The following is a 72,089-nucleotide window of genomic DNA, read 5'->3' on the forward strand; positions in this document are numbered from 1 at the left end:
TGACTGTTTTAGGCTACCTTCTTACAAATGTTCTGTGAATCGCTTGAATAATGAAGATATTCTTGCTTCCTCTCTATACAGATAAAATGCTCAAAACTTTTACTTTGTTCTTGGAGACACAGTTTCTTTTTGCTCTGGGAAGTTTACAAAGCAGATGATTCATGCATTTTAGGAGATGAAGAGGGATTGAACCATGAACTGATTTCAACTCAATTCTGGGCCATTAGAGTGAAGGTAACCTTGGGATCCCTGTATACCACACAATAAGTCAAGGGCTATGATGTAATGCACAGGCATACCCCCTTCGACTTTTCCAAAATGCTTTGGTGCCACATGTATGTTACACAATAAACATTTAGTCATACATATATACATACACCCAATCATAAGTATTCAGTTCAGACACACAACCTGGTATATACTGCAACCAAGAAAATTAATCAAATGATGATCAACGGAATTATGCGCATGTATGCAACATACCCCTGTACTCAAATTCCTGGCCCGCTCCGGTTCCCGTACACAGATTATACCTAATACAGAAACAGATGCTGTCTCTCTAACATGAGGTTGCCCAAGAAAGAAGAAGTGGGGCTGGAGCCCGAAAGCCAGAGGCTTTCTTATTTCGACTTGAAAAGCAGCAGAGTTCAGTAATTTATCCCTTCTCTATGTTACACTCCCCCCAGTCCCACAGGAGCACATTCCCTTTAGACCAGGAGCCCAGCCTGGGAGCTAAGGAGGCATAGATCTACACAATACAACAATCCACACGTGCACACACCGAAAGACACGCACTGATGGGCTACACCCCTCCGCCCCCCCCCCCGCCCCCTTAGGCCGTGAATGGCGCTCAGCCTCAGGCCAATGAGAGTAGCGGAATTTCTTTCATTCAGTGTTGGGCAGGGTTCCTACCCGGAAAGCCTAGGGGAGGATGTGAAGGGGGGAGAGGGGCGGCCCTCATTCGGCAGCCTGGCCAATCAGAGCAAAGGGGAGGGGGGGAGGGGGGACCAGGCCTTTTTTTCTCCGCCCCGGACCAATCCCGACTTTACAAGCTTGAACTTTTGCCACCCTAGGACGAGTGAATGCGCCCGGGGAGGTGCCCCCGCCGCGCCGGCTCCAGGGGCAGGAGCGGACTTAACCCTTCCCGTGCCGGTCCAGCAGCTTACCTTCCCAATAATCCTGGGGAGGCGTACTCAAATGCGGACGTCTTCGCTGCCATACTGCATCCCAAAAGTACCTAACTCATTATAGGGGTGGCAGGGGCAGGGGGCGAGTAAAAACGGAAAAGCAAATTGCAAAAGAGAAGCGTGGGGAGATGACCCTAAACCAGTCCTCACCTCCCCCAATTCTCTCAATATTTTTCTGTGTTGGGGGTGGAGGGCGGGGACGCGACTAAGAAGTATTCTTTGAATATAGATCAGGTCCGGGGCGATCAGCCAGACCCTAGGGCGAGGAGGTGGCCCACCCCCCGGGATGTCCAGGGGATGCGGAGGAGGAAAGTGAGAGTGTTGAAGTACAGAAAGAAAGACTGGATTCTCCCCCACCCCATCCCATAACTTCAGTCCGGAGCACTCGAGTGCTGTGGTCGCTGGCGGGGTGGGTGGGAAGAGGGCTTACTTTTCATTCGTCCACCCTACAGGGGGAAGACGCGGGGCTCGAGCCTCTAGGGCTTATCCCCAAAAGGTGAGCACAACTTTTGCCCCTCTTCAAACTTCGGCGTCCCCCCCCCCCCACGCCCACTCCCCACCAGCCCGGAATTCCCGGTGCTTCCCAGACTGTCCCACCTGAGTTCCACCACACCCCCAACTCCCGCTCCTCCTCCCTCACGGAGGACACTGGTCGGTTAATCTGCAGATCAAATCTGTACGCGATCGGGAGTTGGGGGCGGGGGGCAGTTTGAGGGAAGCGGAGCGATCCCGGGCATGAGTCTCATCTTTAGTTTCCAGAATCTCCTTCCTAGGACTGAGGATCCGGAGTAAGGGTAATTTGGGGTGTGTGTGTGTGTGCTGGTTTTGCAAATGAGTTAGTGTGTTTACATATGTAACAACTGTTTTTGTAATTGTGCGCCTATTGCCAGTGTATGCACCCATCTGTGCCTGTGCAAGTGTGCGCGAGTGCGTGCACCGCCGGCGCTGTCAGGCCGATGGTTAAGGAGTGGGGGTGGGGGTGGGGAGGGGGGTAGGGGCGAGGGCTCGGGCCCGCCCCGGGAGCCAACCCCTCTGTGCCTCGGTCTTTGCAATGGGACGTGTTCTCCTTTAAGAGTTAAGAAACTTGAAACCTTGTTTGCGCAACAATCGGCGGCGCAGCAGAGAGCCGCCAAAGTGTCTAGACTGGCATATGATGGGAGGCAGCCAATGACTCCGCGGCTCTCCTCCGGGGGCCCTGAGTGTGTGTTTGAGAAGAACAAAAAAGAGAGAGAGAGAAGGGGGGAGAGACAGAGAAAAGCGAAAAGGAAGAAACGCAGAGCGCTGTTTAACCAGACCTCGGAGGGACCACGGGGCGAAGCGGAGTCACTTTTTGGGGGGGTTGCTGCTCCTGCAGCGTCTGTGTGGAGCGCGGAGCGGGCAGCGACCTCTGCCTCGGTGGATTGCATTTTTAATTAAGGATTTCCAGCGGCTCTTTGGGATATTTACAATTTCCACTCATGTGTTGAAACCAGCGTTAAAGGGAAACTCCTCCAAGTGCATCCTAAGTCTGGGACCTGATACGGAGTTGGCCTTTTTCCGCATAAAAATTCAGGGTTTGGGGTTTTGTTTGTGTGCGTTGTCTTTTAACTTTTCTTTATTTTTTTTTTCCTGAAGCGGGGAGGTGAGTGATTCTCCCTCTCAATCTGCCTTTTGGATCTAGCAAATCTCTTGCTTAAAAAAAAGCATTTTGCTTTTTAAAGAGTTTAAATATTTAGTGGTGTGTGTGTATGTGTGTGTGTGCATTTTTTGCTATTGGACCCTCCACACAACTTTTAAAGAATTGGTGGTCGATGCAGGGTATTTTTCACTGGGCATTTCCTGCAGCCCCCTTTAACCGCGGGGGCCCGAGCTTAACAGCGGGAGCGACTTTATAAGCCGGGGTCAATGTAGCGCCCCCCACCCCACTCCCTCGGCCACTTGCTGTTGCTTTCTCTCAAAGTTTTCCTCCCCACTCACCCCTTCCCCACTACCCCTTCCCCACCCATCCCCTGGTCACCCCACCCCGGGAGGGCTCCCTCATGTTGCAGCTCTGTTGCGATCTATCGGCGACAGGCTGTGCAGAGTTTGCACGGCGCAGCACGGCGGAGCTTCATGTGGGACTGCGACCCGTACAGTCACCGCCGCGCTGAGGGTACCGACTCCCAGTAACTGGAGACCTCCTCCTCCCCCCCACCCCTGGCGCCAAAGGATATCGTATGTTCAGGTCCAAACGCTCGGGGCTGGTGCGGCGACTTTGGAGAAGTCGTGTGGTCCCCGACCTGGAGGAAGGAGGCGGCGGCGGCGGCGGAGGAGACGAGGATGGGAGCTCCGGGAGCCGCGCTGAGCCGGCCCCGAGGGGAGGAGAAAGGGGTGGCTGCAGTCGTTCCGAAATCCGCCCGGTAACCTCGCGGCGGCCCCGGGAGGCGGCCGGGCAGCGAGGCGCCCAGGGCGCAGGGAGGCGCCGGCGCGCGGGGGGCCCCCTGAGGCCCATGTCGGAGCCAGGGGCCGGCACTGGGGCCGGGGGCTCCACGTTGGAGGTGGCGGAGCAAGGAGGCCCTGGCTGGCTGCCGGAAAGCGACTGCGAGACCGTGACCTGCTGCCTCTTCTCCGAACGGGACGTGGTTGGCGCGCCCCGAGACACCGGTGACCCACTGGCCGGGGCGCCCCTGGAGCACGGGGCTGGCGGCGGGAGGAGCAGGGAAGCCCGTTCCCGGCTGCTGCTGTTAGAACAGGAACTCAAGACCGTCACCTATTCGCTGCTGAAGCGGCTGAAGGAACGCGCTCTGGACACGCTGCTGGAGGCGGTGGAGTCCCGCGGTGGGGTGCCTGGCGGCTGCGTCCTGGTGCCGCGCACAGACCTCAGGCTGGGCGGCCAGCCCGCCCCGCCCCAGCTACTCCTGGGCAGACTCTTCCGCTGGCCCGACTTGCAGCACGCCGTCGAGCTCAAGCCCCTCTGTGGTTGCCATAGCTTCAGCGCGGTCGACAGCCCCACAGTGTGTTGCAACCCTTACCACTTCAGCAGGCTCTGCGGGCCAGGTGAGAGGAATGGGGGATGGGGGGGGGGTGGAGGAGAGGGCGAGGACGATCCCTTAAGGACTGAAGTTGGGGGCCGGTATGGAAAGGTGCTAGAGAAGGCACGACCTTAGGGGTTTGTTGGGAGAAGTACTGGGAAAACTCATGGGCAACCTGGGGAATCTTTCCATCCCCCTAAGCGACCAGGTGTGTATTTGGTTAACAGGAAGGTCCATGAAAAATGGATCTTTTTAATACAGTTGGGCTTTCATTGATGTTCGCTTGTAAGTGGGCTACTCTGTGTGGTTCGGTATACACTGTATGCATACTTGTGCCCAGCATACCTGAGCTGGAGGTGAGAAGCTTGACGTGAGCTATCTATCTGCAGACCATTCTTGATCTTTATGGCTGTGAGAGAGCAAGATGAGTCGAAATGCACTTTTAAGTCATTTTAGGCCAGGTAGTCAGCCTCACTTTCCAGGAGAATTTCTCCTGGGGAAGTATGGAGGTACTTTGGGAAAAGGGACTGTTTGTCATCTTAATCTCTCCTCTACCCTCATCTTGATGACAGCGATGATGTATGTGAATGTGAATGTGGAAATAGGCAGTGGAAAAACAGGCTAAGAGCGGGGAGAAGGCTATAATGAATGACCAAACAGGAGAATCAGCCCGAGTAATAATAGTTTACTTTTATGTAGTCCAACTATGCTTTCCTCACGCCTGCTTTATGAGGTGGGGAGGATTATTCCCATTTTGCAGATAAGGACACAGGCTGAGGGACCTCATTTGCCCAAGGTCATATACCGTTAAAATAAGCTTTGGAGCTAGGTCTCTTAAAGCTGGTTTTATGGCGAATCTATTGCTCTTTCCACTGCCCAGTCATTGCAGTATAGTTCTGCATTTTCCTCTCTATTTGTCCCTTCCTGTGTTCATACACATGAGAATGGCACCAGATAAGTGTCCTTCCTGTGTCTACACACTTACACAGCTCTCATGTGTGCATTTGTATTCTGTAACATTCTTCTTTCTACAATTATCAAAAAGACATTCAAGAAGTGTCCCAGTGTGCCTGTTTATAGGGAGTAGTACACACCTTGGCCCAGTATCCTTACTTTCACAACTTTTACTTAAAAATGAAAGACTACTTTTTCCAACTCTTACCCTCTGGCCTATGGTTCTTGGCTGGGGAATCTGGATGTATCTGAGATGGAGAGCTGAGTATTTTGTTAAACTTTTGACTCTTCTCTCCTCTCCTCTCCTCTGTCTCTCTCTGTCTCTCTCTCTCCCCCCACTACCCCTCTGTCTCCCCCCACCCCCAGCCATTTCCCTCTGCCCCTATTCCTTTTCTTTATCTCCTTCAAGCAGGCTTTCTAGAAAGGATGGGATGGTTTAACCCAAGATTTTTCTCTGCTTTCCTATCACTGGCTATAGTAACCTGTGCTTGTCTTCTTTCTCCCTACCCGCACCCAAACATTTTTCTTGTGTTTTGCGATTAATAATTAGATCATATTGGTCCACAGCTGAGTTAGATGATGAGGACTGAGGTAGAAAGCCAGCCTATGTGCTTATCATTTTATCTTCTACTCTCCATACTGCCCGTCATTGACTAAGTAAATTCACAGATTTTTTAAGAGTTGAATTGTTTTTTTTTTTTCTTTCCCTTCATTGGTGGTGGTCAGTAGGGCAGACCTTTTCATGGTCTTTGGTTTGGAACTGCCAAAAATGGGAACCCTCCCACCATTGCATCCACATCTTTAAAGATCCTTTTTCCAGCTCTCAAAATCGTTGAGCAAGATAATTTAGTTTGATAACGTCATATTACCGATGAGGGAATTGGGGACCCAAGAGTTTAAATGATTCGATTAGTCATATACTTAGAGTTACACATCTAAAATCAGAGTCCAGGTCTCTTGTCTCCTAGTCCAGGGGTCTGGCCCAGCTTCATTCATATGGGGGAAGGCTTTGGCTTTTTAAACCTTCTTATATTTCAGGACACAGGTTTCATTTCAGTGTTTGGGGAAGACTGGTGGATTCAGGGGAGAGCAAGGTTGTCTCTGCAGCACCTTCATATATCTCATTGATGGGTAGTGTGGGAAGTGGTTAGTTCAGCTTTGGCCTGTATAGGGATTGATTCTTCTGGGTGAGGAAGGGGGAGGAAGGAATGTGGGTAAGAGCTGGTGAGTGGCTTTGAACATCCTGCTTTAAATGCTGCTTTTCTTACTGTCTCTGGCTACAGTCACCCCAGGCTTCACTGGATTCTGGATTCTCCAAAACACACACTTTGTTGTTTCTTTGTTGATTGTTGGATTCCAATGCCCCTGACCCACTTTGAACCAACAACTTCCCTTGGAAGTGTGGTTTTTTCCCCCATCTCCACACCCTTTGATTCTTGGTTGCTTCCCCTCCAAGTCTTTGAAGGGGGTGATCCCATCTTTGGCTTCCTGGTTAATGTCCTGTCCCTGACAATTTTCTAGGAGAAGCACAGGATTTTTGAGCCAGAAGAAATCTTAGAGACCATCTAGTCTAAGCCACTTCTTTTTACATATAAAGAAACTGAAGTCTAGAGAAGGGAAGGAAACTGCCCAGAGCCACATGGCTCCTTCCTACTGACATGGGCTTCTAGGAGCCTGCTCTCTTTTCCAGTCACTTGGGCCCAGGAAATCTCTAAATTTGCCTTTATCCAGAGCTGACACCTTGGCAGATTTTTCCTCTTTCTCTACATCAAGTCATAGTAATAAAAACCTATTCATTTAGCACCTCCTATGTGTAAGTCACTGTTCTTTGAGGGATATAAAGAAGTATAAGCCAAAGTTCCTATTTTCAAGGACCTTACAGTGAAGAGTTGGGGAGAGAGGATATATGTGAAAGACCTAAATGAAGATGAATTTTAATAAGGTGAGATACTATGTGAAAAGTGCAAAGTGAGGAATCCAAACTTTCAGGATGATGGAGTAGAAGTTAAGAGGTAGGTGGAGATAACTCTAGGGTTGGAGTGGTCTGAGAAGGCTTCTTGGAGGAGGTAGGACTTAGCCTGGCCTCCAAGGAGGAGGTATTCCAAATGAAGCTTGTAATCTAGTAAAGGTATAGTGGTTGGAGTCTTCAGGGTATAATACTGATAATGTAAATTATGATGGCAGTTGGCATTTAAGGTTTGCAAAGCACTTTTCTGGTAGCTTTTGATCCTCATAACAACCTAGGGAAGTGTGGGTACTACTTTTATTCCCATTTTACAAATGAGGAAACTGAGGCAGAGATTAAGTGACTTGTCTAGAGTCACACACCTAGCCGATGTCTGAGGTTGAATTTGAACTTGGGTATTTCTGACCCCAAATTCTTTGTTCTAACTGGGCTACCTAGTCCAGTATGTTCCCGATATTGAGGGATTATAAAGTCTGGTTGGCATGGAATATGATTGTGATAGTGGATCGTACTTCCCTCTCTTCTAAAAATGACCAGATCTTGGATTGTTTGGTTTTGATGGTATTTTTGGAAGGGGGATGTTGAGGAAAGGATAGAGAGAGGAGAGAAGGATATAGTGGTGCTTGGGGCTGAGAATGGAGTGTTAGAAATTGATCTTATGGGTTTTGGCTCTTGTTTGCCTGCAGGAGGTGCTGTTACAGCTTACTGCAGTGCTCCTTACCAACCCTGCCACCTCTAGACCAGCATGGTGGTCCTGAGGCCCCATTCCACTAGTCATTAAGATAGCTTGGAGCACTGGTGGTGCCAAAGATTCACAGTTATTTAGTGCTTTATGACTTAAAAAGTAAAGCCCTGAGGGATGGATAGGTGGACAGATAACCCAGAGTCACATCCCCCCCCAGTGACACAGAGGAATGGAAATTTATGGATGAGGACTTGGGTCTGTTTAGCTTCCCTTGCCTTACTAATGGTTTTGGGGCCAGAGGGTAAGAAGTGGATGACCCTCCCCTTCCCACCTCCCACCCTATCCCAGTACTGCCAGTCTAGGTACCACAGCTGCAACAGGCATGTGGCTGGCACTTAGAACCCCTCCTTATCCCGTGTCACTGAGGGAGGAACAAGAAGCAGTGACGGAGGGGGAGGCCTCTGCCCATGTTGGACGATGATAAGAGGATCTACGGGGCTATGTATGGTCTGGTATGGGCAGTCAGAAAATTATACACGGTGATACACAGTATGCTCTTACAAATAGATATTAATATGTGGACGTGTACACATTGGGACATGGCAGGAAAATGTAATAGACACAAATAGAGTTTCAAGGGACAATCCACCCAGAATGGCATGCATAGCCAGTGTCACGTAAGATGCCACAAAGATACATTTGCATGTATAATCACTGGGATGGTGGTGGTAATAACCCAGATAGGCAGGTACCACTATATTGTAAAGATGCATGCATATGTACATTCTCAAGAGCATAGATTAATATGCACATGGATACAAGATCAAGGAAACAGAACCACATACAAATAACTGATAAGTCCCCAGATAACAGACTTGTATGACAGTGACACACAGGTCAACATATTAAAGCCCAGAATACATTGATAGCTTCAAATGTGCATAGGCTTGTGCACACATAAGCACAATGAGCATGAAGTCAATGCTACTAGACTTGTCTATATTTCTGGCACACCATCTTTGAACACTTTTATGTTTGGGGTAGCAATAGAAGATTAGCCCCTGGAGTCAGGAAGACCTGAGTTCAAATCCTGCCTCAGACACTTACTAGCTGTGTGACCCTGGGTGAAGTCACTTAACCCTGTTTGCCTCAGTTTCCTCATCTGTGAAATGCTCTGGGGAAAGCAATGGCAAACCATTCCGGAATCTTTGCCAAGAAAAGCCCAAATGGGGCCACAAAGAGTTGGACACAACTGGACAACAAGAAAAGCAATAGATTATCACCTCTACTCCCCACCCCCAATTGCTAGCCTCTTCTTACTTAGGGATGGGATCCCTCCAGATCTGTCTCTGTTTCTCTGTCCCCAGGGAAATGCTTGCTCTCTGCTTGGTGCCTATGTGGACGGAAATTTGAAGGAATACTTTAATCACGGTTCTAACCTGTGTTTAAAACTCCTTTCTACTGAAAGTATCCATTAACTTTGGAATAAATCTCGGGCTCTTTGCTTCACCACTTTTTTTTCTGTAATTATATTCAGTAAATGACTATTATCTAAATTACGCTGGAGAGAGAGAGAGAGACAGACAGAGAGAGGAGAACTTTTAAATGACTTTAGAAGACAGCCTAGAAAAACACAGGTTTCCCAGGCAAAGAATATAGGAATTAAAACAGACTAAAAAGTTTTTTTTTCTTTTATTTGGCCTGGCATTATCCCTTTGAAATGAGATCAATTTCAAGTTGTGCTTAAAAAGCCCTTTTTCCCCCTTCCCCCCTTTCCTAAGGAGGTCCCCTCTGCTATTTAGGTGAAGAAGTGGTGATAATATGCAGTTTGCATATTGCTGGCGCCAGCCGGACTAGCTGTTTATCTGACTGACGGGGGAATCTAGGCAATTAAACTCCTGCCTTTCTTAAAGCTGCAGTGTCTCTTTTCCAACTTGTCTTCCTTTGTTGCTGAGGCACTGGCTTCTCTGGGATAGTGGGGGAAGGTACACTAGCTGGAGGGCTGAAAACTGGCCCCAGGATGGGGTGGGAGTGGAAAAGCCCTGGGCTAGGGGCATGGATCATTTCCTGTGAAAGATGCAGGGCTGGAAAGGCAGAAGAAGACGGCAAGTCCCGAAAACACAGACCACACCAGTAAGTTGAAGGAGTTTTAACTATCTCCTGGCTTACTTGGAAGTCCAGATCCTGAAAGGCGAAAATTCCACCGGGAGCTAACAAAAGTCACATCTGTGATGAATGCTTTCCTTCGAGCTGACTGTAGAGCCCCATAGCTGGAAGAGAATCCTGGATTTTATGCAGATGGATAGCTGTCTGAGTATGCCGGAGGATTGCCTAATTACTCTGCTGCTTGCATTTAGAGAGGCCCTGAGGACTCTGGGAGTTCCCCCTTAAGGTTAAAAGCTTGTGCATTTTTATTCTCCTATAAAAGAAGCCCACAGCAATAGTTGCAGCAGTCCAACTTTTTTAGAAATGTAATAATGGCTGTCCCTCCAGTTCAGAGTCTGCCTCACCCACCCAGTGCCCTACCTTACTGCTCTAACTTACGTCACTCTTTAGCCATCTGAATGTCATCATGGAAAATCAGGTATCCAGTACACCAGAGTGTGGTTTGACAGAATTCTGTTGCTGGTGACCCCTGCAGAGGATGTGAAAATTATCACCCAGTGTTAGCACACACCACCCTGGGCCAGATCTCTCCCTTTCTTTCTTGTTCAGTTAAGGAAGAATAATTCTGACTGATGAGGCCAAAAGGATGTTTGGTTCTTTTTAATCCTCACTGGGAGTCAGGAGATGTCAGTTCCTGTCCCTGGCACTAAATATCTTTTTTTTTTTACTTGTCTAGCACCTGCCCCCCAATTTGTGGCACGTAGTAGGGTGCTTAATAATTGATCAACAGGTTGAGTGACATTGATTTTTTCAGGGGAGCCTCAGTTTTCTGATCTTGAAAATGAATGCATTGAAATAGGTCTTATGGCCCCTGGGGGATTTTTTAGTCTCAACCTTTGTCTAGGTCACTGCAATGCAATCTGTTCCACTCCTTGCCTTTTTATGTGCCCCTAAGAGAACTTGCTGGTTACCCCCACCTCTGCACTTATTAAATGGTTCATTGAGCACTATCTTGGTAAGGTAGATGTGGGACAGAAGTTCCTTCTGGAGTTTTATTGCAAAGGCCTCAGTTACCCATTCACACTTGAAGTTACATAACTTTTCCCTCTCGCTCCACTACCACATCAGAACCACTGTCTGGCATGCATTTAGCTGGGTTTTAATATCACAGGCCAAGCCCAGCTCTAAGGAGCTTGTGTGGTCAGAGCACTGACTCCAAGCAAAGGGGACTCTGAGGGCTCCCATCTTGGCCCTGAGTGTTGAGTTCCCCGGGGAATAGGACTAGCATTTGGAAGGGATGATAGTGGCCTTGGGCAGTGGAGGAAAGTGTGATTTAAAAAGAAGCTATAGAGTGAGTGACTTCTGACTCTAGGCCACACCCATTATTGTCAAGTCTTCTATTTCCAATTCTGTGCCATAGGCATCCAGAGGAAGGTTCAAGTAGCCTCCTTTTTCTGTTCTGTGAAATAGGATGGCTTTAATCCAATGAGGGTTTTTTAATAGCCAAAAACATGAACAAATTCTGAAGTTATAGAACCTGACTGCCGTGACTCTGCCCCATCCTATTTGGTATTTCCTGTGTATCTAAGTACAGCTGTTTTTACCTACAGGTAATTTATTAATTTTCACTCTTTGTCAATCTCCTCCTCTCCCTTCCCCAGGAATCTGTATTTAGAGAATGAATCTTTGAAATGGTCAGAAGAACTTGGAGGTATTGGAATGAGAGGTCTTCTTGCCTAATTCCCGACCTTGCCTATTAAGCAGTTTTTTAGCCTTTTCTCTTAAGGGGGTCTCTTTTAAAATCTTTTTAGTTTCTTGCCTGGCTTTAAAACCAGGTGGTCTACTTGGAAAACTGTTTTAGGTCTTTTTATCCTTTGCCCTTGTTGACAAAGAGCCCCAGCCATCTGTCAACACCAGCCACAAACATTTGTTGTGTGCCTGCTCGCTGTAGGGCACTATTTCGTTAGTACTAGGCATACAGACTCCTTGATTGCAAGCTCTTTATGGGCAGAGACACGAGATCTTAGCCTTTGTGTATCCCTCCTCTTCCCCCAAGGCCCCCTCAACTTGCTATACAGTACCTTGCTTATTTATAATAGTGATTCAGTAATTGTCTATTGAAGGAATAAATGAATGAATAAATCACGATGCCTAGCCTGGAGGGTGCTTAGTGTTTCCCATCTTGGTGTACTACCCGAGAGAGATGCAGGCAGGGTGGAATAACCTGAACTAGATTTGGAGTCGGACAATCTCCGGGTCTACTACTTCTTGTGTGACTTTGGAGAAATCACTTACTTCATCTTTCTGGATTTTGGTTTCTTCCTCACTTAAAACAGGCATTGGACTAGATGATTTTCTCTACACCTTGATCTACCTTCCTCAATGCTTTCTTGAAACAGGTAGAGAATTCTTAGAGATACCCCACTTGAGAAAACTCCCCTGAATTTCAGAATCGAGGTTATAAAGAGGGGAAACTTAATTTAATGTAGGGAGCAAAACAACTGCTGCTACTACTACTAATTGTGCCTATTATAATTATGAAAAATACTTATTACCCCTTGGGTCATTACTGATACTCGGGCTAATAATAGTTATTACTGGGTTATTACCACTGAGGTTTTGTTTGAGTTAGGGAGTTGATGGCGTTTAGTTTCATTTACCCCAAATGAAGGGTCATTTCATTCATGCAAATTGTTACTTACTTTAGCAAATTGTTACTTCCCGTAAAACAAGAGCCCAAGGAATTCTTCTGAAGGCAAAGTATATGTTTTTAAAGGGGAGTATTTTAAGCAAATGAATGGAAACAAAAAAAAAACCCATAGAAAATAAAGAGATAGAGATTTTTTTTGGAGCAGGAAGAGAATTGTAGAAATCTACTTCCCTGCCCCCCCCCCCCGCCCCCACCACCCCCGCCATTTTTCCCCCTCAAACGGGGAAACAGTAGAGAGATTTCACTTGTATGAAGTCACACATCTTGTTAATGGAAGAGCTGGGACTAGGGTCTCCTGAGTTTTGCTCTTGGGCTCTTGCCACTCTTCCATGTAAAGGGATGAGCCAGTTAAGAATAAAGTTGGTTTGGTGTTTTTTTTTTTCCAATTCTTCACCCAACAGTATTCAATCATAGTCAGCATTATGGCTCTGTTGTATCTCTTGTCATAATATATAATGTTTGCCAAAAGAATAATTCACTTTGATGTATGGACAGCAGAGCACAATAAGGGCTTCCTGGTGTTCCAGGGTAAGTTGCTGACCCCATGTAGATCTGGGTCTGATTGTTATGACAGAACTAGAAACCAGTCTTCAGCATCCCATTCCCCTGGACTATTTTTGTATTTCCTACCCAAAGCCAGAGAAACATGAAATCCAAGAGATTGGACTTCCACTATGCCCAACCCTAACAGTGATCTGTCTTGTTTTCCAGAATCTCCACCACCCCCCTATTCTCGGCTGTCTCCTCCCCACGATGAACGAAAGCCCCTGGGTAAGTCTGCTTTCTCTGTGAACTTTGATGGAAAGTATTTGTTTCAAGATTCTAATTAGAGGTTCTACCTTTGACCTGGACAAGTGGAGCAAATGCAGAGAAGCAACCAACTCACAAATATTGAATTAGGGGCAAGGCCAGGACTAGAACCCAGGTGTCTAAACTAGTCCAGTGTTGCCCATCTGCTTCCTTGATACTCTAATATTAAAAGAGTTGTCAGACTTGCCTTATTCCACCTCCCCACCCTTCCATATTTGCCAGACCACCTAACTAACAAGGCAGTCTTGCTGAAATTCCCACATGCTTTAAACTTGTAAAAACTCCTTCCTCTTGCCCATCTACTGCCCCAACCTGAAGTGTGGACCTACCTTAAATCTGGAAATCCCAGAATGCATTACTAAGCTAGTGGTGGTCAGAAGCTGAGGATCATTGGGATAGGACTTTATTGGAAATGAAGCTTAGTATATACCATAACCCCTATTTATAGGGACCTATATAGCTATCCTGGGGCAGCTAGGTGGCACAGTAGATAGAGTGCTGGGTTTGGAGTCAGGAAGATCTGAGTTCAAATCCAGCCTCAGAAACTTACTATCTGTGTGCCTTAGGCAACATTTAACCTCTCTTTGCCTATGGATCACTACTGTGTCAAAAAATGTTGAGTCTCTTGGAGAAGGAAATGGCAAACCACTCCAATATCTTTACCAAGAAAATGTTGTGGACAGAGGTCCACAGGGTCACAAAGAGTCAGACATGACTGAAGTGAATAAACAACAATAAATGTAGATATAAATATAGGGGGGCAGATTGACAGTGAAATTGATTATTATTTAAATATAAAACTGTCAACTGAGTCTCCATGCTGTTAGGTGTTTGAATCTTAATCTTTCTCTATATTTCTCCCCCCTCCCTTGGTTCTCATGTAAATAAAGTTTTAACTTGCAGCAAATAGCCCCCCTTCCACCCAAAAAGACTAGAGCAAATGCAGGCTGCTGGTTTTTGTCCTTTTAAAGAAGTCCTGGAGGGGAAAATAAAACAACTAAATTATCTCACTACCTTATAACCTCTAAAGTGGGATATTTCCCTGGAATTCCTTTGCTCATCATTAACCTTTGTGTGACCTTTAAACATCGGACTGTCATAGATAAATGTATTTCAACTTATCCATCCATGTGGGGGTAGGCTTATTTCTGCCTTTTCTTCCCATCTTGTGTACTTGTACTTATGCTCCTGAGTTCATATTTATACTAAATATGTAGGGCATTAAATCTTTGTTGAAAGAGGTTGTTTATTCCCTTTGATTTATGCCAAGAATTTCACCTGAGCGGAAACAGCTTTGGAACATCTGGAAAAGAATGCTGATTGGTAAATAAAATTACTGGCTTAGACTCTATGAATGTACACATAAGCAGACCGATACATTGCTAGACATTGGCATATGCATATTTGTCATGAGAGAGAAAGAAATACATTGTAAAAAAAAACAAACAAAACCTTAGCATGGGGCATGGTTGGCCCAACAAGTTAAGATTTTGACTGTTCAGTGGGTTTGTGAAATAAAGCAGTGTGGATTTGGTCTCTTATTTAATAAGAGTAAGAACCTTATTAATTAGTGATGGAGTAGAGAACCCTGGGACAGAATCAGGGGAACTATGGGTATTCTGGTGTAGGGGTGGGTGGATTGGTACCCTAGTGGCTGATGTGAGTTACTTCACCTTCCTGAGTACCAACAGAGCAGCTTTGTGGGCTTCCCTCAAGGGACCAGAACTTATCAAGTGAGACATGGTTTAAAAAAAAAAAAGGAAGGCACTAATGACATACATTCTAATGAGCACTTGAGAAGTGCACCTTTTTTTTTTAAATACTCCTTCCCATTCCTGTTTTAGTGATATGTGACAAAGTTTGACCTCTCCAGAGCATAGCCTAGTGGAGAAGATGTTATAAATGTACTAAAGTGAATATGAGAATAGTGCTTATTCCAAAAAGACAAATATGCACACAACTCTGGAATGTGCTTAGAAACCATCCACCCTCCTCATTTGACAGAAGAAGAAACTGAGGTCCAGACTGGGAAAGTGATTTGCTTAAGGTCATAGAGTTCACTCTGGAATCTTAGAAGCAAGAGAAGGAACATAGAGACATATCTTGTATTTTCTGATGTTCACCCTCTGTGGTAGAGGTTCTTGTGAGCACCAAATAGGCCCCCAAAGCCAGAAGGATCTGGCCTGACTCAGGCTCACAGAAGGAACGGGCAAATATGGACATTCCCCACCTCGAGCAGGCCATGTCCTATCCCTGGAGCTAGGCCTGGAGCTGACTCCCTGTCCTTCCTCTTCCTCTCATCCCATTCTCAAAATAATTACTTTCTAACTTAATACAGTGATGCCAGTGACTAAGGAGAATACAAGACTGGTATAATAAAATGATTTTGGATAAAATGGATTTGGGGTCAGAAATTTGGATAAAACGGATTTGGGGTCAGAAAGACCTTGTCTGGGCTTACAACCTACCTTTACTAACTTACTGGCAAGTGACTTGACCTCCTTACTCGTAAACTATGGGAGTTGGTCCAGATAATTTCTAAAGTCCATTCTAGCTCTAGGTCTTGTGATATGCTCTGACTCCATAAAAGAAAAAAATAAAGACATGTTATATATTGAATGTCTGTATTGTCCCCACACTCAAAGCTTCTTTCTGTTTTTCCCATGGTGTATACAAATTTTAATAAGCTAAAAAAACAGAGCAAACAAAATAAAAATGTGGCCCTCTAAAGGATGCCATGCTGAGAATTTCAGCCCTCACCAAGTACGCACAACCCAAAGTCTTTGAACATATCCCAAAGTCTTGTTGGATGGCCATGGAAAATGTTGGCTTTTGGGAAAAGGTCCTAGGACTGCTATGTATTTAGGCCCCTAGTAATGAAAGCAATTGAGTAATGAGGTCATGACCAGATAATGGATGCCTCTGAAAAATGACAATCCACCATCATTATTGAAATTTGGTGTAGTCACAGTGTGTGTACCCAGAAATTAGTAAAAAAGAAAATCCCCTTCTAAAATAGTGGCAATATCCTCTGTGATGTTGGCTCATTGGAAAGAAAGTAACTGTGGGGTGGGGGCTCCTCCCCCTCTTTTCGTCTCTTTTTTTCCTCCCTCTCCCCCTCCCCCTGTCTGTCTCTCTCTCCCCATGGGATTTAGTGACTTGCCCAGGGTCACACAAATAGTGTCAGGTGTCCGGGGTTGGATTTGAACTCGAGTCCTCTTGACTCCAGGGCTGGTGTTCCAGTCCACTGCACCAGCCTAGCTGCCCAGGGGGGTTGATAAACCCTCTGGTCTTAGGGAAATTACTGTGAAGCCATGGGATTGTAGGACCTAGATTCAAATCTTGGTTCTTCCACTTCACTTCCTGTGGGACCTTGGGCAAGTCACCTCCCTTGAATCTCACTTTCATCATCTGTGAAATGACAGGCTTGGGCAAGATGATGTGTGGTCCTTCCAGCTCTGTATCTATGACCATAAGTAAGCTTCAGCCTACAGTGTGGGCCCATGTGCTGGAAAGGCGACATCCTGTTGAACACTGGTTTTGCAGGACCAAGGTTCATATCCCAGCTCTACTTCTTTATAAGCAGCACAGCCCTGGGTGAGTCACTTCATTTATCTTGGTCTCAGTTTCCTTATCTGTAAAATAAGACAACTGGACCTCATGATCGAAGATCTCTTCTACCTCTGGCTCTCATGATATAGTCTTTCTTAGGATCTTCCTATGTGTCCCCAGTTTTAATTTCCCACCCCTTCCCAGTTAAGATGTTTTTAACAGCTAGAAAGTTTTTAGTCCTTTGGTAAACATCTTAGAAAATTTTTTTTTCTTTTTAAACCACATTATTATTATTTTTTGTAAACCAAAGAAAGCCAGTTCATTTCTGAGACACTACGATCACATGTGGACAAAGAGATAAAACATAAAACTGAACATCATCAGCATCTGGCAAATGGGACTGGGGGAGGACAGATTGGTTAATATTTCATCTTCTTGTTCACCCCCATTCTCACCCCCACCCCTAGGGCATTTGGTAAAAGGAAAAAATGCAAATAACACCAAAGGAATTTCAACTAGCTCGTGCCTATACTAGGCAACTCTGTTGCAAGACTAGACAATGTGGCCTAAAACCGTAATAATGTCTTTTTGAGAAGGTTAAGGCTTGCCATCTGGGGATACAAGGCATCCTTGATTGAGTGCAAAAGACAGCAGTTATGCCGGTAGTATTATTGAAGGAAATCCTTGAGGATAAGGCTTTTCTGACAGGCCCTGGTACTCTGCATTGGGTAAGGAGGACAACACCCCAGTTGGTAGCAAAGGCCATCATGATCCAGGAAAATTTTTCCAAGTGAGCTTACCCTGAAATGAATCTATTTGTTAAGTAAACAGAGACTGTTCAAGAAGCAGAGACTCAAAGCAAAGAATTTCCCTTCCAAGCCTAATTATGCTGCAGATAGGGGGAAAAAAGAATGAACAGCATATGAACTTGTTAAAACAACAGGACTGAGGTTGAAAACTGCTCTGTGGGTCGGTTTGATTAAAAAAAAAAAAGAAAAAAAGTTAATCTGGGAGCAAACACTTGAGCGCTTAATTAGAGGGGTGTAAGCAGGACAGAGTAAGGATGACTGTTAACTTGTTAAAACAAAGTTTCCTCAGCCTCAGCGGGGAGGAAGGAAGGAAGGAAGGAAACAAGAAGAAACAGCTTCAAGAATTTTAATGGTTGTAATTAAGTATAGCAACTATGAATTGTTTAGGGGCTTAATATAACCTTACTCAAGTAAGCACCAAGTTCCTACTTGTTCGATCCCCTGAACTTCATTTATTTCTGTGCTCAAAGCAATTGAAACTTTTTCAGCTTGCAGGGCAGTGAAATAGAATGTCAGCATTTTCCTGAAGAGTTAGGGGGCAGGCTGGCTTCGGCTGGCTCCATCATGGGATGGGGCCGAAGTGTTGTCAGGAAGTTGTTTGGGACACCCTCCCCTTTTTGAGGAGAGACGGAGAGGGAATGGAAGGAGGAGGGTGAGAGAGAGGGAGAGGGAGGAGAGGAGAGGAGAGGAGAATGAAAGTGCTTAGGAGAGAGACACACAAGCCATTGAATTCTTCCTTCTTTTCCTCTTGCAGATTTATCTGATTCCACGTTGTCTTACACTGAAGCAGAGACCATCAATTCCCCAAACATCATGCCTGGTGAATTCTCAGGTTGGAAATTTTCATCATTCACTATTACTTTGGTGTTAAAATACATAGGAGGGGACAGGTGGTGGTAGGTTGGATGGTTTAAAATGTTTTCTTCTCACTTTTCTTCCCTCAATATCCCCCACCCTCTCAAGTGGGAGAATTGCCAAACTTTGAAATTAAATACAGCCAACTCTTTAATTGCTGCAGGTTCTGGGGATGAGGGGAACCCCTAGTGAAATCCACAGATAATTTCAAAAGGAAAGAAACCGTGTGTGTGTGTGTGTGTGTGTGTGTGTGTATGTATGTATGTATGTGTGTTGCAATGTCAGCTTTCTTTCCATGAAGGAGATTCCTGAGATTGTTACATATTTAGACCTGCAGTAATGAGTGGATATAGTCATGAGTACATAATTATATTGGTGTGTATATAGTAGGTTTTTCACAAATTCCAGCCCAACCCTTACTACACACACACACACACACACACACACACACACACACACACCCAGAGACACATATATATTTCTTCATTTTACCTATTACTTCCTTTCCTCCACCATCTTAGAAGAAAAAGGAACACAGAAGCTTTTCTTGATCAATGACCCAATGACTGCCTTCTGTGGTGGAGGGTTTCATGTGCACCAGATATGCCTGCAAAAGTCAGAGGAACGGGCCTTACTCAGGCCCTACAGAGGGAATTCCCAGTGTAGAAGGCCACCATATTAACTAATTTAAGAACTGGGAAATGGGTATTGAGGAGGATCAAAAAAGCATAAGAATAACTCAGGGCATGAGTGAGAAATCCTGAAAATGGCAAGTTGGTTATGTGAATCTCATCGTATTCCACCACAGTGGTATTGAAGGTTTCGTTAAAAATTTCTGTGTCAAGAGAAGTTAGGGCTTGAGGTGAAAGGCTGAACTGTGGGATTAGGATTCTCATGCTAGAGGAGGTGTGTGCATGGGGCAAAAGGGAAAGAGATGTTCTTTAGCTGGGAAAATGATTTGCAATGGCAATTTTGTTTTCAGTGGCAGTGACTCTGCTGATAGGTTTGAAGCCTTGGAGTAGCAAATCCAAAGAACAGAAGTGACAGCAGAAGATGTTAACCCTATGCACACTTCTGTGCTCTGTAGCTTGCTTGGAAGCGATCCCTTGATCCGTTGATACTCTCCCCTCCTCATCCTTTACCTCCTTAAAGGCCAGGTACTCTCCAAAAAAATATAGAACAAAGTCAATTTTTGTTAGACTTTCTAGACCTTCAGGAGCTTAGAGTATTCTCTTGCCCATGAGCCCCTCCCCCTAGAAAATGGACGGGACAACTACAAGATAAACAGGTAGGCCATCTTTTTTTTGGAGGAGGGGGGTCATTTCAGCAAGGCTTGTGAAAGACACTTCTGGCTTAAGGTTTTTATTTGTGAATATTTATAACCAATCCAAGCCTAAAATATATATTTAATTAAATGGAATTGCACTTAATTTTGTTTTAAGGATTTTGTGCTATCCCTCTTCTCTCTGTGTGTCTCACACACACAGACTAATTTAAAATAGTCTCTGGGTTGTTACAAGGGCAACAAAGGTTATAGGATCTTAATTCTAGACCTGGAAGGGACTCTGGACATCATCTTATCCAGTTTCCTCATTTTACTGATCTGGCAACTGAGGCCTAGAAAGATTAAGTCATGTAGCCAACAAGGTGGCACTGACTATATGGCCTCTTACCTCAACCAGCATGTATGTGGCCAGTTAGGGCCATTGTCCCCATGACTAGTTGGACCAGTATTCTTGGAGAAGTAGGTTGTCCTCTGGGATAACAGGTGGCCTTGGAGGCTCATGGAGCGTCAGTCTTGGAAGGGTCGGTTTGTCTTCAAGGTGGTCATTCATTGCTGTGTTGTGTCGCTTAACTCTCCAGGAGCGTGTCAGCTACCAGACACTTGGGCCTCATAGATTGCACATGTGTGTAAACAGCCTCATCATCTTCATCACAGCCCTTTAGCTAATTGTATGTGACAAATGTACAAAGGAAACTACCTAGATGACTAGCTTAGTACATGTAGCATTTTCCCTGTCTCAGAAGTGGCATTGAGTTTCTGGCACTGTCATCCATGATCCTCAGGGATAAAGGAAATAATAATAAATGGCTAGCATTTATATAGTATCTCCTGTGTGCCAGACACTGTGCTAAGCACTTCGCAAATAATATCATTTGATCCTTACAACAACTCTGGGAGGTGGCGTTATCATTATCCCCATTTGACAGTTGAGAAAACTGAGGCAGATGGGTTAAATCAGGTCTTCCTGACTCCAAGCCCAGAACTTGATGCATCATGCCACCAATGCTTGAGGGTTTCCTCGATGGGTTATACTGATGGAGTTGGCACTTAATCACAGAGTAGGCCTCTTCTTGGCACCGTGTCCCAGCTCTGAGTGATGTTGGGTTAGCTGGTGTCTCCCTGGGATCCCAACTAACAGTTGAGAATTCTGCTTTGGCAACTGGATAAAGCAACTTTCTTCATTGGCCTGAAGGGTCGGTTGGACCATCCTTTGCCTTCCCTGGCCAGTGACTTACGTCTCACTCACTGGGCCCAGTTATCAGTCTAGGACTCCCTTTGCATACTTTTAGATGGGCTTAAGGGTTGGTCGACCTTCCCACTGTGCACAAGAGCGCTTCACATTGAGGTTAGTTGCCACTAGTGTTTACCTCGTACAATGAAAAGTCCTGCATCGGTTCCAGAGCTTTCTATTTTTAGCCAGGCTCCAATGTCTGAGCTCAGCTTTCCTGTTGGTGTGGCTAAGGCCCATTTTGGAATTGAGGGAGTATTTAGCCACATCCACAGGTCAAAGGCAGGCAGCACTGACATCCTGTAGGCAAAGGCAGGGGTGTGCACAGCCAAGAGATGCCCTGCAGTGGTGCTCGGTGTGGGGGCTGCTTCTTCTGGGTCCTAAGCAAAATGATAGGGCTATCAAAAAAGTTTGTCTTTGCTGTGTTTTTGATTCTCCCTCTTCCCCTCTCCTTCACCTCCATGCTTCTTTCACTCAATGACCCACATTTAGCACTAGACTGTGGTGTCCCCTCTTTGCTAATAGTCTATGGTACTACCCTCCCACCTTCTACTTTGCTTCTCCCAGGCCTCCTCCCAAACCCAGAAGGCTCTATACTCCAAAATTGTCCCTCTCTTTCCCAAATTCTCACTTTCTTAGTTTATTAGCTAAACTTGGTGGAAAATCCTGCTGTCATCTGATTGGAATAATTTATTCTAAGATGTGAATGATTGATAGGCTTATAGGCATAGATATTTACTCAAAGTCCTAATAAATAAATTATATAATGCCGCATACTTAAAGGAGCTTAGTGTCTAAAGGGAGAGCTCAAATCAGCACATAAATAGCTAAACTAAAGTACTGAAGGGAAAGTGATAAGTGAATAAAGGAAATAGAACAAGGTTTTGACCAGATTCATAGGAGGGAAAGATTGCTTCTGAGGGATGGAGATGGCCAGGAGGAGGAAAAATTTGAGTTGGGCTTTGAAGGGATGGATGGGTAGGATTTCTTCATTCCAGGCAATGGGAATGATGTTTGGGGCATAGAGTCTAATTTGGTTGGAATGTTGGGGAATAAGACTAGAAAGGTAGGTTAGAGTTATGCAGTTGAAAGGAAGAGCTTATTAACTCACAATACGATTTAATTAGTGGAACTTAGGGGTGGGAGAGAGACATTTTTCTGACAGGGTTGGGGGGAGCTTCACATCCTGCCTTGTCATCAGGTACTGCTGCCCAGAAGAATCAGGGTCATTAGCATAGAAGCCTCTGGTCTGAGGTTGCTAACCCCCTTTTCTGAGTCTCCTCATTCCCAGCCCTCCCTATTAGACTGATTGACAGGTTTAATCATTACTCAGGGCCTTCCTCCCCAGGGCCCCAGTTTGTCTGGTTTTGACTGGGGCCTTTAATATTACTTAATGACGGTAGACATAGGACATTCATCACACAAATTCATGGTGGAAATCAATGCTTTCCTATGTCACGGGAGTCTAGGAGAAAGAAATCAAGGACTAAGAACACTTATTTCATTTTGGTTTGGTGTGGGTGTGTGCACTCACACCCAAACTTATTCACATATAACTACTTTGTTTTTATTCACTTTATATTAATGGTACATATAAACACATATATATAATATATATGAACTATATATATATATATAGAATATATACACGTATATAAGTATATGCTTATATCTGTATTGGTTGTTTTCTGTATTAGAAAGTAAGCTTCTTGAGGGCAGTGCATGTTTAGGTCTTCATATTTGTACCCCCATCACCTAGCATAGTGACTAGGCAGATATTGGGCTCTTAATAAATGATAGTTGACTGTTTAATCCTCATTCTGATAGGGGCAGTATTAGAGATATTTGAAGCACCCTCGTTTGGAAGAGGGTAGTCAACCTAATCTAGGTCATATGGTTCAAGTCAACAAATGTTTATTTAGCATCCGAGCTTTGGTTTCAGGATCCATTTACCCTCTCGACAATTATTGAGAACACCCCAAAGAGCTTTTGTTTATTTCAGTTGTATGTTTTATTAGAAATAAAACCATCTCCATATTCTTATGAAAGTCGTTTTGATCTTGACCTTGCAAATCCTATTCTCTCTTAAAGGGAGTGGAATTCTAGGTATAGAGAAAAGGTTGAAAAATAGAATGGTGCCGGATTGTGAAAGGCCTTGAATGCTAAATTTGAATTTTATTTGCTAGATGTGTGGGAGCTATTGAAGAGTTTTGAATCATTGGAATGGCATGATTAGATCTCTCCAAGACTTTTAATTCATCTCTTGGGCCATAACCTCCCAACCTCAATAATGGACTCTATTTGCCTTGCTTCTTCATATTCTCTGTGAACTCCCAGTTCCAAGACTCCCAATCTTGCCCATTGACCACCCCCGCTCTGGCCTACCATCTAGGGATAGTAGTGTCGACCATGGTCTTGACCCTATTGTTGTGTCGCTCAGTTTAACGCAACCCCATAGCTACCCATGAATTCCTAGCCTCTTCACCTCTTGCTTATCGAGCCTTGCCTAATCCCAACTCTGAGTTGTCCCTGCTATCCAACTGCTCTCTTCTTCAAGTGTTATTGAATAGTAATGACTGGGTTAACTACAGATTTATGTTACATGACCTCAATTGAGCTTTCTCTTTACTCTTCCTCTGTCCCATTCTCCACAGCAGGAACTCCAAACTTCTCTCTCCTTAAACCACCTCCTCTCTGATACATGTCAGCAGAATTCCCCCTAGACCGTGCTTCTTAAACTGTGGGTTGTGATCCCATATGGTGTCAGCGCCAAACGGGTTGGGAGTGGAAAAAGTTTAAGAAGCCCTGCCCTGGACGATGGAGAAAATTCCATCTGTTGTAATCTCCTCCTCCTCTTAAAACCTTCCCTAAGTTGTCCTCTGTTCTCTCCTCCTTTGCTCTAGCCTCTAATGAAAAAGTGGTCCTTCTACTTACTGGAGCCAACCCCGTGCTTTTGCTGTCCCTTCCCAGCTGTCCGAAGTATGTCCCCTCAGTCATTCTTTCTTTAATCTCTCCTTGCCCACTGATTTCATCCCAATTACCTGTAAACATGCCCAAATGCCCCAATCCCTTAAAAAAAAACAAACCAGAAAAATACAAAGCCCTTCAGTCAGCTCTGCCTTCCTCTTCTCAGATTATCAATCTATCTTCCTGCCCACCCCCCCTCCCCTTTTTAGAAACTCCTAGATAAGCATTATCTGTACATGCTGTCTCCATTTCCTCAGCTCCCACTCAGGTCTACACCCCTGGAGGCTGAAACCATTGTGACCAACAACTGGGGAGACTGGATTTAGAGTCAGAGGATTTGGATTCAGATCTCAACTCTGCCACATGGTGCCCTTGTGACACTTGGACAGATCCTTGTGTCTTTTTATTTTTTTGGTCTTCATTCTCCTTGGCCTTTTCAGGCTTTGACATTGGCTAATATCCCCCTCCTCTCTTGGTGTTCATGATGCTACGCTGTCTTGGTTCTCCCTCCTCCTTCTCTGGCTTCTTTGCTGGTTCATCATCTCCCTTTTAAGTGAGGGCATCGCCCAAATCCAGACTCTCTCTGGCGACTAGGCTTGTATTTCCAACAGCTTACTGCCTGTCACCATTTGGGTGTTCCTGTCAACATCTCACTCGAAAATGGCTAAAACAGAACTTTCTTCTTAAACCCGTCTATCCTCCAGACTTCCTGATATTTCTTGACGATACCTGGAATCCATCTAAATGAACAGACTCACAACTCTGGAGTCCCCTTGGATTCTTTTCTCTCCCTCACCCCTGTATTCCATTTAGTTGCCAGGTCTCATTGGTCCTGTTTCCACAATACTTCTTTTCTCCTTCCCCTTATTTTTACTCCTATAGCCTAGTTTAAACCCTTATCACTTTTTGCCTGGACTAAGGTAGTAACCTCCTAATTGGTCTCCCTTCTTGTAGCCTTTCCCCTCCCCAGTCCATCTTCCAGACAACTGCCAACGTGATACTCAAAATGATAAAGCACAAGTCTGACCACATCATTCTCTATTTAAAAGTCTGCATTGGCTCCCAGTGGCCTTTAGGTAGACCAAAGCCTTAGCTTGACACTTAAGACCCACTGCAATCTGGCTCCCATTTATCTCTCTAGCCTTATTTCACTTTACTTCTTTTCAAATACTCTCCATTTCATTAATACCTGCCTACTAGCTGTTCCCTGTATTTGACATTTCATCTCCCACCTCCTCTCCTTTGCACATGGTACAGGGTTATTTGCCATGGATGTGGTGCTCTTCTTCCTTGGCTTCCTGTTGGAAATTCTAAGTTTCTTTTGAGGAACAGTTCAGGAGTTACTTTTTAAAAATTTTTTTTTTTATTTATTCTGTTTTTAATTTAAGGTCTAAAACTAGCATTCCTATAACATAGCATACTTAAAAAGATGATTGCATATGAAACGGCAAATCTGTTATGTACAACTTGCTATTCCTTTTACAAATTTAATAAAGTTAGCATGTGAATTTCTTTTTCCTTTTTTTTTTCTCTCCCTGGTGTAGAGATAAGGGCTACCATTATACACAAATATGTATGTATATGCTAAATCATTCTATATATACTTCTGTTTATCAGTTCTTTCTCTGGATGCAGATAGCATCTTCCCATATGAGATCTTTTACTGATCTCACCCCCCAGCCGTACACCGCTTGTTAATACTGTCTTCCTCTTGGCATTATTTTGTGTTACTTTGCATGTGCCTTATATTTACATATTTTTTCCCCTTTAGTGAAATGTAGACGCCTTGAGGAGAGGGGAAATTTTTTTTGCCTTTGCATCCCTAATGTAATGCCATGCTCAGTAAAAGTTCAATAAATGTGAGATTGTTTTTCAATGTCTCTATAAGGAAGCTAAGTCAGTAATCAGTGTGAAAGATAGATTGGAGATAGGAACACTTAGAAGGCTCTCAGAAGACTCCAGGCAAGTGATACAAGCCCATACTAGGGGTGGCAGTAGGAATAAAAGGGGCAGGAATGTGAGAGACAATATGCTGGTTGAATCATAGGCTCATAAGAATGGAAAGTTAGATCATATTTACCTGACAGATCATTTACAGATTCCTTTTATGGAAGAGCAATCAATGGAACTTGGTATGAGAGGACAGAAAAGAGTCAAAAATAATTCCAGGGCTTCAAACATGGGATGAACAGTGGTGTCAGCCAGAGAACAGAACTAGTGACATTAGATGTAGATGCCAAGTTCTTAGAGGAAGATACTAAAATTGAGTTTGAGGTGCTTGTGGGAAATCCAAGTATGGTTAGCCTTTTCACAGGAGCATAGATTGAGGGCTGGAAAGGACCTCATTGTACAAATGAAGAAACCAAGGCCAAAAGAGACTAAGCATGCAGGTGATAGGTGACAGAGCTGAGATTGCACTGTGCCACTCTGGGCGTACAGCTTGGGGGAGAGATTGGTAGCTGGAGGTATCGATTTTACGAGTCATCTATCATCTGGTTAGAGTTGAAGCCATGAGAATTGCTGAAGGGAAAGAAAAGAGGAACAAGGACAGAATGTTGGGAGAATACCCCATTTGAACGGGGTCGAGAAAAGGTTGAGGAGTCACAGGAGGAGCAATGAGAGGGGCAGGAACCAGGAGAGTATGTGTGTTAGAAGCCACAGGAGGGAAGAGCATCCAGAAGGGGAGTGGGTGGATGGTGATGTCAGATGCTTCAGGAAGGCCTAGGAGGATGAGATTTTTTAAAAAGGGCATTGAATGAGGCAATTAGGAGATCATCTATGACCTTTGAGAGGACAGACAGGACCCAGATGGCAGGTGGGTGCTGAAGAAGTAGAGATTTTAGGGTTGGAGTTCTTGGAAGAAGCTTGTGAATGAAGGGGAAGAAAGATGTGGGACAGTAGCAGGATAGAGTATAAAGGTCAAGAGAATATTAAGTATTGGAGGAGATCAGCTTATGATTATAGGCAGATGGGGAGGGGGGGGAGAAAGGAGGGAGAGAGATGGGAGAGACAGAGAATGAATGAGAGGGGAGGAGAGAGAGAGAGGGAGAAGGAGAAAGAGAGGAGAGGAGGGAGAGAGAAGAAAAGGGGGGGAGGGAGAGGGAGAGGAGTATGGGGGAGGGAGGGGGGGAGAGAGAGAGAGAGAGAGGGAGAGAGAGAGAGAGAGAGCCAGTTAGAACTGTCATAATGAAAATCTGGTCTCAAACACTTAATTTCTGTGCCTCAGAACTGTAAAATCAGAATTAAAGTAGTACCTACCTCCCAGGATTGTTGTGAAGATCAAATGAGATAATATTTGTAAAGTTCTTGGCTGTTAATAAATTCTTGATCCCCTGACCCCTTCTCTTCATAGATGAATGGCAGAGAGGCCTCCCCCACTTCCCTGTCCCCGTCCCCCCCCGCCACCTGTGCCTTACCCTTTCTGTCACTAAATCTTCGAGGTACCATCGTATATTCTTTGCCCCATTTAGCAATTCAGGCCATACCTCACAGGATATGGAGAGCTTGTGATCTTAGAATTTGTCAGTGCCCTTGTTAGGAGTTTCATTACTTAGAAGGGGCACACTGTTGCAGCCCTCAGCAGTCACACCTTTGGGTGGTAGGGTGACTTCTTGCATGAGGGGTTGGGGAGTAAGGGAAGGAGGCTCTATGTAAATTATAACAGTGTTGGCTAAGGGCTGTGGGCTTCCTGATGGCTGTTCAACACCTAGAGGTGCACCCACAAACTCCATAGACTTCATGAAGTTTGGGGTGCTTGGCCCAAGGATCTTTGTCTCTGGCTGGCCCAAGGACTCTCCCTCCCTCCAGACCCCCAAGGACCATGCCTTTGACAGCTCCCTACCCTTTGCCATCCATAGCTCCCAGAGACACCTGGCCCCAGATTACCTAATTAGCATCCCTGGCATTCCCTTCCCATGCCCCTTTTCCATATAAGCCCTAGCACCATCCTCACTCTCTCAAAAGCTCCCTAAGGACCCTTTTGGCCACTTGACTAGGAGAAGGCTCTAGTGTGTCGTTTCATTCCATTCATTCTGCCTTGGCATTCTTGGGGTCCTAGCACCCCCAAACCTCATGAGACTTAAGCATATTTGGTCAACAAGCTTCCACTTAGCTGGGGTATTAGATTTAGATAAATAGAACCTTATAAGACCCCCCCCCCGCCCGATCCCATTTTTCTTCTGAAGGGGAGTGCTACTCTCTGAGTGGGGTACTCTCTGGTGCCTGATCAATTTGTCCATTGTCCCTGACTGCAGTGGTAGGTCACTAATGCCAAGTTGGTCACAGACATTAGGGGGCTAGTGTCAATTGGCAATTGCTCATAAAGTTCCTAGGGCACAGTGGCTCAAACATTTTCCCTGAGGTATGTGCAACTTTATTGACACTTGTTAATTCTCATTAAGGGAAGGGGTGGTTGTGTACCTACTGATGGAGGAATGGGGGAAGGTAGGGTCCAGAAACAGACTCTTCTCTGGCTGAGCCAGTTGGAGTGTTTGGCTCCTCATAGTGGCCTTGTGATGAAAGGGGGTGTTATGACTGGGCCTCTTTCAAAGGAGAGGCTGATTTTAAAAAGTGTGTGTGTATGTACAGACCCAACAGTGGCAGAGACAGATAGAGAGGGGACCTTAAGCTTAGAGTATAGAGTGACAACATGTGCCTAAATGGAGACTGAAAAAAAGCTTCTTTTTCTCCTTTTCTTGCAAGACCCATATTCTAAATGCTCAGACACAGACTTGGGTTCTTTAAATAGTTCTCTAATATTCAGAGTTAAAGATCTAGGCGGAGTACTCACAGGAGTTACCCCGGATAAGGGGTGGGCCCAGAGTTCCTGGGCCAAGTTAGAATTCTTTGATGAGGCCTGTGCTGGCTTTCCTATTTCCAGTTTTGATCTGGGGCCTAATCTTCACTGATAGTGTGGTAGGTACAGGACATAAAACATGGGCCTCACTGTCTCCTCTCCTCCTCTGTGGATCTAAGAAATTGTCTCCTGTTCCAAAAATAAGACGAATTTTGGACTTTGAAGCAAGCCTCTGCTCTGTTTTACTTTTGCTTTGATCAAGGGGGAAAAAAAAAAACTTTCCCTTCTTAAAACCACAAAATTGCAATTCCTGGCTAACAAAGAGATCCATTCTTCACACATTGCTAGTTTAGTTGGTGTTTCTGTAGCTAGGAAGTTAGGCCAGGAACGAAGGGGTGGAGGTGGGGCGAGGGGAGAGGGGGAGGCAAAGGTTATCTCCAGGATCTTGGAATGCAGACTTTGCTGGGCTCACTGGGGGAAAGGCTTTGCAGACACTGCAAATGGGTGGAAGTAGGACTTCGTGCCATTGGTGCCTTTGCTTTTGGTTAGCCTTCTTTGTCCAGGGTTTCATTAGACTTTTCGCAGAGCCAATATCCAACAAAGTAGAACTTTATTCATTCAGATTTCATGGACCTAGGAAAAGACATTTGGAATTAAGGGTGTAAGAGGGCCATCCAAACAACCCGCAGACATTCTTTCCTCCTCTGATTCCCCCAAACAGGGGGTTCCTCTAGAAAACAGTGTGCTGGAGACAGGGCTTAGTACGGGGTTTGCCCTTTGAAAAAGTTTCCCTTAGAGATCCAGACTATGGATTCTTAGTTACTGGCTAGAGCAGGGTTCAGCAAGCAGACTTGCAAATGAAAGATCTCAGCAGAGAAATAATTACCTCAGTAATGAGGTAGCAAAGAAATTGTCCGTTTGAAATCAGGGCTTCATTTGTTTCTTTAGTATATAAAGAATTTGTGACACCCAGAAACTTCCTGTGTTAATAATCTATGATTAAATAGAGCATTTTTTAAGAAGAAAATATTTTTAAGTGTAGGGAAAAGGAATGGAAAAACCTGGCCAAGTGACTGCTAATTTACACCTTATATTTTGTTCATTATTGAACCGATGGTATTGGATGCATGGTTTGGGTCTCGTTTAAGTTGGACGAGCAATGCCAGCCATTTGGACTTCTTTGAACTTCCATGATTCTCGGCTCCAAATTTATAGAATTATTGACAGAATCTAGCTCCTTCCCAATGGGTGAGTCCCTTCCACAGTATCCTTGACCTGCAGTCAGCCATCCTTTACACAAATACCTCTAGCGATGAGTGATGGGGAACTTACTGCTTCACAAGACATCCCATTCCTTTTTGGAACTTTTCTATTTGGGAACACCTCCATCTTGGAGGTGAATTTCTCAAGTTTGGTGACCCTCGTTCTTCTGGTATGCCAAGAGTGAGCATCTTCTACTGATCTTGTGAGGCAGAGGGTGGGTGACCGTCACAGGCAGTGTGGAGGAGGGATTGAACAATGTCTGGCAGCCTTCATGCCCTTTTGAGAGCATTCATGCTCAGAGGCTGCCAACTTTCTTAATCGGAGAGAAGTCTCTTTGTAATGAGGTGAGACAAGCCTTTCTTTTGTACCTGTCTCAAAAAGGGTAAGGTATAAAGCATAGGGGAAAATGATAAAAAAAAAAAGGTGTATTTGTCTTTTTATTGATGAGAGCCATTTCTTTTAGGCATCGATTCACTCATCCCCTCTTATTTGAGATACTTGGTTCTAATGATGAGGCAGTTCTTGCTGCCTCCCATGTGGGATAATGGAATTGGAGTCAGAAGATCTGATTTCCAATCCCACTTCTTCCATTTAGTGCCTGGGCCACTTTGGGCAAATCACTTAGAACCTTAATCTTCTCTGTACCTCGACATCCTCATCTGAGAATCCTTGTGGCCAGTAGTTTAACTGTCATACAAACTATCACCCAGGAAGTTTTCACAGGGAGACAGTTCCATGGGACTCATTTCTCTTGGTCTTCTGCCCAGACTTATAGGAGCTGACAAAGCAGAGTTGTGGAATGGAAAGATCATGACATTAGAATGAGTCAGAAGACCTAGAGTTAGGTAGAGGCAAGAAGATTTGAGTTCAAATCCTGCTCCAGAGACTAGCTGTGTGAAGGCAAGTTGCCTCAGTATCCTCATCTGAAAAATGAGGATAATAATGGTGCCTACTTCACAAGGCTGTTATGAGAATCAGATGACTTAACATGTACAATGAGTAAACCTCAAAGCACTATATAAATACCCTTATTGTTGTCATAATTATTATTTCTTGTTATTATCAGCTGCCTAACTCAATGAATGGCCTTAGTCAATTAATTTCTCCCCTTAAGTAATTTCAGTTTCCAAATTTGTAAAATGAAAAGGTTGGATTAGATGATCTTTTTTGTCTCTTTTAACTCTTAAGACAGCCACTAAGCCACAAATAAATAGAGTTTTAATATATTTAAAAATGTAAAAACCATTCTTAGCTTGGTCAGTCTCAAGCTGGAGTTTGCCGACCTGTGCTCTAAGAGCCCAGGACTCTCGTGGCCTTCTTCTTGTGGCACAACATCTTAACTTGGTCATTCCCATTGTCCTTCTGTGCACCTAGAGTGTTGTAACATGAAGCAACAAGGGACGAAGAGCTATAGTGAGGGTTGGGGAGATAGGGTGTATCCTGCATGGCCGGCAGCCATCAGGTTCCAGCTGTGCTCTCCCAGGGTCAGCAGACAAGCCTTCCCTGAGAGTAAGCTAAGGCAGGAGTCCCCAGATGTTGCCAACAGCAATGAGTCTGACCTCAGACCTTCTGGTATTTTAATCCCAGACCTAACAAATTGTATGAAGCAGCTCAAGGTTGGAAAAGCCTCTGCTATCATTCCTTCTCCTCCCTCATCCCCTTCCCAGGGCCCTCAAGATAGTGAATCTCACACTCCTGAAAGATAAGTTATCAGTGTCTTAGGACAGGTTTTTTTTCATTTTTTTCAATTTTACTTTTGTCTGTAGTGCTATTTCTTTGGGGCTTTCGGCTGGTTTTCCTGGCTGAGACTGAGCATTTATCTTTGATAGGGCCACGAGTGTTTGAAACATGGGGGTCTGAGTTGTGGACACTTAAGTCTATAATGTGATTAAGTATCCCTCATGAAAGTAGCCTGGCAGGACCCTATGGGTACATGTGAGGGAGTCATAGCTTCTCCTCTCAGACCCAGAATGTCAGTGCTGGAAGGGTCCTTAGAGCTCATTTAGTCCAAAACTCCCCTTCCTTTCCCATTTTATAGATCAAGAACCTAAGACTTGGTTATGGCAGTTTCCTTAGTGACAGAGCCAGTATTAGAATTCATTTCTCTAGACACTAAGCCCAATATTCTTTCAGTCTGTAGGTGGGGTAGTCTTGGGGACTCTAAGGCCTTCTTGAGTCCTTGTGCATCTCTGTTCCTGGGGAGCCATGGTGGTATCAGTGGTGCATGAGGCAGGTTGTCAGCTGGGGGCAAGGGGGTTTTGTGGTTGTGAAGGAGCAAAGAGCCACTTGAAACATGGCTTATATCCCATTTTATGCCTGTTTATTACATATTTCTGAGTCCAGACTACTGGAAATTCCATGCAGAAGATAAGACAAATATGGACAGAAATGAGGGACGTGGGAGAAAGGAACAGAGAAATTGGTAGACAACATTCCTGGTTGTTGGTCATTTCTTTTTTGTACCACCCCCCCCATTCAAAAAAGCACTTATTAAGTACTCCCTATTTGTAAGACATAATGTTAGGCTTTGGGTTTCCTCAAGTATGCAGTGTTTAACATTTCTTAGTTGATTCCATGGTAGACCCTGTGCAGATAAGAAAGGTGGACATGCACGGTTTTAGAGAGAGATGGAGGGGAAAATAGGGATAGATCTACAAAAATACAGCAAAAGAGAATGAAGCTTAGAGATAATTCATATCTGTAGGTAGGGTTCTGGGAATATTTTAGGGATCCGTGTGAATATTCCCTGAATTTAATAACATCAGCCCCTCCATGATGGCTCTGGGGAGTAGCCCCTTCCCCATCCCTCTCTTTTAAGGATGCTGTGAGTGTCAGAGACTTGTCCATGTCCTCCCTTCAGTTCACCAGAGGGAGTCCACCCAATGTGCTAGGAGCCTTCCTTAATTTCTCTTGACATTCTGAGGATAGCCAGTGAACACATGGACTGTCTGCATTCCCTGTCTATGTGATGAGTACCTGTGTTTTCATTAGACATTTCTTTGTTCCTAATTCCTAATTTGTTCTATGTTGTAGCCTGCTCAAGGCCACCACCCACTCTGCATTGATTACCCTTAGAGTGTTATTCACTTTACAAACTGTCATCTTTCCATGTAATGTAGAACAAGTCACAGACCCCACTGATTTCTTTAACTGTACTGTGTAAGTTCCAAGGTCCCTTTGGTCTAATGATGTCTGATTCTACAGCAAGTCTGTGCAGATTTAAATAGGATCGTAGACTATTAGGTCTGGAAAGGACCTTAGAGATCATCTGGGTTTGATTCTTCTCCACTTTTTACTAAGCCCCACAATATAAGAGTTGGCACGAGACATTATTTGATCCATTGACAAATGAATAACATCGTAATTACCTAGCAGATAGTAGCCACACGGTAAATGTTAGTTGTTGTTAGTGATGGTGCTGATTCAGTGCCTTGATTTTGGAGAGAGATGACTGTGAGTTAGAGCAGGATGGGAAGACTTCATAGGTGGTTGTCTCCTGAGAAGACTCACTTTTTCTTTCTTTGAAAGGGTCTAGTAAGAACCAGACCTTTCTTTTAAAATCCAGGTATAAATCTGACTCTCAGATTTCCATCTCAAATATTTGAGGGAAGTCCACAATTTCCAAAGAAATGGCTTCTGGAGTCTCTGTCTAGATTGTCTATCTCTCTGACTCTCTGACTGTCTGTCTCTCTGTCTCTGTCTTTCTCTCTGTCTTTCTCTTTTCTCTTCTCTCTTCTCTCTGTCTCTCTGTCTCTCTCTTGTCTCTCTTGTCTCTCTGTTTCTGTCTCTGTCTCTTTCCATGTCTCTCTCTATCTGGTGGTTCTCCCCCTGCTCTACCCACAGGATAAAGCACACAGTTTTGGGGATATGATTGATGGCAGACCATTAACTCCCCAGAGACAGACAGACACATATATATGGAGGGATGAAAACTGGGGAACCAGGAGATGGGTGTCCAAGGCCATCTGAAAAGTGAACCTTGCTTTGTTGCTAAGAAGAAAGCTGAAGACAAAGCTCAGAGCCCCTTCCAGTGTGTAAGGTTGGAGCTTCCTGGCCTAATTGCAGCCTTGACATAGCTGCCTGACCCCATTTTTGCTGGCATTTACTTCACTCTGTGTTGGGAGAAAACTACCAACTCACCTATCTCGATCCCCATCATTTCTAAGCAACTTGCTGCATGAGTTGTCAAGGAGAACCCAACAGGTTTTTTTGTTTGTTTGTTTTTAAGGAGACCTGAAATTCCAGAAAATGCATTTGGTTGCATCCAACTTAATCATAACCATCTGTCCCTCCGGACTTGCTTTGCTCTCTTTCTTCTCCCATTCTGACTTCAGGTTTTCTGGCATGCTTTGCTCAGAGCAGTCTATAACAATCAGGGCTTCGCTAGAAAGTTCTCTTGTCAAGTTTGAGAGTCTGTTGCCAAGAGCTACTTCCTTGATGCAGAAAATACATCCTGAAGGTACTTTGTCAGATGTTTTTATATTAAACATTTTCCCTCTATAGCCTTCGCCTGCCAAAGGGAAGCAAGCACACATCTATTTTCCAGTTTACTTTTTGAAAATAATTCTCGATATTCGTGGGACGTTCCCCCAGCCTCCCCTTCCCCAGAGACCCACAGCACTCCAGTAAACCTTTAAATTAGACCTGGTGAGCCAGACAGAGCAAAACCACGGGGCCAGAGAATGCAAAACAACAGCGGCTGTGGCTGCAGCAGCCAGGGCTCCCCTCAGCCCATCTTAAAAGTTTCTGTGTTAATAAAAACAAAGTAACCGTGTCTGGAGAAGACTTCAAAGCCACCCTCCCAGACTACAAGGTGAATCATTGCTCAAACAACTAATTAATCTTTTAAAGGAGAGTTAGTGAAGCTCCACGATGAGATTCTAACTAATTTTAATCTCTCAGGATATTCTGGGGGATGGGCCAATGCCAACCTCAGGGCAAGGGGGTCAAGACGAAGGGCCTCAGGAAAAAATCGAGGCCCTGGAGTATTTCATGCCAAGCAAGGCATGATGTGGTATTACAGGTGCCAGCTGAGCTGGAGGCCTCGGCATCTCTCCTCAACAAAAACCACTTCCCTGGTTGATTTCAGACTGTAGAGGTGACACATCGTGACAGACTTTCAACCACAAGGCAAGACCATGTGAGTTGTAGAGAAGGCCCAAGAGTTTCTGTAGACATGATGATGTGGGCAGCACCAAGTCCGGCCAATTACCAGTTGACCGTCAGGATTTAGTAGGGATCATAGCGCAACACTCATTGCCCTGTTAGTGCAGTTTATTAAATATTCAGGGTGCTTAGAATGGAGAGCTGGCAATGGCACCAATAGCAGAGGCAGCCATAGTTAATATTTGGAGGAGGAAAGGGGGCTTGTGGCTGGGGGTGGGTGGGAGGTGTGTGTGTATGTAGAGGCATGTCAGTGTGGGAGGTGGTAAGTTGGTAAGTACAGGATCTAAGAGGAATAATAACTGCTATCTGTCTACCTGTTAATAGCCTTAATGGTTTTTTTTTTTTTTTTACTGCACCAAGACTTTTGGAACAACCTGTATATTATTTTGTTTGTGCCTCAGAACACACTGGTGAGGTAAATACTATGCAGGTGGCATTAGCATTCCTGTTTTATGATAAGGAAACTGAAGATCAGAGCGTTCAAGTGACAGCTTGTAAATGTCCTAGGCAGGACTGGAATACAGGCCTTCCTCAATGCCAAGAAATCCCAGCGCTCTCTCCGCTATGAAATAGATTCCCTCTCAGATTTTCCCCCTTTTCCTCTTTATTTTCTCTCTATCTCTTCCTGCTTCCAAACACTAATGATATCTCTTAGCTCTCCCAGGTCATTGAGAAAAACTGGAAAACACTGTCCAAAGCCAGGAGACGGGGGATAGTGGTTATTAAAATACTGAATTCTTAGGCCATTTGGCCCCTGGCTATATCTGTACAGTTTTCTTCAAAGGCATAATAAGCACAGCATTTGGAGTGATAAAATAGGAGTTCAGATGTTGCCTCTGTTATTATACACTCAGGAAAGCCACTTCAGCTATCCGGGCCTCAGTTTCCTTATCTGTAAAATGAGGCTAGAGTGATCTCTGAGCTTCCTTCTGTCTTTAAATTCCACCTAACTCTGTGGTGCAGTTGGACAAAACTCCCTCTCAAGCTCATGTCACCTGCACAATTACCTGCAAATTCCCAGAAGGAAATAGAGAAAGGAAGGCCTATCAGATGTTTTAAATTGTGGTGTCAAACACAGGTAGAGATGGGGCCCGTTAAACCATACATAGGGACACTTGAAGTCTGTGTACTTATTTAACATTATCTATGTTCTACTGGATTTTTATTTATTCGTTAAATATTTCCTAATTTGCACTCTGGAATAGGCCAGCTGCTTGTGTTTCATGATTCTGGTTTAAAACAATTCATTGAAATAACCTGCGACTTCCCTAAAATCTGTTTTTCTCCGGAATCATCCACCACACAACTATGTCTGATTTATCCTGTGTGTAGCTTCTTTATACATGTTTCCATGTTGTCTCCCCCTTGGACTGTGAATTCCTTGAGAATAGGGACTTCTTTTTTGCCTTTCTTGGGACCCCAGAACTTAGCGCAGTGCCTGGCACGTAGTAGGACATTAATAACTGCTAGTTGACTGACAAACCTTGGAGGAGAGTCTTTTTTATTCTATGAGGAAGAGGCTGGATTCAACCCAACTGGGAGGAAGAGGAGGAGAAGGCTAGAAAGAATGGATAGAGCCAACCCTGACTCTTAGGAGCTTCTGTTGTATGTGTATGTAAGAGAGAAAGAAAGGAGCAGGAGATCTGGATGCCTCCTTAATCCCGCTGGCTCACCTTCTTCACTTTCTCTTGCTTCTTGGTGTCAGTCTGTCTGTCTGCCTGCCTGCCTGCCTACCCACCCACCCACCGGGCAGACTGGCTGCTGCAGTTGGGGAAGAGTCCCAGAGCTCTCAGGTGCTTTGCCTGATCTTAATCTGGCTCGCCCAAAGCCAGGCTTTGCAGATGTGTGGGGCAAGGTTGGGGCATCTCTGCTGCTCTGCCCTGGCCATAGACAGGGACGTCCAATAGAGTGTGTCTATAGTCCAACCGATTTCTCCCAATTCAAATTGGTTTTCCTCCCTTTTCCAGGCACCTGGAGATGTCCATAATTTTGTTTCCACAAATCCCCAGACTCTTACTGCTACGTTTTTAATGATCCATGCTGCTCTCCTTATCATCTGTACCTCATATCCTTTTAACTCCTCTCCACCTGGTTCAATACCTAGGAGGCTTGTGCAAAGGATGGAATGGTAGTATAAATCTCATTTAGGATGGATGGTAGGCTAAGCCAGTCTGGCTTAGGCCAGGGTAATTAATTAAGCAAGAAATCATTATTAATAGATTGAATATAATGGATAGAGTACTGGGCTTGGAGGCAAGGAGACCTGGGCTCAAGTGCCATCTCAGACATTAGCTTTATACAACCTTGGGCAAGTCACTGAACTTTTCAGAGCTTCAGTTTTCTCATCTATGAAATGGGGTAATGTTAGCAAGTGCCTCATGAGGATCAAATGAGTTAATGAGCTTTAAAACACTATATAAATTATATGCTTTTTATCTTGGTCTCATCTTTATTTTTGGTGGCATTTACAGAGAAATGGCCCTGGGACAATTTGCCTAGCCTGTTATTCTTTTATGTTTAATGTTCTATGGACTTTTACATGCCATAACTGCTTTTCATAATCAAATAAGAATATGGGGATATAAGCTTATCTTTGTAGGCTCACTGAAAGCATTTTTGGGAATGCTCCAGTAGCAAACAGAGTAATAGGGATACTATGTACCCCATCCTGTCCCCTCATGGTTTTTTTTTGAGGGGGGAAGGCAGGACAATTGGGGTTAAGTGACTTGCCCAAGGTCACACAGCTAGTAAGTGTCAAATGTCCGAGGCCAGATTTGAACTCAGGTCCTCCTGACTCCAGGGCTGGTGCTCTACTCACTGCGCCACCTTGCTGACCCCCCACCCCACCATGGTTTTGATTTCTTCTATATTGTCTCTGTATTTCTAAAGCATTTCATTCACATAGTTTGGAGATTTAGGAGCATTTGGTATGGTGGCATCTATTTAAAAAGATTTTTCTGCAACTTTTTGGACCAATGTCATGTCCAGGCAATTGTGGGTAATGGTTTTAGACTGTGATGAAGCTGTGGCTCCAGTATGGTTTTATTTGGGAAATTTTTAGGTCTGTCTTTGTAGGATGGGGCTCTGTCATCAGTCAGTTTATGAAAGCTAGGGAGCTTCTGCTGTATGGTTCTAGCCACTAGATTGTGTCTTGCTAGCCCTTTGATGGACAGGACATTTTTGCAACTTTTCATGCCGGGTTAGCACTGTTCCCACCATGTCCTCACATACTCTGCAATAATGAGTAATTCAAAACTCTTGAAAGATGTCATTATCATTGTCATCATCGTTATTCTTAACAAAGCTAAAGATACTGAAGTAATTCCTGCCACCCTCATGGAACTTGTATTCCAGGAGATATTGTAGCTGTAAATAAAAATATAATTGTGCGAGACCATGTAGGCAGTATACCAAGGGAGTATTAGGCAGTCAGTAGAACCCGGAGCAGTGAGGTATCACTGGGAGGCAAGGTGGCCTCATGGAACATGTAGGGCCTTGAAAGAGGGACAGTGTCTACAAACATGGGAAGGGAGAGGGGAGGCATTCCTCTTGGAGGGAAAGAACGAGCAGAGGTGTAGTATCAGGAAAGTATGTTTGAGGAATAGTGAGGATACCCACCTAGCCAGAACAAAGCATTTGTGCTGGGGATAGTAGGAGTTGGGATGTAGGTTGGTGGTGTAGTGGATATTATTGGACCTGAAGTCAGGAAGATCTGACTTCAAAATTTGGCCTTTCACTGTTTATTAGCTAGCTGTGAAACCCTGGACCCTTTCTCTGCCTCAATTCCCTCATCTGTAAAATGGGGATAGTAATTAGACCCACTTCCCACGATTGTTGTCAAGATCAGATGAGATCTTTGTAAAGTGCTTAGCACAGTGCCTGGCACATAGTAAGTACTTAATACATGCTTGTTTTAAATTATCACTATATAAATGCTGGCTAGCTATAATTAATATTATTATTACAGAGGCAAGTTTGGAATAGATTGTGGAGGGCCTTGAACACCAGACTGAGAATTTCAGTAGGAAGCAGACTATCTGTTAGGTTGCAGAATTGCAAGAGAAGTTTCACCTTTTGGGGGGCCTTACCTCCCCATCAGTGATCAGCTTTTGGGGGGCCTCACCTCCTCATCAGTGATCAGCTTTTGCAGAGCTTCACATCCCTATCAATGAATCTTGTTTCTTGGTATCTAAGAATCAAGTGAGAAAGGCTCCCAGACTTCAGACAGGACCTGAGAGTAGCCAGATATTTTCATTTAAAATAGCGGGCACCCCATTGCGTACTTTGCCTTAACCACTCCAGCCTTTGTATTTTATGCTATCAAGATTAACATTCAGTTTTAGCAAAACGTCAGCGCTTTGAGGGCAGGAACAAAAAAACCAACTAACTTTTTATATGTGGTACCTTACACATAGTAGGTGCCTGATCAATTTCCAGTTGGATTCTTTTGGATTGGATCATCAACTGTGTTGTATTATTAGTGTAACTTTTGGATGTCTTGTATCCCCAATTTGGCTGTTATCCTCTACCCTCCTGGACAGGGGCAGGGTCTACATCTGCTCTTTCTTTTGTGACCTCCTTAGCACCTAGCACAAACTGAAAACTCTGTTGGTCCAAATATAGGGCATACCCATGAATGAGATATCTCTGAAAGGGAAACACATATCTAAATTTACAATGAAAAAATAATCTCAAAAAAACCCTAGATTAAAAATATATTTACTGTATTTGTTATATAATTTTTTAAACTTTTTATACTTGTCTCCACTCAGATAAAGATGTTTTATTCATTGTCATCCTTATTCTCTTCCTTATCTTTGTTGTTTTTGACATTCTTTTATTAAGGCCTTGGACAAACCAGATTTGGTTAAAGAGTGTTCAGAACTCTGTGGCATTTGTAAGCTGATCACTGGATTGGTATTAACATAAGACAGAGCTGTACATTTGTCAGAGTCATAGGACTGGAAGCTCGAGGGCTGGAAGGGAGGTTGGAGATTATGACGCCTCAGTACCTTATTTTAGAATTGAGGAAACTGAGGCTTAATTTCCTTTGAGGCATATAGGTAGTAATTAGTGGAGTTGGGATTAGAATCCAAGTCCTCCAAATTCCCAATCCACTGCCTCTTCCCATCACACCACACCCACTCCTTGAGTTCTAAATATTTCCTGTGTTGATTTAGCTAGTTTCCATTCCATATCCCAGGGAAAGTCGGGTTCTGGCCCACAGTGGCAGGGTATACTTTTGGTTCTCCTTTCTTCTCCAAGGCGCCAGGCCTGTATGCTCTGAACAAAAGGGAAGAGTGAGAGGAAAACAAACATTGGAAAAGGAGTGGTACTTTTCCAATAAACTGGGCTCATCTCCGTCGCCAAAATGTTACATGCTTGTCAACTGGGAGCCGCAGGGCTGTACGCCACAGGTAGTAAAGGTGGCTGGGGTTTATTTGGGCCTCTTTAGCATCCTACCAGGGGAGACACAGGACAGGCTATGTTCCTCATCTCTTTAAGTCTACATACAGCCTCTGGAGCAATTAATTTTTTTTTGGTGGGTTTGCTAAGCACCGGACAGAGCTGACACCAGGCCTTTGAAAAGCTCAAATGTTTCTGCAGCCAGAATCTGGGCTGTTTGAGGGAACCTGTTGAGAGATGTTAGTATCCCGAGTTACAGTAATAGATTTTCTTTCTTTTTTTGGGTGCTTTGATGACTGAGAGGTGTTTATAGGCTTGATTCATAACTGAGTTACTAAGGTTTTCCACGGAAATAACTTATTAAAGGTGTCGTGCACACCAGCGGGATTGAAGTCTGCAGGCTTTGGTATTCATCAAAGGCAGCTCCTTTGCAGGATGCCCAGAGCTAACTCAGCATTTTACCCTGGTATATTGCACAAGAGTAAACGTGGGGGGGAGGGGGGAGGCAAGGATGGAGGGAAGGAGGAAGAAGGAGGGGTGGAACAGTGTTGGAAAAAAATGTTTTATTAAGAAAACATTCTTCAAACACATTTAAATTTGTTTTTTTAAATTCTTTTTTTTAAAGAGTGAGAAAAAGAACTATTCTGTTCGAAGGTCTCTTTTTAGCTCATCTGCCCAGATGTGTGGAGCATATGCATGTAGTTGTCACAATCACGTGGCCCTTGTGTGGCCTCGTCATGGCATACATAGACCTTCTTCTTGAACAGAAATCACCAAGATGTTAAACCTACTGCTTCTTCTTAGACTAATAAGGAATCCTGGGGTGAACTGGAAGGTTGTGGTGAGGAGAGCAGAATTAGTGGCTATATGTTGATGACAAACAGAATTTCTGATTCCCTGCATTAGGACTAGGGACTGGGCTTATGAGTTCATGAACAAACTCTACCAATGCAAGTCTCTACCTTCTCTGCAATTTATGGTATTAGAGAGTTGCTGAGCACTGAAAGGGTTAACTCACTTGCCCAGGTCACATAGACACCAATATGCTAAGTGTCAGAGAAAACATTTGTACCCAGGTTTGTTTTTTTTTTTGGCCTTTCAGGCCAGTTCACTTTCTACGATGCTTCACTACCCTTCCTAGATGTCTAAATCTAGTTTGCCTCTATGTGCTTTTCCTTGAACACCTTTACCCCAGTAGGATCATAGATTTAAAGCTGGAAGGGGCCTTTTGAGGCCAACTTTGATGGTCCAACCCTCTTAGTTTATCGTTGTCATTCCATCATTTCAGTTGTGTCCAACTCTCTGTGACCCCATTTGGGTCTGTTTGGTTTTTTGTTTTTTTTTTTTTTTTTGGCAAAGATACTGGAGTAACCACTCCAGAGCCATTTCTTTCTCCAGCTCATTTTACAGATGAGGAAACTGAGGCAGACAGCACTCCATTTTGTCACCTAGCTGGAAGGATCCTTGGAGGCCAGATAGTCCAACCTCCTCAGTGTACCAATTAGAAAATGAAGGCATAGAGGAAATGAGTGGTTTGCTGAGGCTCAGTAAGTGTCTGAATCAGGATTGGAACTCAGGTCTTGTCTTCAAGTCCAGCTCTTTATCTCCTATGCCACCTAGCTAGCTGTCTTCCCTGAATGCCTCCGACAGTTATTGTCTATTCCAGACCTAGGACACAAAGTACCTTATATTGTTAGTTATCTTTTAAAAAATAAAAATTACATTTTGTTTTCTCACCACAGGCACCTTTCAGCAAACATCTAGATGGATTCCTGTGTAAACTGTATCTCCTGAAAACAACTAATAGTACTGGTCCCTTTTTAATTTTTTTGTTTGTTTATTTCTTGTTATCAGAAAGAAGGGCTGTCTGCTTTAACCAAGTGTTTTACTGAGGGTGTCTGAAGCATTTGACCAGAATTTTGTCACCTTTTAGACTTGTCCTGATTCTACACTGTCATTTTTCTTTTGGCTCTTCTTTCTTCACTCAAAATCATTTCATCCAAGTCTTCTAGTGGCTCTCTGGATTTCTTATTCATCATTCCTAGTAATTCCAATAGTATTCCATTATATCCACGTACCATAGTTCAGTTTTCTTCCCCAGTTGTTTGGCACATATATGTTTTTGGTCATCACATCTAGTGTTATGAACTTTTAAAATACAGACAGGTTGTTAATTACCTTTTCGTGTGTGTTAATATCTTCTCACCAGCTTAACCGTACATCTAGCCCCTGATAAGCCATGAACAGTGAACTCCCAAAGTGGTTGCATGTATTCGAATTTGCACTATTTGAAGTTATAATTATGCAAAATATCGTAATTGGTTCTAGCCCAATGGGAATATGCAGTACTGATCCAAATTATGTGACCACCTCAGGGGGATTCATTATTTGCACTAATGGAGACCTTTCTAATTCCTTGAGGGTCTCATGTTTGTTCTGTATTCCCTTTGAGCATCTGTATTCTCTCATCAGCATCAAAAGGCTTGGCATAGGAGAGTAGCTGCTTAGTAAATACCTGATGGATTGATTGATAGCATTTTCTTCCTAAGATTTATGAGCACCAGTAACCAGCCATACCCAGTTTAGATCCTGCTCCTTCATACATATGTAGTTGTTTTGCCCTTTGGGCAGAACCACCCTATTTTCCACTTTCTCAGTCAACAAATATTTGTTGAGTATCTACCATGGACCTCCCCTTGTGAGGGGAATGAAAAAGAGTCCTGAGCCGGTAAGGAGAATATAATTTAGTGGGGAAGACAAGATAACTCAGGTGAGACTGTAACCATGGTTCACCAATGTGGAAATTGGTTCTTGAGTTTGATGTCTGGTTTCATGGGAGAGAGGAAAAAAAAAGTAGGAAGTAGCTCTCTCTGTGCCCCGATCTCTGATCAGAATGACCTTAATCATTGTTTCTCTGCATCACATCATGTCCTTTTTAATGATGACCGTACAACCTATCTAGCTAAGCATTTTTACGAAACATTAGGCAAGCCCTTTAACTTCTAGACCTTTTTGCTCATCTGTAATATCAGTGGGTGGACTAGATAATCTCTGAGGTCCCTTCCAAATCTAACTTTATAAGAATCTAGAGATTGTTTAACGTAATGTCAAACAGGCTTAGAGCTGGACAGCCCCTACGAGATCATCTGGGCCAGCACCCACTCTGTAACGTGTGAGGAAACCCAGGCCCAAGGGTTAAATATCTTCCCCAAGGTTGCTCTGCAAACAGAAGAGCTGGGAATTGGACCTTGCTCCTCTGACTCCACATTCACCGGCTTTTCTGGTGTACCACAGTGTTTTGCCCCTGGTCATGCAGTGAAGGTGCTACATGGTAGAAAGGATGGCCAGAATGAAATATTATTGCAGTTCATCCATGTAGTTAGAGACAGTTGACTGGGTGGTCCAGTGGATGGAGTGCTAGGTCTAGAGTCAGGAAGACCTAAGTTTAAATTTGACCTTGGACACTTACTAGCTGTGTGACCCTGGAAATAATACCACCCATAATTGTGAGGATCAAACAAGGTAATATTAGTAAAGCTCTTTTAGCAGTGTCTGGCACATAGTAGGTGCTTAGCATTTCCTTTCCTTCTTCCCTCTCTCTCCTTTTCTTTCCCTCCCTTCTTCTTTCCCTCCTTCCCTTTCTCTGTCCCTTCTTCTTTCCTTCCCCTCTTTCCCTCCCTCCCTCCCCTCCCTCCCCTCTTTCCCTCTTTCCTCCCCTTCTTTTCCTCCTTTCCTTCCCTCCCTCTCTTCTTCCTTTCTCCCTCCTTCCCACAGATAATGAGAAGTGACTAAGCTTCTTCTAAGAGGTAGAGCAGGGTAACAGACATAATAACAGCAGATATTTGTAAAATTCCTTATAGTTCATATGTTAGCAATTTAAACCTCATAGTAACCCTTTGAAAGTAGGTAGCAGGCAGTGTGATGTTGTAGATAGAGCCCTGAAGTCAGAATGACTTAGGTTGGAATCCTTTCTCAAACATTCCCCAGCTCTTTGGCCTCCTGGGTCAGTCTCTTCATTTCTCAGACTCAGTTTCCTTATCTGCAGATGGGACTGACAATAATATCGCCTTCCTTAGAGGGTTGTGGTACGGAATAACAGAATTTTACATGTACAGTGTGTGTGTGAGTGTGTGTCTATGAATGTATGTATGTATGTGTGTGTATATATGGATATAATATATATCAATCTATAATAAATGTTAGTTACTATTAGTGTTGAACATAATGTATTTAGGAAGGACCATAATCAAAATACAAATCCTTAAGGTCAGATTTATCATGTGTTCCCATGGAAACACTAAGTTTATATCTGACTTCTTTTGTAAATACAAAACCTGTATTGTGTATACACACACACACACACACACACACACACACACAATGTGTGTACACATATTTGTATACATACCCACGTAAATGTATATGTGTATATACATGTGTGTGTATGGACATATATACACGTACACGCATAAAAATATTGATTTTGGCTGAGTTCTTCCCAAGTGCTGAGTTTTCAAAGCCCTTGATTTGAAATGGGGATTTGAGTGTGAAAAAAACAACACAATATGTCAGCTTCCTGTTCTGCTCACTCCTCTCCTCACCACGTGTTTTTGGTTTGTGTCCTACGACATGGAAGCAGACCTCCCTTTCTGCCAGTCCTAGTGGGATCTCTGAGTGTGGTGTCAAGAATAGAAAACTAGTAAATCTGGGAGGGAGGGAGGAAGGGAGGATGGGATGAGAGAGGGTGAGGGGAAACCCCGAGCACGTTTGTCACAGAATCAGCTAGGGAGTATCCTTTTTCCAGTGGAATGTCCTTGCTTGCTGTTTTAGAGAGCTTGCATGGTTGAGGCATTCTCCGGGAATGGGCATCATGACTCCACTTCCAGGCTGCTCAAGGGCCAGGCAGAGCCGAGGTTGAACTCCAAGAACCAACAGCTTGGGGGGTGAGGGGGTGGATGCTAGGCCCTGTGAGCCTCCACTCTGCAAAGACGTTGTGAGGCCAAGGTCCCTGGTGGCATCCGGGGAGGAAGTCAGAGCATATCCCAGGGCTCTCTTCATACACACAATGGAACACAAGGGCAACCCTGGTCCTCTGGCCACCAGATCTATGCCACCATCCAGGACTGGGCAAGAGCCAGGGCACACGGCCCAGTTAGCCTCAGCTCGCCAGCCCATCCACCAGTGGGACTCTTTCTTTACCTTCAATGTCCTCACTTTTCAGGAGAAAACTGTAAGGAAGATTTCTAAACCAGACTGGACATGGGGCTAGAAGGTATGGAGTTTGGGTCACTACTTCTATTATTCTTCCTTGTGTTGAAAAGTGGGCTTTGGCATCCCATTGATACAGGAGCCAGAGCCAAGAGAGAAAAGAAAACAAGGTCTAATGAAAAGAAAACTGGGCTGAGAAACAGGTTCAGAGGTTCTTTCTTGTCTCAGCTCTGCTAATAACTAGGTGTGAGACCTTAGACAAGTCTGGTGACCTCTTACCTGTAAAATGACAGGGTTGGACTAGGTGGTCTCTAATACCCCTTCTTGCTCCAAATCAAGTGTTCAGATGATCTCCAAAGTTCTCTGCCCGTTCTAAAATTCACCATAAAATGAATGGAAGAAATCAGGGATTATTTTGGCATCCAGAAAAATGCCCAAACACCAAATCCAATCCCATACTATCTGTGAGGTTGGTAAAAAGTCCTACTTTGTCCTACCAGCATGCCTCACGCAGATTTCTCTGCAGGTTCCCCATGAGGAAACCAAATAAATGTAGAACTAAGGGTTGGATTAGATTAACTCAAAGGTCTCTTCCAGCTGTAGAAAACAATGAGAATGAAAGATTTGTTGATGGGGTCAATCCCTGCCCCTACTTCTCTCTCCCTCGTCGTTTCTTTTTGCTGTCTTTCTGTACCCACTCAGAACTGGCACCTGATGGGTGTTCCCCTGAGACCAGGCCCATCTAGCCCACAGATAAACATTGTTATAATGACTTGAGGAAAAAACACACACACACACACACACACACACACACACACACGAAACAAGTCAGGAAGTAGCTGTGTGCCAGCTCTGGGATGGTGTAGATGGAAAACAGCCACTATGGCAAACCTAGGGGCCTCAAAGCCAAATTGCATCTAGCGGTTAACTTACAGTCCCGTTTCCCAGAACTCTGCTTGGGCACAAACAAGGAAGTTAGCAAAAACATCCCTAATTTGGGTTCCAGTTGAAATGGGTTTTGGGCTGCATGGTGGAGTTTGGTGGGGGTGGAGAGGAAGCAGAAAGGGAATAGATGAGTCTGTTGGGGCCAGATTTGGAAAGTCAGACTTTTCTTCTAGAAATAGCTTTCCTTTTCAATATTCAGGGAAGGTATTTATTATTATTGTTCTCATTAATTAAAATCAGGAAACACTTGGATTTCCCCCCCCCCCTTTAAACCACAGTGTATGGTTGGAGATGGAGTAAAGGAAGGGAGGTAATAATAGTGGGGTTTTTTTTAAGAAGATTTGGGATTGCTCTTAAAAAACAAAGGGAAAAAAAACTCCTTAAGGAAAAGAAAGAGACATTCTGAACAGATTGTGTGCTTTACCCACTGAGCTGGCAGGTTTTTTTCTGGTTTACCCCATTGTAATGCAAAACAGCCTGGACCAGCTCATCTGTGGATTGTCCACGTCCTTTTTTTTGAGTCATCTTTTTCCCACTTCAGCCCACATCCTCCTCTCGTGATTTCCATTCAAATGTCCTATCTTTTGTTTCCCATGAACTCCCGCAAAGGGTAGGGACTATGTTTTATTTATCCTAGTATATCTGCTTTAGAACTTAGTGCAAGGTGTTGCACATAGTAGGTACTAAAAACATTTTTGTTGTAGAAATGATCCTTATTAGCATTCTCATCTCTAGCATTCTCAAATTCTCCTGCCACCCAGGACTCTACCATCTCCTGCCACCTAGTTCTTCTCATGTCATGGGAGTGGTAGTTAGGTGTGGAAGATACCGTATGCCTTATCTGAGAAGCCTCACAATGGAGGTTTCCTTTACTTTTCAGATATCATCCCTTAAATCAGCATTATTTTGTAATATTTCAGTACTTAAACCTTCTGTGGTTTCATCAGCACGGATGATCCTGCCACTAACAAGGATTGCAATCTTTTGGTGACTTGGTAGCCTAGCTTTGAGAGTTGTTATGGCTGAGGGATGAACCTCTCCAAACTGAGCCAGAGTGGTACTCAGCTGACCGGCATACGCTCCGGGCCCATATTCAGAGCCTGGCACTGAAATCCCTTGGCCCGCTGAAGTTGGATTACCTGTGGGAAACACTGGGTCAAAGAGTACTTGGCTTAGGAGGCAGGAATCCTTGGTTCTGGTCCCAACCCTGCTCCTCAACTAGCCGTATGTCTTTGAATAAGTCCTTTCCTTTCCCATCCCTCCGTTTCTTCATCTATAAAATGTGGGGATTAGATTATGGGGGAATGAACTGCCTCAGGAGGGAATGGATTCTGCCTCATTGAAGATGAGCCAGAACCAGAAATATGACCTTCCTATAGGGAACGGGTATGCCTTTCAGATATGGTGTGGGATTAGATACCCACTGAGGTTCCTTCCAGCTCTCAAATTGGGTGCCTAGACAATCTGAATCTCCTACTAGCGATATCTTAGCTTTCAGTGATTCTGTGATTTACCTACCCAGAACAAAAATTGTATTCTCTCATGCATACATGGTCCCTTAAAATCAAGGAATAGTAGAAGGGAAAGGAAGAGAATAGGAAATATCTCCGAGATGCCAGTGCTAATTCATTCATCTTGATATTCACCGATTCTCTAAGTACCATTGCTGCTCTTTGAATTGTATACTTTCCATCTGAAATCCTACTTGCTGATGCTTGCCAAACATGGGCTGGTTCATTCCTACACCAGCACCTCTGGGTGTCAATTCCTTGGGAAGGCTGTCAGGCAACAAAAAGGCCAGTGGCATTGAGTTTGGAGTCAAGGAACTAGGGGAAGCTCTGTCACTGCCCATGTATGGGACCTTGCAGGTCACTTAACTCTTAAAATGGGAGTCGAACTCGGTGACCTCTCAAGTTTCTTTTGATTTTTAAATCCTTGGTCCTATGATCTCGGAGATTCCTTTGAGAGCTAAGTTCTTTGATTCTATAAGCATGCACTGTATTGCCACTGGTGGACTAGGCACTGTAAAGAGATAGAGAGTCATCTCAGGTGTATAGGATCATTGCCTCAGAGCTAGAAGGGACCTTACTTTGCCATTGGGAAAGCATGACAAGACATGGGATGAACTCGAAAACAATCTAAAGTGATTTGGAATCAGTTTTGAATTATGTGGAATAGATGATTATTAATTTTTAATCACAGGCATTTTTATTAATAGACCATTAGAAAAATAATCATGGTAGGGAGCTTTGATTCATTCTTCTAATAAGCTGGTTGATCTGATTTTCCCTTTTACTAGTATCTCCACCTTGCACAAAATGTCTTTCCTTCCTTCCTTCCTTCCTTCCTTCCTTCCTTCCTTCCTTCCTTCCTTCCTTCTTTCCTTCCTTCCTACCTTGCTCCCTCCCTCCCTCTTTCCTTCTTTCTATCTCTCCTTCCTTCCTTCCTTTCTTCTGTCCCCATTCAATCCCATGAGGACCACAGGAAGTTATTGGCAACTTTTAAGTGCTTGTCAGTAGCATAGCTATCCTGGATCAGGTCTTCCATGTGGATAATTCCATGTTTACCAAAAGATTTTTCAATAAGGGTATTATCAGTCAGTAAAATTCTCTGTTTCTTGTTCTTGCCATGACCGTATTTGTAAACCAAGTCATTCACAGACTTTAGGTTTGGGGAACCCCATGCGATCTATGGGTCCACAATTCTCCATATGTTAATTGAAGGCTTGTTGAGGTTAACAAGTGTTGTTGACCATTCAGTGAAGACAAAGAAGCTATGGTACCTTTATAGACCTTTGGGCAGACACCATTGGTGCCTCTAATCCAGTTCACAAAAGGTAATTTGAGTTCAGCAGGTGCATACTAGTTGCTATATGTTCATGATTTTCTAGCCTGTCAAATTTCACTTCTGTACATGGGCTTATATTCCATAGGGTAGGCTTTTTCATAGATAACACACCCTTTTGTTATAGATAACACACACTATCTATTCTATGTCTACTCTATATCTATCTCATAGATAACACACATAGATAACCTTTCTCCGGAGCTTAAGAAAGCCTTTTTACAGCTGCCTTCTTTAGACATTTGGCCTTCGGTATGGCAAAGGCCTTTTGCTTTTTCAGAAGGGATTCTGAAACTACCATCTGGTAGCTTATTTTTTTCTACAACCACCATGATTCCAGCTGGAAAAACCGTTGTAGATGATTAAGTGCTCCTGGGAGTTCTTAGGGGAGGGCAGGTTAATGGCTTCTGGGGTGGTCTGTGAGTTTTCAAGGTGGAGATGGGACCTGAAGTAGGCACAGAAACATAGGTAAGAAATATATTTGTGGGGAGAACAGCCTAAGTCCAGAGATTTATAGATTAAGCATTGAAACATTCAGGGTCATCTCACTTAACCTTATTTTACAGATGAGAAAAATCAGGTCCAGAGAGAAGTTAAAAGTAGAACCAGGATTTGAACCCAGGTCTTCTGACTCAGAATCTGTCATTCTTGGCCCTGTACCACATTGTTGTGTTGCTTGTTCGTTAAACACTTACCTCATTGGGAGCAGAGGGTGGGGGCGGTGATTAGTGGGATATATTAATTGGGGAGGTGGAGCCATGTTATGCTGAAGACAAGCAGAGAAACTTTAATTTGATGTGGGAAGGAATAGCCCTTGAAGGTCTGGGAAAAAGGGAATGATTTGATGAAAGTAGTGATTTATTTAGGAAGGTTTATCTGTCAGCTAGCACTATGCAGGAAGAGACTGAAATCAGGGAGACCATTTGGAAAACAGACATTATCTAGTTGAGCGGTTCTCAAAATGTGCTGGGGACCCCAGGGAATCCCCCGGGGCCCTTTCAGAGGTCTGTGAGATAAGATTATTTTCATCATAATACTATGACATTTTAATTTTGAGTACAGTAAATATAGATAGATATAACCCACATAAACAGGGAGGCTCCATAATTTTAAGAGTGTAGAAAGGTGCCAAGAGCAGAAAGTTTTAGAACTTTGGGAGGCCTAGACTGCTTTCTTAGTAGCCAGCACAATCCCTTGTGTATAGTCAAAACTATGTGTGTCAAAATGCGTGAAATTTTGACCAAGTGCGGTGAAGAACTCACTAAGTAATCAGTCGGCATTTGTTAAAAGCCATTCGGGCACTCCGTTAGATGATAAGGATACGAAGACAAAAGTGAAATGGTCTTGCCCTCAAGAGGCTTATATTCTATCAGATGAGACAACATATGTTCCATTAGGCATATATGAAATAGGTACGAGATGATTTGGGGGTTGAGACAGTATAGCAGCTGATGAGGGATCAGGAAAGATGGAGATCATGTAAATAAAAGGTGGCCTTTTGATTCTAGCAGGGAGAGCAATCTAGATATTAGAGAAAATGTTAGGTGGCGCAGTGGGCCTGAAGTCAGGAAGACTCATCTTCCTGAGTTCAAATGTGGCCTCAGATACTTAAACTAGCTGTGTGACCCTGGGCAAGTCAGTTACCCCTGTTTGCCCTAGTTTCCGTATCTGTAAAAATGAGTTGGAGAAGGAAATGGCAAACCACGCCGGTGTCTTTGCCAAGAAAACCCCAAATGGGGTCCTGAAGAGTCAGACACAACTGAAAATGACTGAACAACAACAGCAAATGGTTAGAACGGTACTTGAGGAAAATCATCTTGGCAGTTCTTTGTGGAGAACAGATTGAGACCGGGCAGGCTTTGGGGTAGGGAGGCTATCGAAATATCCCAGATGAGAGATAATGATTGGACTGGTACCAAAGTGGAATGGTTCGCTTTTGTAGGTAGTCAGTTCCCCATAGGTGGCGGTTATGAAACATAAGCTGGATGAGTACATGCTAAGGAGGTTTTTTTGTGTGTGGATTTCTGATTTAGGTAGGGTTTGGGGGAACTCCATGACTTCTGAGGTCCCTTATAGCTAGCTCTGAGATTCTGTAAATGCCCTCTTGCTTTGTCTGTTTTCATGTGTGACTATCTTATCCTTCAGGAGATCATTAACACTCTGATGGCAGAAATCATCTCATCTTTATTTCTGTTCTCCACAAGGTTAATTGTTTTGCACGTATCGGTTGATTTGAAATAAAGAGAATATTCTTATTCCCTCTCTCTCCTCCCCATCTGTTGGAGAAACTGAGGCCACCACGAAAGTTGGCTCACTGTTGATTCCTGGTGACTCTAGCTGGGATTTTGTGGTGATACAGGAAGCATCTTTAGAGATGCTGGAAAACACTTTATAAATCAGTTGGGAAGCCAGTGAAATTAGTGGTAACGAGCTCATTTCCATAGCAATGGGCTGACTTGCCTGCCAGCTGCCAGACATTTACGAGACTGGCTGGGTGCCGGGCCGGCCGGGTCCAATGGCCTGCATCCTCCTGCCTTCCGGCTGGAAATAATTCGTATTTTAAAAATAACAATTAAAAAAAAAAAGCTAACTCTACCAGCTCTTGGGTTTCACTGGTGCTGAGTGGAGAGATTAGCGAGGGCCCTCATTGGCTTCTTTCCCTCCCCTCCTGTTTCTTTTTCTTCTCTGGAAGCAGCTTAATTTCCCCCTTCTGCCCCTGCCATAAACAAACAAACAAAAAATGAAAAAGGCTTTGGGATAGTCTCTTGTACCCTCTCCCACTAGCTAGCCAGAATATTGTGATTTCACAGGCCAAGTTATGTGGGAAAGACATCAAAAGGCCTTAGTCTTCTATATGCTGAATTTGGGCTCCACCCCCCTTCTTTCTTATGAGGAGCCCAACATCTCCATTTCTCTGCCCTCCCAACCCCTTCTTTGAACACTTCACTCGAGTCACCAGCAAACTTCCCTTGGATAAACCTACTGACCCTGGTTACACTTTGATCTCGCGTGAGCTGTGTATCCATTGAGTTGTTGGCTTGGATAACCCTATTAACATCCAAACTTGGTAAACCTTAAACTGATGAAAGGTGATTTTTGAGTTACAAAATGGTTCCTTATTTTAGAGAAGCCTAAGTGGCCCAGTGGATAGAGTGCTGGGCCTAAAGCTTCAATCTGGCCTCAGACACTTCCTAGTCATTTAACCCCATTTGCCTCCGTTTCCTCATCTGGAAAATGAAATGACATCTGGAGAAGGAAATGACAAACCACTCCAGTAACTTTGCTGAGAAAACCCCAAATGAAGTCAACAGAGAGTCAGACATAACTGAAAAACGATTCGACAATTAAGTCTCATTGCTGTCATTTATACTTCGTTGCTTTGACAGACTGAGGATAAAGTAGATGAGACCTGAAAAGGCACAGCTTTAGGAGCCCTTGTGAGTTTAACATCTATCTGAAATAAAGAGAAGACACTCTGAAATGAAGTCTGTGAGAAAACACCAACTTCTGGGGAATTAGTAAATGTTTGTTTGTTCTCTTGTTAGAATACACTTCTTCCAAAATATTCACTCTCCCTAGAAAGACTGTGAACTCCTTCAGGTTAGGAATCATGCACTCTTTTTTCTTTGAGGCCTCCCTCCCTCCAAAAAGAAATCTACAAAAATCTAGTATAGAAACGTATGTAAACTGAGTGGGCACTCAGCCATTGTATAGAATATGAAGCCCAAGATTCAGGCATCCACATCGGATTCCCAATTGAATTTCAAACTGTATCTACTAGAGAGTGTTCTAATTAGGGGCCTACCTTGGGTTATAAATTTTCCTACTCCTCTGTTCCTCAGGGATATCTTGACCAGTAGTGTGAAGAGTGGAGGAGGGCGCAACGTTCTATCATAGTAAGGGATATAATGGTGGTTGAGTCAAAGATCTGTGACCAGCTGAATCTTCCTTCAACTCAATCCTTCACACCTCATTATCCTACTACCTTTCTCTTCCACTTTGATCAAGTGGGTTATGAGGCTGCATGATGTAGTCAGGAAGACTTAGGTTCACATTCTACCTCCAACACTGTATGACCTAGGGCAGGGGTAGGGAACCTGCGGCCTCAGGCCCCATGCGTCCTTCTAGGTCCTTGGGTGCAGCCTTTTGACTTGAGTCCAAGTTTTGCAGAACAAATCCTTTTAAGTGGATTTGTTCTGTGAAGTTTGGATTCAGTGAAAGGGCCACACTTGAGGACCTAAAGGGCCACATGTGGCCTCGAGGCTGCAAGTTCCTCACCCCTGGGGTCATCACTTAAGTCTTCCTGTGACTCAGTTTCCTCATCTGTGAAATGAGCGGGGACTCGATGATGTCTAAGGTCCCCTTCCAGGGCGAAAATCCGTGCTCCTGTGATTCCCCTGAACAACTCATGGAAAAGATCTTCTGGATCCAGTCCTGCTTCTTTCCATTTTACTGATGAAGAGGCAGAGACCTCAGAGACCTCACTCAAAAGGCGAAACTCCTGTCCCTGCAGCACTTTTCTCACTCTCTCAGTCTCCTCGTGCTCTTACCCCCTGAAGACTTTGCCATTCTCTGGTGGCCTTTTCTAAGTGAATTATCCACCTTGGCATTCACATGGAAATTCCCACTCCCTAATGGCATGAGAATCCCTTGTGAGAACTCTTAAGATATTCTTCCCTGAAAGTCAGTTATTTTCAGGGTCCTGCCCCTGAACATTTCACGAAAGGGACATTTTTACAGAAGTGGGGACTGTCGAGTATCTTTTTTAAGGTCATTCTCTTGTGTTTTGCATTTGTGTGTGGGTTTTTTTTTTTTAAGTGAGAGAGCATTTTCTTTTCTCCACACTCTCTGGCAAATCTTCCACCCTCATCTCCTTCCTCCCTCCCCTCACTCCACCTACGTCAGGTAATTGTTGTGGACGGTAAAAATCTTCTGTAGACTTGGACTCATCACTGTGCTATAAATCTGAAGCCTCAAGAATTAGATTCAGCTGTGTATGAAAAGGGTTGGCCATTTGAAATTTTTCCCATTAGAGAACTCTGCTTCATAAATTAGCTGTGCCCTCAGCATGCTGAATTGGTTTGTGCTGAGTCGTCCTGGGCCATTGGCATGCCCCCCTTTGAAGGAAGGGCTTGGCTTCAAAGGCCCCCCGACACTTGGAATTTTTTATACACTGTCCATGCGTGTCGCTCCTTAAGCCTCTGCCATGCGGGGCTGCCGAAGTTGACAAAGGGGAGCAGATTCTTCAAATGGAAGTAGGCTTAGTGTTTTTTTTTGTTTTTGTTTTTTTTTTTTGTTTTTTTGTTTTTTTGTTTTTTTTCTACTGGGGTGGATTCCCTTGGCTAAGGCCTGACTTTATTTTTAGGTTTGGTGTTTTTATTTGGTTCCCGTCTGAAGTCTTCACACTCACACCCAAGCTGCCTGCCTGCCCCTCCCCCAAACTAAGAGCACATCCCTGTTCCTCCTCCCACCCCCACCCCAAATGCTTCAGTATTACTGCCTCTAAGCAGTACTGTCTTTCATGGACTGAGAGAGTTAATTTTTTAAAAATCCTAAACTCAACAAACACCAAACAAATCAGTCATTTCCATATACTCCACAGATTAGAAAAAAAAAACCCTACACAAAACTGCAGATTTCTACCATGGATTGTTTACTTTTCTTTTTAGGTAAATAGCAGGTTCAACCTGCAGCTTTTTAAAGCTGGCCTGCTCCTCTGTGCATCTGAAAGAGTTAATTTCTAAATTTTCTCCTTTCCCCACTAAAACGAATCAAAACAAAGTCCCCAAAACATACATCTTAGGAGGGGAGAGAGTGACAGTAGTAACAGCATTTTAGAGCAGGAAGGGATTTCTCTGACAAATGTCCACCCAGCCTCTGAAGACCTCCAGTGACAGCTCACTACCTCCAGAGGCCAGTCCATTCCACTTTGAGGCCATACCAATGCTTATTGAGATTTTCTGCACATTGAGTGTAGCTTTCATATATTCATTGAATAACTTCTTGAGCATGTACCTAGCTATTGTATTTGGATCACTGTGCTAGGCTGACCAGGTTTGGACCTGATCTTGTTAGCTTACTCCAGAAACAGATTGAAATGTAATTGGGAAATATTTAACAAAACAAATAAAAATATAGTAGAACATAGATGATGTTAATATGTGGTTTTCTAAGTCACTTTGGACTTACAGGGACCCTTAGGTATTGTTTAGTCTTCTCCCCCCTCCCTCCCTTCTGTTTGGATTTGACACCTTTGGCTTACTATATGGCATTATAGTTGGGGAGCCAAGCCACCTACCCCAGTAATTGGGATACAGGTGGTCTATGCTAAATGCCAGATAAGCAGTATGAGCCCAGCAGGCCACAGAAGTTTGGAGGAACGAGAGAACCTTCCCAGTGCCTCTATGGGGACGACCTCCAAAGGAGTGGAAATCTGTGATGAATAGGCTTGTGGTGGGTACAAATATTAATGGACAGAAGCCTTTAGACAAGGAGAGAGCAGTTTGGCCTTGAGTTATACAGAAGGATTCCTTGCCGATGGGGAGGCTTTGGGCTTGGAAGACAACCTGGCTGGCCCTCTCTCATTGTCCCCTGAATCTCTTTTCATTTTCATGCAGTTATACCTGCCTCCAATGCTATGTGCTCTCTTCTTACCTCATCAAACCTCACCTGCCTTGGGCTCTGCTAGTCCTAGCTTCTCTACTTCCCTCTGTGTGTAACATTCCTTGGAGAAGGCCATTGTATCCCCCTCTTCCAGGGAAGCCCAATTACCTTTATAATCTTTGCTTTCCCCTTCATTAATTACCTTGTTTCTTGGGTTTTATCTTCACCTTGGGCAAACAGTAGGCCCTTAATAAATGTTCGTTGTACCAGAGTCTCAACTCCAGGAGTAGGCAATCACAATTGCCTAGGAATACAGTAGAGGTCACCAAAATAAACAGAGACCACCCCGCTCCTCAAACCTTGGTTTTACCTTGGATTGAGTGTACTAGAATCCGAATGATCTTGAATCAGATGATATTCCTAACCAGTAGACTTCAGAGACTTTGGGGTGTTGCTACAGCGTGATGTGGATTGATAAGTTTCAGAGGAGGCTTCCTGGGGAGTACTGTTCTGGACCTGGCGTCCTGCTTTTCCTTGCTCTTCAAGGTCCCTCATAAAAGGAAATAATAGAAAGTACAAAAGGCATCCAAAGTGGAAGACCCTGGGGTGTTCATTTTCCCAGGGCCTCCACTGCCTCCCATAATCCCAAAAGGTGTCCTGCTCTTGGTCGGAAGAACATCAGGAAATTCCTATAGAATATGAAGACTGATCTGGTTCAAACCAGTTCAAGGCTCACCTCCTGCCTACCACAGCCTGCACTGACCTTCCTTTTCCTGAGTTACAGCACACTTGGAGGTGGGGGGGTTCCCATCACACTCTCCTTGCCAGATAAACTTTGTCTCTTCTAGGTCAATGGTGAATTTCTGGTGAATTATGTACTTAGTGGATATGTTGTTTCCTTGGGTAGAACTTGAATTCTTTCACTGTTGTCTTTGTAGCCCCAGTGCTTAGCCAGGTACCTGGTATACACATGGTGCTTAATAAATGTAATTTGTCAATGAGCACAGTACCCCCTCCACTTAGAGTAGGTGCTTCTTGGTTGACTTGTTACCCCTGTTAACCAGTCAGATTGTGGGAAGACTGGATGAGTCAATGTTGGTTTTCTACCAATACTGGTTTTAACTGCATGGGGAAAGATGGTGGCCATCCAAAGGGACTGGTCACAAAGGAGCTTTTTTGGAGAAGGGGACGTGTCAATGTTGCCTAATAGGTCAGGCACACACTCAGTCGTTCTTTCCTGTTCTGAATCACCAGGGAAGGGGTTAGAGATAATTGAGCTAGATGAGCCAGCTGTCTGACCTACTATGGCCCTTTTCATTAAATCTTGTCTGGAGACTCTTGGCTTTGGGGATATGTGATTTTCTTAGTCTTCATTACATTAAATCTGTGTGCCCAAGTCATCTTGCCACTTTCATTGGCATAGCCAACAAAATTTAGAATCCTCTTCCCTACCTTCCTTGTTTTATACTTGTTTCTAGCACCCTCTTCCAAAATGCTGTCAAGGCCGTTGTCAGGCAGGTGATGGATCTCACATCCTCTCAGTTTGCTCCCGAGTGGGAGAGATCCGTAGAGGTACCATTACATGGGCCACCATGCTTTTCATCATTAGGGTTCTAGGACATTAAATATTGAAGGATTTAATTATGTAAACCTACCTCTTCTTCTCCTACTGTTGGTGGGGCTTCAGGCAGAAAGAATATTATTTTAAAGTTAATGCTCTCCCCTTCCACTTATCTCCCAATACCCTTACCTCTCCCCCCACCAAAATTAGTTAAGCCAGCTGTGAAAAAATACACAATCAGAAACAGCTGGCTCTGAAAATGAATTTTTCCCTTGAAGGCAGATGCAGGCTCTGTTGTAGGGGCCTGGCAAGGTTGGACTTGGCATCGTGTAATGCCAGTGTGTGTTCATTACTTGTTTCTTAGTGCTGTCTGGCTCCTTTTCAGCATGCAGAGCCTTTAAAATGCTTTGCTCCCAGGTCTTTTGCTTTTGAAATGCACTGTATTTCCACATTGGGCGTGTGGGGTTTCTTTTCTTTTTTTTTTTTTTTTCCCCTTGGCTCTAGGATGAGGCCATGTAAACATATGTTGCTTTTGGCCCTATAGAAATGGAAAACACAGTATGACACTGGGCATTCTCTGACACCCATTTGGTCTCTTGCTTTATCTCTCGAAGTCTCTCCCTCCCTTTCTCTCTCTTCCTCCCTCCACCTCTCTCTCCCTCCCCCCTTCCCTCCCTTCCTCTCTGTCTCTGTGTCTCTCTCATAATAGAAATGACAAGATCTTATGATAAGGTAAGATGCTCTCCTAAGATCTCATTCATCTACAAACCCTATGAACCTATGACCAGTTGAGCAGTAGAACATAGTTGATTTTTAGTTGATTTTCCATTGCACCCCTTCTGAGGGCTTGGGATGTCCTTCCTTAAACTTACCAGTGGTTTGAAATGTGGAACCTCCTCATGCACACAAGATACTTCTATCCTTTTCTCTCTTAGTGCTTCTTAAACTTAAGCTTTCTGGTCCTGATGCCTTTGATTGACCTGCTTCTTTCCTCACTTTCTGTCCTATCTCTGCCTCTCAAGATCCTTTACAGCAAAGCCTTCCCTGATCACTCCAACTGGATGTTCCCAGGGCACTTCAATCCCCGACACATTAATACCCAAGGAAGTAGTGAATAGCCTAGCATTCATTGTTGGGGACCCAGATGTGGATGACCTCTTGGCATAGATCTGTTGTTGACAAACCCTTTCGTTTTATCTGTGCTTAAGACCTCAGGCCACTCATAGCCCAGTGTGAGACCCAAGACTTACTCAGAGGGGACATCCCGAATAAGAGGAATCACTGAGATACAGTGGTAAATCCCCAAGGGACACCAGACCACCAAAGCTGCAGTCCTCCACCAAGAAGAGTTCCCATTTGGCCTGTGCACATGTTTGTGAGCTTCCTCTCTCAAAGATAATTAGCTGGGTTTCTTTGGAGCCCACAAAAAGTTATCTCTCAGAACAGTGGTTTACAAACTATAGTGACTAGTGGGCTAGTTTAGAATTCTTCTCTCCCTGTTTTTGTCTGTTGGCCTAACAGGGGAGTGAAGCTGGTGCCCATTAGTCAGGGCTGTTGGCAACAGCTAGTGCCTTCCTACCTGCACAGACCAACTGCCCTTCCCTCCTTATTGTGTCAACAGAAGTGGTCTCTTTCTCCTATGAATTCCCTTATGATAAGGACCACATGAGTGATTTAAGTATTCTAACTTGAATTGTAGTCTTGCTTCCCTAAATAGATTATGGGCTCCTTGATAGCATGGGCTAATCCGAATTAGCTGATCTGTTATCTTCTTCACCTGAAATTCTCTACTTCATTTCTCACATTTGTACAATGAGAAAATTGGGTGACATATTCTCTAAGAATATTTCTACCTGAAAATGTCTTTGATTACATAATTTAACCTCCCACAGGACCTAATTCAGTGCCTTGCACATGGCAGATATTCAAGAAATACTTGGTAATTGAAGGGTTTATTTTTTCTAAACTGATATCTTGGTTCTGGAATTAATAGTACTCTAGAACAGTGTTCCAGCAAATCATGTGAGCTCATGTCCCTTGGGGTTCTAGAACAGAAGTCTCAGCAAAATCTTAATTTTATAAGCACCAGCATTCATATGAGCCCTTTATGTACATTATTTTCTCATTTGATCCTCATCTTACAGATTAGAAAAACGAGAGAGTTAAGGTGAAATGATTTGACTTTAGTCACCCAGCTATCTGATAAGCATCAAAGGCAGGATTCACACCCATGTCTGCTGGACTCCCAAGCCAGCAGTCTTTCCTTCTACTACACCGTGCCCCCTCTCCAACAGGCTTTGCTCCAATACCACACCCGTGTTTAGGTTCCCAGGGGCATGGAATAAAGCCCAGAAAGAGTTTGTAAACCACTGTTCTGAGAGATAACTTTTTGTGGGCTCCAAAGAAACCCAGGAAGGAGGCTTTTAGTAAGTGTTTGCTCAGTAAGAGCATTTATTGGGCTCCCACTGTGTGAACCACAGGGCTCTTTAGTCAATCAGTAAATGTTTATTAAGTGCCTACTATGCGTCAGGCATAGGGGATGTGAAAAGGGACAAGAGGCAGTTCCTGCCCTCAAAGGGTTTACAATCTAATGGGAGAGACAACTTGTAACCAAATACATATACAGCAAACTGCAGAGAGGATAAATAGGAAATAATCTAGGGAGGGCACTAGAATTAAGAGGGGTTGGGAAGAGCTTCCTCTAGAGAAGGTGGAATTTTAGTTGAGACTTAAAGGAAGCCAGAGAGGTCACTAAGCCGAGTGGTTGGAGGGAGGGCATTCCAGGCATGGGAGACAGTCAGAAAGAAAGCCCAGAGCTGAGAGATGGAATCTTGTTCCTGGAACAGCCAGGAGGCCAGTGCCACTGGATGGAAGAGTACAGGTATGAGAAGAGTACAGGTATGAGAAATCTGGAAAGGTAGGAGGGAGCTAGGCTGTGAATGCCAAACAGCATTTTGTATTTGCTTCTGGGGGTAATAGGAAGCCCCTGGAGTTTAGAGTAGGGTAATGACATTATAGGACCGGTGCTTTAGGAAATATAATTTATTTGCTGAATAGAGACTGGACTGGAATAGGAAGAGACTTGAAGCAGGCAGACTCAGTGGATAGCTATTGCAGTAGTCCAGGCATGAGGTGATGAGGCACCAGAGTGGTAGTGGCATCAGAGGAGAGAAGGGGGTGTATTGAAGAGATGTTGTGGGCGTTGGTGACAGATTGGCTATGGGGGGAATGGGAGATAGTGAGGAATCCAATCCAGGGTGAGTCCTAGGTCATGAGCCTCAGAGATGGGAGGATGGTGGTACCCTCTGCCACCGTTGGGGGCTGGGGGAAAGGGAGTGTAGGTGAGGGGCATAGGAGTTAGGAGGAAAGATAATGTACTCTGTTTTGAACACGTTGATTTTCTAAGATGTCTACTGGACATCCAGTTCGAGATATCTGAAAGGCAGTTGAAGATGCGAGATTGGGGTGGGATAGGTAGATGTGAGAATCATCAGTTTAGAGATGGCAGTTAAATCCATAGAAACTGATGAGATCACCAAGTGAAGGGTACAGAGGGAGAAGAGAAGAGGGGCAAGGATGGAGCCTGGAGGGACACCCGTGGTTAAAGGGTGTGATATGGATCAGGATGCAGCAAAGGAGATTGAGGAGTGGTCAGGTGGGGGGGAAGAGAAGCAGGAGAGAGTGGGGGGAGGTCTCAAAAACCTAGAGAGAAGAGAACATCGAGGAGAGGGGGCCAGCAGTGTTGAAGACTGTTTAGAAGTCAAAGAGAATGAGGACTGAGAAAAGGCCATTGGCTTGGGCAGTTAAGAGATTATAGATGCCTTTGGAGATTGGAGTTTTGGGGGGATGGTAAGGTGGAAAGTCAGATTTTAAGGGGATGAGAAGTGAGTGAGAGGAGAGAATGTGGAGGCATCTGTTGCTACAAAGGGCAGAAAAGATGAAGGATGATAGGGGAGATGGAAAGAACAGTGAGGATATTTTGAATATGGGGAGACAAGAACATGTTTGTAGGCAGTGGGGAATAAATCAGTAGATGGAGAGATTGAAAGTAACTGAGAGAATGGGAATGACCTGAAAGGCAATCCGTTGGAGGAGACAGGGTAGAGTGGTATCTGTTGAACAGGTAGAGGAATCAGCCTTGATAGGGAGTGAGGCCACTTCATGTGAGGTGGTGAAGGAGAGATACTGGCAGAAAGCATCTGAGGGATAGAAGATGAGGGAGAGGGAGGAAGAAGGAGCTCACATCAAACAGGCTTCATTTTCTTTTTTCTGTAGAAGATGAGTCAACATTCTCAGCTGAGAGGATGGGGGGAGGGGAGGAACCATGGAAGGTTTGAGGAGGGACGAAAAGTTTTAGGAGAGTGAGGTAGTGAATTGATAGAGAGGGATAGTAGGATTGCCTGGCAGCGGTGAGGGCCCAGACTCTTGGGAGATATGCAGAAAGAAGGCCTTAGAGAGCTGCCTGGGAGCACTAAGCTAAGAGGTTAAGGGACTCATCTGCCCAAACCACCAGAATGTGTCAAAGGGGGAGCACTTGAACCCAGGTCTGCCTGATTCCAAGGTCAGCTTTGGAAGCCACTACATTGCGCCACCTAACATACAGAACTGCATAAGAGATGTAGAGTAAAGCTATAGTAGCTTCAAGGAGAGGAGACTTCTTGAGGGAGGGGATTCTAGTGTTTTTTCTGACAAGGGGCCTCAAGCCTGAATCCCTGGAAAGAAGGCAAAGGTTGCTTTTCTTGTTTTCAGTTTTTTTTTTCTTAAAGATTGGGTTAGAAGGATATCATTGGGAAAGAAAAAAGCCTTAGGGTAGCACTTAGAAAGGCACTTGTGACCTGATTTCTGCTTTTTTATATTGTTTTTCCTTAAGCTGTTACTTGTCTATCTCAAGAAGAAAATCATCACTCGTTCAGTAAACGTTTATTAAGCACCTACTATGTGCCAGTGTTAATCACTGGGGCATTGTGCCAACACTGTGTAGGCCTGAGTACTTGGGTTCAAATTCTGGGTCAGTTATTTACTGTCTGTGTGACATTGGACAAGTCACTTAACTCAACCTGGGCCTCATTTCCTTCATCTATCAAGTGAACGGGGTAGGCGAGGTGTTCTCCCAGGACTTTCCAGCTTGGAGTCTTATGGGGCTTGCAGTTTGGAAGGGAGAAATTCTCTTCTCTGGGCTTGAGATCCTATTCTCAAATACTTAAAAGAGCCTCTTCCACACCCCACCCCACCCCACCCCCAGAGCTCATACTTAGATGATGAGTTTTAAGATTCACAAATCCCTTCCTCACAAAAACTTCTGAGAATTATTCTCCCCATTTCACAGACAAAGAAAGTGAGAGTCTAAGACCCGCCTACAGCCAGACATACAGCTAATGAATGCTAGGATCCAAACCTAGGTCTTCTTTCTAATACACCACAATACCTCATGGATCCCTTCTGAGCCAGAGAGATTTCTTAGTCAGTCAGTCAGTCGTGAGTAAGCATGTATTAAGTGCCTGATTTGTGCCAGAACGCTGTGCTAAGTCCAGAGCCCTCATAGGACAAATGAGGCAAGCAAGGGCCCCTCCACATCTGACATCCCAGCTTCCCCTCATTGTCAGGTCTGACGTGTTAAGTGGGTGGAAGCAGGGTCAGATGAGAGGACCCAGCTAGGCTGTCTAGATTGTCTTGAAGCCCATGGGAGGCTGTGCCTTCCTCACGCTCCCCTAGCTGTCTAATCCTGAAGGCTTGCCTTCTTCATCCTCCCTGTACCCTGTCTGCAGCAGCAGGGGCAGTGGGCAGGAGCGGGTCAGGTCCCCATCTGGGCCCGGCCTCTGGCTTGCATTCTCCTACGCTGGTGTTCGGATGCCTTGGCCCATGTTCAGTTTCCAAGGTACTCTGTAGCCCGGTGGCACTCCCCCAGGGAGGAGAATAAATCAGGACTCGGGATATGGAAATAAAGTGACTGGAGTACTTCCCCAGCGGTACCTCTCTGTTTTGAATAAGGTTGTGGATTGTTTATTTGAGAGAAGAGAGGCCCCAGCCAAACATCCTGCTTTTTAAAATCCCAGCTTTGCTAGTTCCAGCAAAGGCGGGCGGGCCCCCAGGAGCTGGGCTCCTCTCTCTTCCACCAGGGAGGGCTGGGTATGCCTCAGAGAGAGAATGAAACTGCTTGGGAACAGCCCCCTCCACAATCTCCACCCTTCCTGAGCTGGAGCAATAAAAGGAGAGATACTTTCTCTTCATATTTTTTATTTCTCCAGATCTACCCTCTGACTAAGCTTCAGAGATAAGACTCCCCCATATTTCTGTGGCACTTTGTACCCTGCAGATGTATTTTCTCATCCTTTTATGTCCCTGATCCTCACGCAGGAGCAGGCATTGTCATATCCATTTGACAGATGGAGAAACTGAGGCCTAATTCAGGAATATGCCTGCAGCCACACAAGAAGCTATTGACCGAGCTGGGACCAGACCCCAAAGCTCCTGACTGTTATTTGAGCTCTCCCTCCCCTCCTCACTACACACTAAGCTGGTTTGTCTAGGAATTACATCGGTGAAGTTGGGTTATTGTTTTTAGGGCAAGTAGGTTGTTCTTTTCTCCTGCTTCCCACCCCCTACCACCAAAAGCCCATCTCCATAAACCAACTGATCCCTGAAATAAGCAGCAGCAAATCCACATGCCAGAGATTTCAGGAGAGAGAGGGTAGGAAATACCCGGGCATCTTCATGACTGAGCTCCCAGAGCCAGAGCAAGGTCCACAGAGTTGGTTAGTAGTGGGAGGTGACACCGTGGGCCAGATTATATGCTTTCTAAGGTTTGGCTTTGACTAGATCACATGGTCCCGATTGACTCAAAACCTTTTGTGGAGATGCCCCTCCCACCAGCCATAGGTGGGTCCTCTCTCTCTCTCTGTCTCTCTCTCTCTCTTTCTCTTTTTCTTCTTCATCTTGCTCTCCCCACTCCTCTCTCTCTCTCTCTCTCTCTCTCTCTCTCTCTCTCTCTCTCTCTCTCTCGCTCTCTCTCTCTCTCTCTCTCGCTCTCTCTCTCCCTCTTCATCCCTTTCCCTAGGTCCCACTTTTCTTGGCCAGGAATGAGGTCGAAGACAGCTGAACCTGCTTGGGTGAGGATTGTGGTGCCACAGTGGCTGGCACAGATAAGAGTCTGTCCATCCACCAGTTAAGTCATGAATCAGCTCGGGAGGGGCTCAAGCCAGGAGGGGGTAGGCAACCCAGCCCAACCCAGCCCAACCCAACATCACCTCCTTTGAACATTTCTAAACAACCTCTATAGATGTTGTCTTTTTTTTTTTTTGGATAAATGTGGGATTTGGGTGGGGAGGCTTAGCGACCCCTAGGATTTTTGAAACTCTTGTCATGAGTGTCCTGGAGCCTGTGGCTTTTTGGGACAGGACAGAACCGGAGACCTTCAAATGCCCATGTGACCAATTAAGACTGTTGGACTCTGGCCTTTTTCTTTAAATGCCTCCAGGATAGGACTGTGGGATTCTTGAAAGTTAAAGGTCTGCCATGTGAACCCAGTTATTTGTTCCATATCCTCAAGGACACCTGACCTCAATCCATTGTTTGCTCTGTTGACACAGCCTGCAGATGGAGGCCCCAGTTCCTCTCAGCTTTTTAATTGGGGGAGGGGAGAAGAAGGGGTTCATGATAATGGGCAGGCCATTCATGTGTTTTAAAAAACAATTCATATGTTTAGGGTAAATGCCATTCCAGGTCACCTTCTTTTATAAAGTGAGATGAGCCCTTTTGCAAAACGAATAAACACTCCCATTACATCTGTCTCGTAGGGTCATATTTTTGCGTGTCTTATTTTTTGTCCAGATTGGGGCACACCTGTTTGTGGTTGTATCTAGGAGGAGGGTGCAGGAGGTTTTTTTTTAAACTGCATAAAGCTATCGACATGGTTGACATGATAATTAAAATACTACATGGAGCCAGTCAAGAGAATGATCCAATTTGTGAGTAGCTAACAGAGTTAATGAAGTGAGGTTTCGCTAACGAATTTAAAATGATGTGATTGCCAGTTGGGAAATCCTTATCCACTAATCCTAAGGATGGCAAGTACAGCCAAAGCTTGTTAATTTGGGCTCCACTAATTTGGATTTTGTGGTAATTCAGACAGAAGCTGGACTGAGGTTTACCTTTGCACTCATCCTGAAGAGAGGATTTATCTAAGCAAACAAAGAATGTTCAAAGAATGGGCATGTTTATGCAATTTTTGATAATAAGCTGGTTTGGTTTGGTTTTGTTTTTTAAACTAAGCTCTATCCACTAGTTAGGCGGAGCCAGTGCACAGAGAGCTAGACTTGGGGTCAGGAACACTTGAGTTCAAATCCAGCCTCAGACAATTAGCTAGCTGTGTGACCCTGGGGAAGGCATTTCACCTCTCAGCCTACAAAATGGGGGTTAACAGCATCTGCCTCTCAGGATTGTTATAAAAGCAAATGAGGTAATATTATGCAAAGTGCTTTTCAAACTTAAATCACTATCCTTTAAATGCTAGATGTTATTTATTATTGTTATCACACATGGAGAAGCAGCATGGCATAGCGGATAAAGAACTGGCTTTCAGGTAGGAAGAAATGGTTTCGCATCCCACATCTGACTCATAGTGACTGGGTGACCCGGGGCAAGTCACTTCAACCCTTAGTGTGTGTCCCCCAGGTGACTCTCCAGCACAGGTAAAGAAGGTGCCCACTTGCACTGGTAGAGGACATTTGCATATCCAGAAATTCCCTTTACCAGGGGTGGGGAACCTGCAGCCTCCAGGCCACATGTGGGTCCTCAAGTGGGGCCCTTTGACCAAATCTAAACTTCACAGAACAAAAGGATTCAGTCAGAGGGCCGCACTTGTGGACCTAGAGGGCCATCATATGTGGCCTGGAGGCCGCAGATTCTCCACCCCTGCCCTGTACCAATGGAATAATTGATTCATCCCCATACCAACACAGTCTGTCCTTGTGTCCATGATGCTCATTACAAGTGTTGGTACAAAGATGTTGAATTACAGCGAGTCTTGTGTTTTCACTGAAGTAGACATGGCTTTTACTTGGGAGCACTTTATTAAACAGGTCTTTTCTGCTACTCTATAATTCTGATTTTTCACTGATTCAGACCATTCTCACGTATGAACGAACCCATTTTGACTCTTTTCTCCCTAACTTGGGTTTTGGAGGAGCTCCATTTTGGGTCCCCCTAGTGGCTGCAGTGAACAAACCCCAGTCAGCCCTTTGGCATCACTTTGGGGAAATCTGTGGAAGGCTTCTGGCTAACCTTTCTCCCTAGAGATCTCTGGAGTTGGGATTAGAATCTACCTAATCCACCCCCACCGCATCACACAGATGCAACGACCTTGTAATTGTGGAGAATCCAGAAAGAGCATAATCGGGTGCTGCCTGAATGTGGTTTAGGTTAACCAGGCAATTTTTAACCCCAGCCTGGCTTTTCCCTGCACTGCCCCTGGGGAGCTTCCCCTTCCGTGTGTGTGTGTGTGTGTGTGTGTGTGTGTGTGTGTGTGTGTGTGTGTGTGTGTGTGTGTGTTTGTTTTCAGGAAATGCATCCTTATTTGAGCACATTATTAGGCAAGGTAAACCAGCTAGGGAGACCACAAACCAAAAAGACTTTTTAATTGTCAGGGTTCAGTGACCCACAACTGTTAAGAATCCCATGGCCCTTCACCTTGACACACCCTGAGGGAGAGAAACTGACTCAGAAGGTAGTGACTCCCAAGAAGGATAGAGCCATCAGTGACCTTGAATCACCACTGGCTAATCATAGTCTAGTCTCTTGGGTGTCCTCTGTGCCTAAGAACTTGGACAGCTCGACTTGATAGAACAGTCTGGCGCATCGGGGCCTCCAGAGAAATATTGTATGGGGTCAAGGACCTCCACAGACATAAAGGATAAGGTACTCAGGAAAGAGGGGGCCTACAGTAGCAGAGGGCACACTTGCTCTGCAGCCCAAAGATCTGAGTTCAAATTCTGTCTCTCCAGTTTCCTCCCTGTGTGACCTTAGGCAAATCACCTCTTCTTTTCCAGGCCTCAGTTTCTATAAAATATAGGGGTTGGGCTAGATAATATTTTAAAGTTCTACAATGCAGCATATAATGGTGATAATAGTGATCACTTAGCATATAACTTTCAAGGTTACAAAGCTCTTATATATATATGTGTGTGTGTGTGTGTATATGTATATATATATGTGTGTATACACACACACACACACACACACACATATATATATATACATATATATATATATATATGTATGTATGTATGTATATGTAATATCTCACCTGGGCCTCACAACCACCATGTTAGGTTAAGGTATTTACAAATATTATTCTCCCCATTTCACAGATGGATAAACTAAGGCTCAGAGAAGTTAAATGACTCTCAGGGTCCCACAGCTAGCAAGTGTTTTAGTATTTGAACCTTAGATATTCCTAATTCCCAATCCAGCACTCAGCATTAGGGTTATTTAACCTGGGGAACAGGAGCTTGTTTTTTTTTTAAAAAAAAACATTTTGATAACTGCATTTCAGTATAGTTGGTTTCATTTGTAATCCTACCTATTTTAAGTTATGCATTTAAAAACATTCTTCTGAGAAGAGACCCATAGGTGGCTTCTCCAGCCGACTGCAGAAGAGTCATCCCTGACATAAAGAAGGGTTAAGAATTGCTGCTATAGATGACGCATGACTCCCCCATCACTGCTCCTGAAAAAGCAGCATGGTTTCAAGTCAGCCTCATGAGCATCAGCAATAAAAGCCCTGTTTTCTCCCTTTTTGTATACTGTTCAGTGTTGTACGTTGTTAGGTCAAAATAGTATTAAATTTGAAGTTTGGGCACCTGAATTCAAATTCTTTTGGAGGGAAGGGCAGTTGGGGTTAAGTGAATTGTCTAGGATCACACAGCCAGTTAAGTAGCTGAGGTTAGATTTGAACTCAGGTCCTCCTGACTCTTGGACTGGTGCACCGTCTGCTACGCCACCTAGCTGCCCTAGTTCAGATTTGTACTTGTTTGCCTTTGTGGAGGGAAAGAGGGACCTGACATTGGACCAGAGGATTTAGATAGGAATAACAGGGCCCAGAAGTCAAGATGTGGCCAGACTATCATGCTTGATATTGGTCAGAGACCAATGATTGTGAACTGATCATGGGTTGGCTTTGAAGCCCCAGTTGTACTTTGAAGAGAGGAAAGCAGGATTCCCCAGATCTGACTTCCTAGAGACTGAAGGTTTCCTAATTAGGGAAATTGTTCTGTGTTTCTAGTTAAGAGTCGATTTGATGTTGACTCTTGGATTGGCTGTGGTTTGTGGATTACATCAGATTTAAAAATTAGTTTTCATGTGGCTAACACAGTTATCACGGAGACTGGAAAATCCAACAACCACTTTTAAAGTGTCCATTACTGTATGCTGTTTTATGTTCCTAGGTACTTACTTATGGGACGTACCAAGACAAATAAGACACTCCCTGCCTTCTGGGAGGTTACAGACTAATTGGAGGAGGGATCTGTAAGAAACACAAGAGATAAAGTAGTCATGGGATCAGGTGAAGGAAAAATTTCTGCCTGGAGGTAATCAGAGACTGTTGTTTAATGGAGGAACTAAGACATGGGTAGGATATTGGTAAATGGAGGTCATTCCAGGCATCCCAAGGAGTGTGAGCAAAGCTACAGAATTGACAGTAAACAGATTGCTTCCTTTGTTTATCATGTCCAACTCTTCATGACCCTATTTGGGGTTTTCTTGGTAGAGATCACTGGCATTTCCTTATACAGCTCATTTTACAGATGAGAAAACTAAGGCAAATGGGGTTAAGTGACTTGTCCAGGGTCACACAGCTAGTACGTGTCTGAAGCTGCATTTGAACTCAGGCAGATGAGTCTTCCTGACTAGGCTCGGGGCTCTATCCACTGTGCCACCTACCTACCCCAGTTCTTTTGTACTTTTAACTATTTAAACCATTGTGGGTAACTAGATGACATAGTGTTAGATTTGGAATCTATTAAGTGTTGGCCTTAAGAGTTGGGAAGACCCGAGTATGCAACTATGAACAAATCACTTAGCCTCTCTGACCCTCAATTTCCTTATCTGTAACATGAGCAGGTTGGGCTCAGTGTCCTCTAAGGTTCCTTCTTGTCCTCAATCCGTGTGCCTGTTTCTGAAACATTGACTCAGTGAAATTGAATTTTGGATCTTGGAATATTAAAACTAGAAGGACCTCAGAGGTGATGATAGCTGACCTTCATATAGCCCCTTAAGGCCTGGGCAGCACATCTATATTGCATTATCTCATTAACTGAAGCCTAGAAAGATTAAGTGACTTCCACAAGGCGGTAGAGGCAGTAGATTTATCAGAGCCAGGTTTTGAACCTGGGTCCTTGGAGTCCACATCTCAGTAGTCATGTCTTACATCATGAATAGTCTTGAGATCTTCACCTTTTTATTACTCGCAGGGTGGACTTAGTTGATCAATCACTAACATCCCCTCCAACTTTTAATCCTATGGCTCCTCAGACCAGTGGGCCCATCCCAAAATGACCATCCAGCATTCCAGCTCATTCTAGCCAGACAGGCTCATCTGCAGTCTTTTTTTTTCCTTTTTTTTTAATTCTTTTTTATTGTGAATTCAAAAATCATCAGCATTCTCAAACATTATAAGCAGCAAAGAAGGACGGTACAAGACTGCATCCGCAGTCATTCCAAGAGCAGTTCCGGCTTGTACTCAGTAAATCATCTCTGCAAAGCACATTCCTTGAGGGATTTGTAAAATAATCAAAATATTTAGGGCAAAGACCTTCAGATTACTTATGGCTATTAGTGGGATCCATACATTTTGGCATGAAGCATGGCCTAATTGAAAAAATGTGTAAGCTTGATGATTTCTTTCTTTCCTTTTTCAAAAGGAGTAGTCCCTGGGAGAAGAGTGATCATGAAAAAAAGAAGGGAAGGGATAAAATATCAAAAGAGTTTGTGTGGAAGAGCTGTTTACAGAAATTTGGAAAATATAATGCTGAATGGAAAATAAACGGGACTTAGAGAGGACCGTAATATTAATAGAGCTGAGTTACCATGTGCATAATGAACCTTTTAAGAGACCTGGGACAGCTTTCCCCTTTGCAAAACAAGTTTCTCTCAAATAGTACCATTCACACTGCTTAGGGCATTGGGTTACAACAATAAATAAAAATGAACAGTGCCTCTAGAAATTCAAGGAATGCAAAAACGTTTAAATGATTTAGTATGAGAAAACATTATTTAAACATGTACTTGAATTGCATACTTTCATCTTTAAAACATTAGCTTTTGAACTGCCACCTGAGTCTTCTCCTTCTTTCTCTTCACTTCATCATTCAGAATGCAAATCTGTCCTTGAGGGGCTGGACATTTCCTTCCCCACCCCCTCCCCCAGACCAAGTTTCTCTCCTTCAAGTCATTTGCAGTTTTGGCCAGGCAATTCTGGGTCACGAGAAAAAGGACGGTGTCAGGGGGAGCACATTACGAATGGTGGGTTGTTGTTGTTTGTTCTTCATTCTCGAAGAGGACCATGAAGGAGGTGATGCCATGACGTGCAACTGAATTGGATTTAAGCCAGGGAGGGCTATGCAGAGTCACCAGCCTCACTTTCTCCTCCGGAGCCATCTGGATCCAATGGCCAGATGTAGATCAGGAGGACTGGAGATGGCCCCCAATGGATTAGGAAAACTCATCATGAGAGCTGATTGGTTTATAGCCAGAAGGACTTCTGAGTAAAGAGATCCTTATATCCAGAGAAATTTTGCTGAAACAGTGGGAAAGGATGTTTGCCCTCAAAAGAAATCTTAGCTCCTGTTAGCATCTTGTGCCCTGGCTCTCTCTACAGCTGGGCATTTCCACTGAGTAGTCACAGGGAAGAGCCCCACACATTTTTTTTTCTGGGACACGGTATTAGCTGTGTGACTTTGCGCAAGGACATTTAATCTCTGGGCCTTTTCTCTAAAAAAATAGAAATAATTGGAAGACAAGACCTTTTGAAGAACCTTGCAGCTCTTGGGTTCTAGGATTCTGTGGTTGCCCTTTAAGAAATCAGAATGGGCTTGGCGCCCGTCACTTGGGGACCTAGCCTAGATGGAGCAAATTCCTTAAGTGAACTGGAATTTCGCCTGCTTTGGTGTGTTTCTATTTGTGCCTGCACAAAGCTGAA

General features: G+C 44.2%; 1 protein-coding gene across 1 annotated transcript; it reads left to right on the forward strand.

The window, feature by feature from the left end:
• The first annotated feature begins 2,353 nt into the window (after nt 1-2,353).
• Nucleotides 2,354-46,009, forward strand: SMAD6 (SMAD family member 6). Its single transcript, XM_036736104.1, has 4 exons — nt 2,354-4,202; nt 13,310-13,369; nt 18,524-18,601; nt 45,956-46,009. Exons 1-4 carry the CDS (start codon nt 3,383-3,385, stop codon nt 45,979-45,981), a joined length of 984 nt encoding a protein of 327 aa, XP_036591999.1. The 5' UTR covers nt 2,354-3,382; the 3' UTR covers nt 45,982-46,009.
• Nucleotides 46,010-72,089: the final 26,080 nt, after the last annotated feature.

Source organism: Trichosurus vulpecula, chromosome 8, assembly GCF_011100635.1.
Source record: "Trichosurus vulpecula isolate mTriVul1 chromosome 8, mTriVul1.pri, whole genome shotgun sequence".
In the NCBI taxonomy this organism is placed as follows: domain Eukaryota; kingdom Metazoa; phylum Chordata; class Mammalia; order Diprotodontia; family Phalangeridae; genus Trichosurus; species Trichosurus vulpecula.

Coding starts and splice junctions, on each gene's coding strand:
- SMAD6 (XM_036736104.1), top strand. CDS start 3,383: ATGTTCAGGTCCAAACGCTCGGGGCTGGTGCGGCGACTTTGGAGAAGT. Junction 4,203..13,309: donor CAGCAGGCTCTGCGGGCCAG/GTGAGAGGAATG, acceptor CTTGTTTTCCAG/AATCTCCACCACCCCCCTAT. Junction 13,370..18,523: donor CGATGAACGAAAGCCCCTGG/GTAAGTCTGCTT, acceptor TTCCTCTTGCAG/ATTTATCTGATTCCACGTTG.